This window comes from Cricetulus griseus, chromosome 2 (assembly GCF_003668045.3).
Source record: "Cricetulus griseus strain 17A/GY chromosome 2, alternate assembly CriGri-PICRH-1.0, whole genome shotgun sequence".
Taxonomy (NCBI): domain Eukaryota; kingdom Metazoa; phylum Chordata; class Mammalia; order Rodentia; family Cricetidae; genus Cricetulus; species Cricetulus griseus.
In genome coordinates this window covers 395847679-395918253 of record NC_048595.1, presented here as the reverse complement: position 1 = coordinate 395918253, position 70575 = coordinate 395847679, and the positions used below count along the sequence as shown (strand labels likewise).

At 47.6% G+C, this 70575-nt stretch overlaps 2 protein-coding genes and 1 pseudogene across 3 annotated transcripts; all 3 read left to right on the top strand.

Annotated features, from left to right (window-relative positions):
- Window positions 1-9947: 9947 nt before the first annotated feature.
- On the top strand, window positions 9948-10316 carry LOC100758411 (annotated as a pseudogene).
- A 1976-nt stretch (window positions 10317-12292) lies between these two features.
- Bcdin3d (BCDIN3 domain containing RNA methyltransferase) lies at window positions 12293-17257 on the top strand. The gene is made up of 2 exons (XM_027396545.2): window positions 12293-12560; window positions 16211-17257. The coding sequence occupies exons 1-2, from the start codon at window positions 12333-12335 to the stop codon at window positions 16802-16804; spliced, it is 822 nt and encodes a 273-aa protein (XP_027252346.1). The 5' UTR covers window positions 12293-12332; the 3' UTR covers window positions 16805-17257.
- Window positions 17258-31182: 13925 nt separating this feature from the next.
- Nckap5l (NCK associated protein 5 like) lies at window positions 31183-69077 on the top strand. 2 transcript variants are annotated; one of them, XM_027396543.2, is made up of 13 exons: window positions 31183-31314; window positions 55554-55614; window positions 56473-56607; window positions 57031-57099; window positions 57186-57224; window positions 57926-58045; window positions 61591-61704; window positions 62676-65293; window positions 66751-66913; window positions 67057-67138; window positions 67430-67738; window positions 67829-67971; window positions 68193-69077. In XM_027396543.2, exons 3-13 carry the CDS (start codon window positions 56497-56499, stop codon window positions 68400-68402), a joined length of 3978 nt encoding a protein of 1325 aa, XP_027252344.1. In that variant the 5' UTR covers window positions 31183-31314; window positions 55554-55614; window positions 56473-56496; the 3' UTR covers window positions 68403-69077. The 2 variants fall into 2 exon arrangements, with proteins under 2 accessions (XP_027252344.1, XP_027252345.1); XM_027396544.2 differs by having other exon boundaries at window positions 55554-55642.
- Window positions 69078-70575: the final 1498 nt, after the last annotated feature.

Genomic DNA, 70575 nt, shown 5'->3' with positions numbered 1-70575 from the left:
AAACTCAACTGAGGTTTCCTGCCCTAGAAGGTCCGTTCAGGACCTCTACAGAGCCACGGCAGGGAGCACTGGACTGGACCTCTGTTCAGCCACAGACGCAGTTTTAACGCCAGAGATGGGGATATCAGCATTGCCCATTGGTGTTTATGGTCCTTTGCCGAATGGGACTGTTGGATTGTTGCTAGGGAGGAGTAGCACAACGATGCAGGGAATTTTTGTTGCTCCAGGAGTGATTGATGCTGATTTTGAAGGAGAGATAAAGATTATGATTCATTCTCCTGATGGAGTTTCAGTGATAAGTTCAAGACAGAGGCTTGCTCAGTTGATTTTGCTTCCCCAGGTGAGGACAAACAATCAGGTTAAGAGAATTAAGAGAGGAGATTCTGGGTTTGGTTCTTCTGATGCCTATTGGTTGCAGGCTACTGGTCCTCAGCACCCAGAGATTACTTTATATGTAAATGGAAGGGCTTTTTCCAGCCTTTTAGACACGGGCGCAGATAGGTCAGTTATTACAGCCAGTCAATGGCCTTCCACTTGGCCGAAAATGGCGACTATTACTCAGTTACAAGGAATTGGTCAGACGAAGAATCCTAAACAGAGTAGTGATGAGCTTTATTGGAGAGATGATGAAGGTCATAAAGGGACTTTTCAGCCATTCATTGTTCCTCATTTGTCTGTGAACTTGTGGGGCCGAGATGTTATGGCCCGAGTGCAATTATTGCTAATCAGGTATCTCAGCAAGGGTTGGAGGCAATTCAGCGTCAACAAATATGTTATATTGACTATGCAAAGCCATGGGATGCTTATATACTCCCCACAAGGCATAATCCAATTTCCGTTCTGTGGCAGGAGGGACCATTACTCTGGCTACACCTACTGGTCTCGCCAGCCAAAGTATTAGACCCTTAATTTGAAGCAGTAGCCTGCATGGTACAAAAATGCCATGTGGAATCTAGGAAATATTTTGGCAAAGAGCCAAATATAATAAATGTCCCTTATACCAAGCAACAGGTTAATTGATTGTTCCAAAACAGTGATTAATGGGCGATTGCTTTTGCTCAGTTTTCAGGGAGAATTGATAATCAGTTTCCAGCTCATGGACTGTTGCAATTTACGCTAATGCATCCTTTTATATTTCCAAAAATTGTTAAAAAGCAATCCTGTAAAAAATGCTATGTTAGTTTTTACTGATGGTTCGTCCAATGGGAGAGCCACCTATATTATTGATGGAAAGAAATATGTGGAGCAGACAACTCCGGCTTCAGCTCAAATAGTCAAATTGCGAGCTGTTGCAATGGTCTTTCAGCTCCTAGTAAATAATTCATTTAATTTGTACACTGACAGTCATTATGTTTTTAAGGCTCTCCAGGTAATAGAGACAGTTCCATACATAGGGTCTAGTAATAGTCAAGTCAAAATGTTATTTGAACAAATTCAAAATGCAATTCACCTGAGAAAATTGCCATGTTTTGTGGGTCACATAAGAGCCCACTCGAACCTTCCAGGGCCACTAGCCGAAGGAAACAGATCTGCAGATAAACTAACAAAACTAGTTGCTCTGTCTCAGGTAGAGAGAGCAAGACAGTCTCATAACTTTCACCATCAAAATAGCAGGAGTTTGAGAAAACAATTCGGCCTAAATAGAGAGACTGCTCGTCAAATCATTAAACAATGTGGAATGTGTCCACAGTATCTACCTATGGCTAATTTAGGAGTGAATCCTTGAGGCCTGATCCCCAACCATTTATGGCAAATGGATGTAACTCACATCTCAGAGTTTGGCAGGTTGAAATACATGCACATGGCAATTGACACGTATTCGGGTTTCTTAATGGCCACCCCATAAGCAGGAGAGGCCACCAGACATGTCATAAGTCACTGTTTAAGATGTTTTGCTTACATGGGAATGCCAAAAGTTATAAAAACAGATAATGGGTCTGGATATACCAGCAAAGCATTCCAGCAATTTTGTGCTCAATGGAAAATTGATCACAAAACAGGCATTCCTTATAATCCCCAAGGACAAGAAATAATAGAGATGGTCCATAATGCCCTAAAAACACAATTGAAAAAGATAAAAAGGGGGGAGCTGTGACCTCAGTCTCCACATGATGCGTTAAACCACGCACTGTTTATCTTAAACTTTTTAAATATGGATGCCAGTGAGCAATCTGCTGCAGACAGATTCTGGCATGATGGAACTCGAGCAAATTTTGCTCAGGTCATATGGAGAGATGAATAGAGGGGACCAGACCCCATAATTATTTGGGGGTCAAGGGCATGTCTGTGTTTTCTTGCAGGAGGAGAACAAGGCGCACTGAATACCGGAAACATTGGTGAGACGCATGGAACTGAGAAAAAAACGGGACCTGGGCCCACAGGAGACCGTCTGAACCAGCTGGAGTGAAACACTGGACCTGAGTACCCGAACCTTGAGGACATCTGACCTACAGCGGAGGAAGAAGGGAGACACACCCAGTTCCAGGTTCGAGATGCTTTCCAGAGTTCCAGCTTCCCTACAGACCGACTACATTCACCTCTCTGAATCCATGAGTGCTCATCCAGGAGCAGACTAAGAGCTTGATAAAAAACAGCTTGCTTTCTTGTCACAAACAGACACACAAAACTGTTTTGCCAGTTTTCCCATTGGGAGAAAGGACCCATTTAGGACAGTCGGATACTGGCATAAACCAGAGTGGCAGAAGCTCCGTCACAATGCTTAAACAAGACATGGACAAAAAGACTTTTTAGTTAACTTTCAAAGACTGATACTACAAACCTGATGATAGGGCTTCGGACTTTGAGAAGGTGATAGAAAAGTTTGAAGGGGCATTGAGTCCCAGGCAGAGAATAAAGAAAAAATTTAGAATTGTGAAATTGTTCACACCCCACAGATTGTGAGAATATCTAATTGTCTTTTGATTCCTTTGTAACTCACCCTAATGTATGTTCATGATGGAATTGTTAATGTTTGTAATCTTGCTATATGTGTTATGCAAATGTTATTAGAAACTAGAAGTCAGAGTTCATTCTTACAGGAATGTAATGTGCAGTTTACAAGCCTTAGGATAGAAGTATGTTTTAGGGAGCAAACTTTAATAAGGTCCGTATCAGAGGCACTAGAGGCATTGCCACAGAGATTTTACAAAGGCCATTTTTAACCTTTAAATGTCTTCATCCACAGGAGAAGGTTTGCAGCCAAGCTGAGATGATATTCTCTTGGAGGTTTATTGCTGATTCAGAACGCTTGGAGCGGGACTATGGCCTTATTTGTTTTACAGTGACTGTTTCCAGCCAAAGACAGGTACGGTTTTCCTTGCCTTCAGGGAATTCCTAAGACAGAACACGCATGATGGAATGCATGATTCCATGACGGGCACCCCTGGTAGGTTGAAGGGAACCCCCTAAGACAGGCACAGTCATCTGTCCCAGTGCAGAGGCATGGGTTTCTTATTATTAAGAGAGAGGAATTGTGGGGAACAGAATATCCCTGTTATGGAATATTCTGGGTTCCAGGCCCTGGCCGCCATAAACAGTGGTGGTGTCAGGGAGCTCTGAATCACCATTGTATTGTTAATTAACACCAGGCTGTAACTGTTTACCGTGGCTGAAGGTGATACGCCTCCTAATTTGCAGCTTAAGCCTTGAGTAGGCCCATACCTGGGCTCAAGACTCTGCCTGCTTGACCAAGAATCGTTTAGGCAACAGAATCACTTGATGTTAGTGATATGCATTGTGATAAATGCTTCCTGATGTTGTCCCTGCCCTTGGAGGACTATTTAAATGGACTTCTCAATAAACTGTGGCTGCTCAGAGTCAGCTGGGAGCCCTCCTGAGGTGATATGGTGTTTCCTGTCTCATCATTAGCATCGTTGGGTAATTAAACTTCCCTAGTCCACACACCTCCACTCAGAAATGGACCCGGGACTGTACGGCTGGCTCCGTCCACAGTCCTGAAGACATTGCTCCAGAACATAATTTTTGTATCTTTTCGTGTGTGTGTGTGTGTGTGTGTGTGTGTGTGTGTGTGTGTGTGTGTGTGTGTGGACTATGTCTGCCACAGGGTTTCTCTATGTCTGCCATAGCACACATGTGGAGGTCAGAGGACAAGCTGGAGTGACATTGCTCACCCTTCATCTTGTTTGAGACCAGGTCTCTCATCCTCCCGGCATACCCAGAGTAGCTGGCCAGGAGCTTCTGCCTCTGCTCCCATCCATCATGGGAACACTGGGAATATAGTTGTGTGCGCCCACACCCAAACTCTGATGAGTTCTGGGGAGACTTCTGGTCCTCGTTCTTGCAGAGCAAACACTTTATCCACGGAGCCTTCTCCCCAGTGCATTCTCTGAGTCATCTGGGGGGAACACATTCTGCGGCAGCTTTTAAGAAAGAACTTATAGAAGAAGATGCCTGTGGCTCCTTAAATGTTAGAAATGTTATCAATGTGTTTTTGCATTTAATTAATCATTTGGCCGTGTGTAGGATGAAACATTGAAAATCATTTTCCTTCTGAATTATTAGAGCAGCAGTTGGAGAGATGGTAGGTAGTCAAGAGCATTGGCTACTCTTCTAGAGAACCAGAGTTCCATTCCTAGCATCCACAGAGCAGCTCAAACTGTCTCTGAACTGCAGTTCCAAGGGATCCAGCGCCCTCTTCTGGTCTCTGTGGGCATTGCATGTGCAGGGTGCACAGACACATATGCAGATAAAACACCAATGCACATAAAATAAAAGCAAATATTTTGGTTTGGTTTGGTTTTGGTTTTTTTGACACAGTATCTCTCTATGTAATCCTGGTTGTCCTGGAGCTCACTATGTAGACCAGGACGGCTTCATCTGCATGCCTCTGCCTCCAGAGATTAAAGGCATGCATCACCATGCTGGACCCAAAATAAAATAAATCTTTAAAAAAAATAAAAATAAAACATAATTGTCAGAGCACTGTCCTGCTGCTTCATGCCACCAGCATCTCTGTCTATGAAACCACTGTTACTCTGATTATGAAGTCTGTTTTGATTTTTGAGACAGGGTCTCATGTAGCCCAGGCTGACCTCAGGAATCACTATGTAGCCAGGGATGACCCTGGACTTCTGATCCTCCAGCTTCAGCTCCAAAAACTAGAATTACAGTGCCACCGTGCTTGGCTTATGTAGTCCTAGGGATCGATCCAAGGGTCTTGCACATGCTCAGCAAGTAATTTACCACTGCATTCCTAGCCAAAAAATCTACTTTTTAAAATGATTTTTCTTGGAGCTGGAAGTATGGCTCAGTGGTTAAGAACACTTTCTGTTCTTTCAAGGACTCCAGTTTGGTTCCCAGCACCCATGGGACCTCTGAAAACCCTCTGTAACTCCAGTTCTGGGGATCAACCTCTTCTGGTCTCCGTGGGCATTGCATGCACCTGGTGCACAGATACACATGCAGACAAACACTCACACATGTGCCATCATCGTTGATTTCAATATTTTTTTTATTTTCTGGGGGGGAGGGGGTTTCGAGACAGGGTTTCTCTGTCCCGCGCGCTATGTTCTCGCCGGCAAGAATCACACAGGACACTCGGATCCTTCTGCAGGAAAGCTTTAATGCATCTTGAGAGAGAGAGAGCATCAGCTTACCAGAGCGGAGACCCCGAGCCAAGAATCCCGTCCCTTAATAAAGGCTGGCAGCGGCCGAGCCAAGAATCCCGTCCCTTAATAAAGGCTGGCAGCGGCCGCCTGGGACGTGTCACCCTATGAATGGCTTCAGCTCCTCAGGCCATATGAGCCACGGGATAGGCAGAGATCAAAGGAATGGAAATTACCAAGCGCCTGCGAAATAATTTACATTCGGTGCCTGCAGGCACCATCATTGTAATGGAGAATGCAAGGACGGCTCCCTACATTTCTCTGTGGCTTTGGAGGCTGTCCTGGAACTTGCTCTTGTAGACCAGGGTGGTCTTGAATTCACAGAGATCCACCTGCCTCTGCCTCCCTAGTGTTAGGATTAAAGGCATGCGCCACCAATGCCCGGCTCAATATTTTTTTAAATGTTGGGAGTTTTAGGTTGAAGTTCTCTGTCTCCGCATTCTTCCTCTTCTTTGTCTATTGATGTCTAATTGTTCAAGCACCATTTATAGAAAGGATCTGAGAATGTCCCCCATAGTCTCATATGTCTGAATGTTTGCTCCCCAGTGAGGTACTGTTTGGGAAGGATTAGGAGGTGTGTTGTGGCCTTGATGGAAGAGGTGTGGCCTTGTTAGAGAAGGTATGTCACTGGCGGTGTCTCTCTCCCTCTGCCTAATTCCTGTGAATTAAGATGTAATCCTCTCAGCTACCTCTCCAACACCATGTCTGCCTGCTGCCATGCTTCCCCCCATGATGATAATGGGCTGAAACTCCACGTATATGAAACACGATAGCTCTGTTTCCTATTTGTTTGTTTGTGACAGGATCTTGATTTCTTGCCCAGGCTAGCCTCGAACTCACAGCAGTCATCTTGCCTCAGTCCTCTGAGTATTGGGATTATATTTATGTAGCACCTACCTGGCTAAGAATTCTATTGTTTATTTATTTGGAGACAGGACCTTACTATGTAGCCCTGGCTGGACTGGAACTCAGAAATCCTTCTGCCTCAGTCTCCCTAGTGCTGGGATTAAAGGTGTATACCACCACACCAGACTGAGAGAACTCTATTTTTAACTGTTTTTTCCTTTTTAAATTTTTTTATTTGAATTAGAAACAAGATTGTTTTACATGTTAATTCCAGCTCCCTCTCCCTCCCCCCCTCGCCATATTTTTAACTTTTTTTTAAATACATTTTTATTTTGTGTGTGTGTGTGTGTAAGTCGGAGGACAACCTGTGTGATTTCTCACTTCCCACACCACCCTGTGGGTCCAGGGATCAAACCAAGGTCATTGGGCCTCGAGGCGAGCAACTTACACCTGCTGACTCATCTCACTGGCCCTATTTGGACTTTTTGAAGAGCCTCCATACTGTTTTTCATCACGGTGGTACTAACTCATATTCCCACCAGTAGTGTCAGAATGGTACCTCTTCAACTAAACGATACCCAGTACATGCTCTGTGAAGGGCAAACACAGGCTTCCTGTGTAGCTAGTTGTTTGAGTTCAAGCTTCCAGGTCGTTGTAACCTGAGAATTCTGCAAGAGTCTAGCGATGATCCAAAGTCATTAGCTTTTGTAAGACTTCAAAAACTTAGTTATTTTATTGCAGTTGGTTAAGGCAACTTATTTCCCCTGGGTCACATTTCTCCCTGTGTTGGATGGCACAGTAGTGGCCATGAACATTCTTGGCATCCAGCCAAGGAAGGCTGAATTGGAAATGCCCTCCTTTTGAGGCTATTACCACAGTGTCTAGTCACAGATGTCGTTATTCCTCACTGCACACGTGTAGGAACATTTACGCCTGTACTCATATCCACCCATCATGTGAATCACCTGGGGCTGTGGCCTGTATGTGCACATCTGGGTCAGATCAAGGCATTAGACACGTCCAACAGCACCTGGGACTGGAAGTCTGTGGGAGTGGAGAAGAATCAAGGTTTTAGTATACACAAAGCTAGAATATGGTCTAAGAAAAAATTTCCAATCATCAGCCATGCAAAATCCTTAACAGAGAATTCCATTCCATACTGACACCAGTGAAAACAAGTTTATCCTGTTGGCAATATACTCAATAATACAGCACATATTAATTATATAAAAGCACTGTGTGTGTGTGTGTGTGTGTGTGTGTGTGTGTGTGTGTGTGTACATGCTGAGAACTGAACACCTAGGGCCTTGTGCTTGGCATGCTGGGCAAGCATTTCACCACTGAGCTATCTCCCCAGCCCTCATTTTTGTTTGTTTGTTTTGTCTCAGGCTGACCTCCAACTTCTAACCTTACCTCTTCAGTCTCTCAGTTTACCACCACATCTGGTTCATCCTTTTCCCGTTTAATGAAAATCATACAAAATATAATTTATCAAAATTTCTTTGTTTAGGACTAGCGAGGGCTCAGTGGGTAAAGGAACTTACTGCCAAGCATGGACAGAGAAAATCAATTCCCAGAAATTGTCCTCTAACCTCCATGTGTGCACCATGACACATATGTGTTTTGTTTAATGTGATAAAAAATTAGAGGCTGGGGAGATAGATAAATGGTTAAGAAAATATATTGTTTCTACTGAACCCAAGCTCAGTTCCCTATGTCAGTACCTATGTCAGGCAGCTCATAGCCAACTGTAATTCTGGCTCCATGAGATCCAATACCCTCTTTCTACCTCCTCTGACATTACCCTTGTGTACACAAACTGTACCAACCCCATATACACACACTTTAAAAACAAAATCTTTTTTAATTGTAAATGTTTAAATATTTGATGATTTGGCACAAAATACTGTTCTCAGTGCAAACAAAAAGGTTTGTATCAGGGGGCTGCATAGAGATCAGCTCCTGCAGAGGACCTGTATTCAGTTCCCAGCACCCCAGCAGACAGCTCACAACTGTCTATAACTCCATGGGTGTTATTCCAGGGCATCCAACACTCTCTCTGGTCTCCTCAGACACTACATGCTGCACAAACACACACGTAGGTATACAAAAATAAAATCACAATAAAAATATTTGTTTTTAAAAGAAGTTATGAACTAAAAGAACATTCAATTACATTTTTAGATTTATTTATTTTATATCTGTGTTTTGCCTGCACATATGTACATGGACCACAGGCTTTCCTGGTATCTGTGGAGGTTAAAAAAGGTTACTGGATTCTGGTCATCAGATTCTCTAGAACCAGATGGTTGTGAGCCACTATAAGGATGCTGGGATTGGATCCAGGTCCTCGGCAAGGGCAAGGGCAAGGGCAAGGGCAAGGGCAAGGGCAAGGGCTCTTAACTGCTGAGCCTTCTCTCCAGCCCCAATCCCTTTCTTTTTTGAGACAGGGTCTCACATAGCCAGGCTGGATTTGAGGTCACTGTGCAGCCAAGGATAACCATGAATGTCTGGTCCTCCTGGGTTCTGAGATGATAAGTGTGCACTGTCACACTTGGTTGTATGAAGTGCTGGGGACTGAGCCCAGAGCTTTGTGCTCACTAGATGAGCACACTTGACCATGTGAGCTGCATCTCCAGCCCTAAAAGAGATTTTTTTTGAGACAGAGTCTCTTGTAGCCCAGGATGGACTCAAATTCACTATGTAGCCAAGGATGACCATGAACTTCTGATCCTTCTGCCCCTACTTCTAGGGTGCTAGGATTGCAAGAATTCCTAGTTTTTATGTTGAGCTGAGAACTGAATCCAGGACCTTTTGTATGCTAGGCAAACACTCTACCAACAGAGCTACGTTCCTAGTACTAGAAAGCTTTAAAAATTCAAACATGAGGGGAAATTCTGACCCATTATGCTAAAAAGACGGATTTATTGGGCCTTGGGGAGGCTGCGTTTGGATCCCCAGAACTCACATGAAAAGCCAGCTGTGGTGATACGTACTCATAATCACACCACTGGGAGGTGGCAACAGAAGGATCCTGAGATTTCACTAGGAATGGTATAGGCAATTGTTGAGCTCCAGGTTTAGTAAGGAATTGAATGAAAATGGCCCCATAGGCTCAAAGGAACTGGAACTATTGAAAAGTGTGGTCTTGTTGGAGTAGGTGGGACTTTGTTGAAGGAAATGTGTCACTGGAGGCAGAAGTTGAGGTCTCAGAAGTTCAAGCCAGGCCCAGTGTGTCTCAGTCTCTTCTTGCTGCCTGTGGATCAAGATGTAGAAGTGTTAGCTCTTTCTCCAGCACCATGTCTGCCTGCATGCCACCATGTCCCACCATGATGATAATGGACTAAACCTCTGAAGTGTAAGCCCAATTAAATGGTTTCCTTTATAAGAGTTGCCATGATCATGGTGTCTCTTCACAGCACTAGAAACCCTAACCCATGCCTTAAAAAAAAATAAGGTAGATGGCTCCTCCCATGGCCTGTGGTGCCACAGAAAGACAAAAAGCCTAAGAAGTCAACCTTGAGGTTTCATTTGGACCTGACTCATCCATTAGAAGATGGAATTTTTGATTCTGGGAATTTTGAACAGTTTCTATCGGAGAAGGTTAAAGTCAATGGAAAAACTGAAAATCTTGGGAATGTTGTTCACAATGAAGACTTGAATAAAATCACAGTTGTTTCTGAGAAACAGTTTTCTAAAAGGTATTTGAAATATCTTACCAGGAAATACCTTAAGAAGAATAATCTCCATGCTTGACTTTGTGTGGGTGCATCTGACAAGGAGACTTACCAACTTTGTTATTTCCAGACTAGTCAGGATGAATATGGGTCAGAGTCTGAGGACTAGTTGGCCTTTGTGTACAAAAAAAAAAAAAAGAAAACCACCAAAAACTAAAATTGGACTTTGACAGAAAAAAAATAAGGTAGATGGGCTATAGAGATGAGGGCTCACTGTCTTCCAGAGGACCCAAGTTCTATTTCCAGCACCCATGTTAGGCAGTTCAGAACTACCCATAACTCCATTCCCACAGGATATGGCACCACAAAGCCTAAGCAGCAAGTTCAAGTTGGAAATGAGGGTGGTCCAGCTTATCAGACAGAGTCAAGCAGTGGAGCTGGTTTCTGACCAGCCTGTCTTAAGAAGACCTTCCACTCTATTAGGACAATGATTTGCTAAACTTTTAAGAGACTGAAGCATGACATCTGTAGAAGTGCCAAGAGAGTTCAAATAGGTCTCTAGGGACACCGCCACCCTCGTGCATACATGTGCTTTGTTTTGTTTTCAAGACAAAGCTTTTCTCCATATAAAAGCTCTGGTTGTCCTGGAATTGCTTCCATAGACCAGGCTGGCTCTGAACTCACAGAAATCTGCCTGCTTCTGCTTCCCAAGTGCTTGGATTAAAGGTATGTGTCACCACTACCTGACTTCATTTGTTTTGCTTTAAAGACTTTTTTTTTTTTTTTGACAGAATCTCATGGTGTAGTCTAGGTTGGTCTTGTAGCAGAGACTAACCCTGAACTCCTGATTCTCCTGCTTCCACCTTCCACATGCTAGGCCATTCTGTCCAACTGAGATCCTATTTTTTTTCTTTTCAGTTTTTACTTTGTACTTCATTTCTGCCTGATTTCCTATTTCACTCTTATAAGATTCAAAGACACGAGGTAATGACCAAAAGTCACAGTAGAGTTGAGTAGAACACAGTATTTTGCACAACTTCCAGAAAATCTAAGGAGAACACCAACAGTAGTTCTCTCTGCCCTAGACAGGGTCTCACTCTGTCTTCCAGTCAGGCCTGAGCTCATTACATTGCCTGTTCTAGCTTTGAGAAACCCTTCCTCAGTTTCCTGAGTGCTGGAATGATGTGTGTGAGCCACCACATTTTGCGCTGGACAGGTTTTGGTAAACTGAGTTAACCCTGTTCTGTCACTAGAGATGGGTGTCCAGTATCTTCTGCAATCATTCTAACCTTGTCTTTTGAGACAGAATCTCTCAGTGAACCTGGAGCTTACCAACTCCACTAACCTCAGGGATCCTCTAGTCTCTGCTTCCCCCGCTCTGGGGTTACAGGCATGCACCGCCACACCTGGCTCATTATGTGGGTGTTGAGTGTTTGAACGCAGGTCCACGTGCTTACACAGCATTTACTGACTGAACTATCTCTACAGCCCTCAGCCCACTTTTTGTCTAACTCCATCTCATCACATCTCTTTCAATTTAACTCCTTTCTCCGTTCCATCTATTGTGCCCAAATAGATACGGCGTGGTCACTGATGTGCAAGCATCAGGGTTAATATAAGTATAGGAGATTCAAGGCTGTAAACTATCAATGTTGCAAGTCCATCCTTTGGAGTGCCGGGTACGGATATTATATCTGCCTGTCCCTCAAGACAGACAGGGCCACCAGGTCTTCTGGCACTACAAGTGACCTACAACTTCCAGCTACCTCTTACTAAACCAGGTTCAAGTTCCTGTGTCACAGTCTCATCGTGTGATGGGACACACACGCTCCTCACCCTACCCCAGACAACTAATGTCTGTCTTTTGGGTCTTGCTCTGTGCATTTGAAACAAAAGGAAATAGGACTAACTTGACTTCCAAGCCCCCAATAAACTCCTTGTTTTGGTCGGTTGGCTCAAGTTGCAACCTCAACTTGGGCAAGTCCATTAAGAAATAGGGGATGAATGATCGCGACTTCCAGTAGGATCGCGGCCTCTAGAAAGCCCAGGGGTCTTTCTCCCCTACCTAAACTCACTATCCTTCTGACCTCCCCATAAGCGCACGCGCACTGGCACTGCGCTCGCCTTCACCCGCCGCCGCAGGTTCCGGGCTTCCGGTTCCGCCCGGACCCAGGGACCGAGGCTGATGGCGGCGACTGACAAGCTGGCAGCAGACGAGACCGTGGAGACTGAGAATCCGGGAGCTCTGAAACCCGGGGCTGCCCCGTTCGGAAATTTCCCTCATTATTCTCGCTTCCACCCTCCCGAGCAAAGGCTCTGCCTTTTACCCCCGGAGCTTCTGCTACAGCTCTTCCCTCCCGAGGGTCGCGAGAAGAGGCCGATCCTGGGGCTCGACGTGGGGTGTAACTCCGGGGTGAGTGATGCGGGAGGGATCGGAGCGCTGGGAGCCAAGCAGTTGTCGCCTCCACCTCCCGCGTGGTTCTTCTGGCCTGGTCGTGGCACCAAAGGTTGCCCAAAGTGGGCTTTTAAAGTATAGCATTGACAGACACGTGCACTTCCCAGCCCTCCCTTCGGGCCCTTCCACCGAGTCAGGGATTTTGAGTAATCCACAAATTCATTCCAAATTCCCGCCGACCGCGGGGGAGGAGGACCGTCTAATCTGGACTTCCGGCGTTTGCCTCCTCTCCTGCTTTGCTGGGAAACGAGAGGCCCACATCTGGGAACATTGGTTCCTAGAAGAGAAGAGCCAGGTTGACAGAATCATGTCTGAAATTTAAGGCTCCAGATATACAGTGCAGGCCAGACCTGGAGCCAGGTACATATTTACTTAAACTTGTGCTAACAGAGTACAGCAGTGAAGAGTAGAGAGGATCAAGAAAGAAAATAGATCATTCTGCCAGAGGAGGGTGGCGGTAACCACCCTGCCCACCGCAAAGTGTTTTCAGGTATGTAATGGTTATAGTCAAACCACATGCAAAATAAGGAAATGCCAGTCTCACCTATTTGTAGTCACTGGTGTTTTTTTTTTTTTAAATTCATTTATTTTTTATTTGTTTTTCGAGGCAGGGCTTTTCTGTAGCTTTGGAACCTGACCTGGCACTCGCACTGTAGACCAGGCTAGCCTCCAGAGATCCGACTGCCTGTTTCCCGAGTGCTGGGATTAAAGGCGTGCGCCACCACTGCGGGGCGCCACTGTGATATCTCAATGGAGCAGGCAGTTTTACCCCATGATTGCAAGTGCTTCCAAAGTTAGGACCGATGCCCACCACTCCAGAGTGGGAGATAGAGGGATATAGAGATCTTCATTCTGATGATGGCAGAAGTCGGGTTGCCCTCATGAAATGAAAGCACTCGGGAAAGACTTGGGTGAGCGTTCCTGCAAGTTCAAGGCTAGCCTGGGCTTTATAAGACCTGGTTTCCAAAAACTACAAAAAAAGAGACATTGGTAGGAAGACGGAGGGGCTCAGCTGAGTAGAGCTTTGGATAGAAGCAGATCGGCTTTGTGTCCCTGTGTCTCTTGCAAACTTTAATATAGGAAAACAGATAAGAAGATTTCCTGAAAAGAACCCGGAAACCACCAAAGATTTTAAAGTTGAAAGCAGTGTATATAAAAACACAATAGAAATGACACAGTTGCAATTGACTAATGCAGTTGTTCCCAAATAGGCATTTTTTTTTTTTAATTTTACATAGGGTCTCACTCTGCCCCCCATACGTGTAGACCATGCTGGCCTCAAACACACAGGATCAGACGGGAGGAGGGAAGGAAATTTGGCGGTGTGGTGTAGGTTCTTGTGCCTTCAAGTGTGATTTACAACAATAACATGAGAAATGCAGACTCTCAGCCTTTCCCGGAATCCACTAAGCCATGTCTGTGCTTTAAGTTGACTCCCTGGATGACTTGTATACCATTAAAGGCAGAAGGGAGGGGTGCCTGAGATTCAGCTCAGCTCTTCAGAGTGCTTGCTGCTCTTCCAGAGGCCCTGTCAGTTCCCCGTACCCTTGTTGGACAGCTCACAACCACCTGTAACCTCAGTTCCTAGGGAACAGATCTCTTCTGGCCTCTCCGGGCACCTGCACACATATGGCCTATGTAAGCACCAAGACACGTGCATACACATAATGTAATTTTTTTTTAAAGAAAAGTCTGGTGTGGAAAAAGGAATTTAATGTAGCCTAAGGTTATGGCCATGTGTCTTTAGATAAGTAAATAACCTTGGTCCAAAACTCTTGCAGTTTTTTGTTAATTATTCTATACCCTCATAAAAGTACATAAGACACAAGTCTATACTTTATGATTATAAGGCAACACTTCTATGACCATTGTCACAGTAAAAAAAAAAAAAAAAAGCATTGTCAGTACCACAAAAATTCTTTATATGCCGTTTCCTATTTAGAAAAGCTCTTCTTTACCCACAGGTGTCAACTGGCCTATTATTGCCTTGCTTTTGATAATATCTTACTCCTTTTCTATCCCTAAATAATAATAATTTAGCATTCCCACGTCGAGATATATATATATATATATATATATATTATATATATATATGTATATTTTGTCCAGTATGGCAGTACATGCCTGTGATACCAGCATTTAAGAGGCTGCAGCAGGAGAGTCACAGACAATTAGAGACCAGCCTGGTCTGTATAGTGAGACTAGTTTAAAAACAAAAAAGGAATCGTGCTATATATTTTCATTGTGACTTGATTTTCTAGTCAGTCATATTGAATTGAAAATTCAGTCAGTAGTAGAATTAAATATTCTAGTTTGGTGCATTAAGCCAAGTTCCTCAACTTTACACTGTTACTAATGTTCCATCTTTTCCCCCTTTGGTTTTTAGAGACAAGATTTCTCTCTGTGTAGCTCTGGCTGTCCTGGAATCCACTCTGTAGACCAGCCTGGCCTCGAACTCAGAGATCTGCCAGCCTCTGCATCTTGGGTGCTAGGATTAAAGGTGTGTGCCACCATTGGCTAGTATTCTGTCTTAATGGCTGGTATTCTTACTTGCCCGTGCTGCTGTTCGTGAACATCTGAGTGGTTTCCATGGTGCATGTTTTTCACCTATGTGAAAAGCTGCAGAGACAAGAATAGAAGTCACCGGCCGGGCGTTGGTGGCACACGCCTTTAATCCCAGCACTTGGGAGGCAGAGGCAGGCGGATCTCTGTGAGTTCGAGACCAGCCTGGTCTACAAGCTAGTTCCAGGAACCCTGTCTTGAAAAAACAAAAAAAAAAAAGAAAAGAAAAAGAAAAAAAGAATAGAAGTCACCATGGAAGAAGCTGTATAAAACATGTTAGAATTAGTTGCAGTGATTCCATAACTGGTTAGTTAGAAAGGAATGAGATGGTGCCTTGTTTGAGAGTCAGAAGCCTGCTAAGATGGTAAGAATCATGTTGGTACACACAGCTAGAAAGACTGACAATGACTGGAGGTAGTGAAAGCTCAGACCATGGGAGTGAAGGCTGCAGAGCTGAAGGCTGAGAGACAGATTTTTACAAGATGATGCTTGCTGTAGTCACCACCTTCCTGATAAGGGACACCACTCATACTTCTAAACTCCTTTCCCTAGGATATGAGACACCCAGAAAAAGACGATGAGTTTGCCAATATGTTGTTTAAGCTGGAAAACACTAATGTGGGCCTTTTGCTGCCTTTGGCACATCATTTAGGCTATAACTTCCAACTGCACAACTCAATCTATTGCCAGTGTCAGGATTCTAGCTGGCCAGGCATGGTGCATGCATGTAATCCAGCACTCAGGAGGCAGAGACGGGAGGAGGATCAGGAGTTCAAGGCCATCCTCAGCCATATAGTGAGTTTGAGGCCAGCATGAACCACTTAAGAGTAACTCAAAAAATAAATAAAAATAAAAATTAGATAGAGGGTATAAGGCAGGTGCATTACAGCCTGCAGCCCCTGGAGGGCGCTAAGAGGCTGCTCATAAAAAGCTGTAGCCACTTTAGATTATTATGTTACCAGCCTGCGGTACAGTCAGAGGTTAAGTGGCAGTCTCAAAAGATGAGATTTCTTTCCCAGTGACAAGGCTCTTTTGGATTCCTCTAGGACCTGAGTGTGGCTCTATACAAACATTTCCTTTGCCTGCGTGATGGGGAGCCCTGCTCAGGTGCCTCCAGAGACCTCCGCCTCCTCTGCTGTGATATAGACCCAGTCCTTGTGGAGAGAGCTGAAAAAGAATGTCCCTTTCCCGATGCTTTCACCTTTATCACCCTGGACATCATGGATCAAAGGGACAGGAAGGTTCCCTTGAGTTCTTTCCTGAACCAGTTTGGGCGTTCTGTTTTTGACATTGTCTTCTGCATGTCAGTGACCATGTGGATTCATCTGAACCATGGGGACCATGGTCTGTGGGAGTTCCTGGCCCATCTCTCCTCTGTCTGCCAGTACCTACTTGTGGAGCCACAGCCCTGGAAGTGCTACCGGGCCGCTGCAAGGCGCCTCCGGAAGCTGGGACTCCATAGTTTTGATCACTTCAGCTCTCTCACCATCCGAGGCGATATGACCAGTCAGATCGTGCGGATCCTGACGCAGGACCATGCGATGGAATTAGTGCGCTGCTTTGGCAACACCAGCTGGGACCGAAGCCTTCTGCTCTTCAGAGCAAAGCGCACCACAGAGACACACCCAATCCCTGAATGACTGACAAAAGAGACAGAAAAGAACAGACTAGAATTCTGAAGGCAGTAGGAGGACAAAGCAGGAAGACCCGCAAAGACGGATTGAGAAGCTTTCACACCGAGATTCGTGTTCCCATCCTGGAGCAACTGGACGGGCAGCCCCCAGACCTGGCAGGAGTTTTTGGCAAAGTGTCTGAAGCAAGCAACTGAAAGAATTAGTGTCTGTGTTCCTGTTGTTTGGATAGCCCCTAAGGGGAATGAATTAATAGAACAGTGAGCTAGGCAGTTTGGACGAGATTGTGGTCCTAGAAAGTAAAACTGTTTTTAGAAGTTGTTTACTGGAGAGCAAATTTAGGGTCTTGTACGTGCTAGGCAAATGGTCCACCACCCAGCTATATCTCCAGCTCTAAAGGGTATTTATAAAAAAAAATGTGTCCTCCTTTTTTTAAAGAAAATCTATTTTATGTGCATTGGTGCTTTGTCTGCATGTATGTCTGTCTGTGTGACGGTGTCAGATCTTGGGGTTACAGACAGTTGTGAGCTACCAGTTGGGAATTGAACCCAGGTCCTCTGGAAGAGCAGTCAGTGCTCTTAACTGCTGAGCCATTTTCTCGAGCTCCAGACTGTCATTTCTTTGAACTCCTTAAATCCAGTCTGGTGTCTGCAGGCATTTTCTGGGCTTACTAGGCCTGCCTTAAAGCAAAGCCTCACAGTGAAATCTGTAATGAGAGGTACCGGGCTGGCTACTGGAAGTGGCCAACAAGGAAACATCTTATGTTCCTAGAGCAGGCCGAGCCTTGAGCATAGTTATAGGTACTAGAAAGACATGCTACCTAGCATTGTTTTTTCTTTTTTCTTTTTTTTTGGGGGGAGTGAGGTTTGAGACAGGGTTTCTCTGTGTAGCTTTGGAGCCTATCCTGGCACTCGCTCTGGAGACCAGGCTGGCCTCGAACTCACAGAGATCCGCCTGCCTCTGCCTCCCGAGTGCTGGGATTAAAGGAGTGCGCCACCAACGCCCGGCACTAGCTAGCATTTTTTAAAGATACTTAGAGGTACTTAGAAGCTGGGTATAGTGGTGGATGCCAGCACTTGACAGGCAGGGGCAGGAAGATCAGGAGTTCAAGGCCAGCTTTAGCTACATAGTTTGAGGCCAGCCTGGGCTATAGGAGCCGCTGTTTTAAAACAAACAAACAAAAACAAAGTGATGACAACAGATGTTTAGGGCTTGGAGTAAAGCTTAATTGTAGAATATTTACCAGGTACCTGTAAGGTTTGGTCCCTAGCCTTCTCATCTCCCACAAAAATATTTTTAATTGTGACCCTGGGGTAGGTGGTGATTTGTGATTTGGTTCTGTGATACAGCTTCACAGTCTTGTTTTCCTTCCTCTCCCTTCTGACTCTTATTTTCAGGACTAGGGATCAAACACAGGACCTTGCACACACTGGCAAGACTCTGCCACTGACTCCACCAAAGCCTGGTTTTGTTTTGATATTTGCTTTGTTGTGTTTTTTGACACAACGCATCTCTCTGTAGTCTTGGCTGTCTTGGAGCTTGTTGTATTGATCAGGCTGGCCTTGAACTCACTGAGATCCTCCTTCCTCTGTCCCCTAAGAGCTGGGATTAAAGGCTTTTGTTGTCATGCCCAGCCTTGTATTTTTTTTAATTGTAGCAAAATGTATGTGACAACATTTGTTATGCTAGCCATATTTATTTATTTGTTTGTTTTATGTGTATTTTGTTTGGTCTAAATGTGTATCTGTGCACCATGAGCATGCAGTGCCCAAAGACACCAGAAGAGGGCGTGAGATCCCCTGGAACTGGAGTTAACAGAGGGTGTGTGGGTGCACAGACTGCTGAGTCCTCTGTAAGAGCAGCCAGTGCTGTTAACCACTGCTGAGCCACCTCTCAGTCCCAACCACCCCATCCACACCCCCACAACCCCCACCCCCACCCCCGTGCTGGCCTTTTTTACGTGGATAGTTCTGTGGCATTAAGTACATTCACAGTGAAGGTTCTGACACAAGTGAAAGAGATAACACTGATGGCTTACCATTCCAGCTAGTCTTCTGTCATATTTTTCCTGAAGAAAGGCCTTCCATTCCTGTTCCTTTGACTTACCACACCCCTAATGGCTCCTAAATGTCCTGGCAGCTCTACCCCCGGGACTCCAGGCTAATACTCTCCTGTTCTGTAATCATTATCCCCTGAAGGAGTTATTAGACATCTCAGATTCAAAAGCTCCCCAAAGCAAACTAATCTGATTCCACACTAATCCCCATTGTGGCGTTCATTTATTGCACATGCTAGAGACTTCAGTAAACACCACCTGTATACTCCCCATGCTGAAATAGGTTCAAAGTCCCTCAGACTCTGCCAACAGCATGTAAAGTCCATTCACTGCATCCATCTGGCAATGCCTGCCTTCCGATGCGTGTCCTGTCTTCAGCCATAGTTTTACCTGCACATCTGAAATAGCGCTCTCCTTTTCCTGAGCCCTGATGAGCTGAAGGATGAGAAGAAATTTCCCAGAATAAAGTATTAGACAAAAATAAGGTGCCACTTCTTTGTGACGATACTGTCAACATGCTGCAGGCTACAATTACGCTTCTTAGACCAAAGACTTTGAAGGGAAAATGACAGAAAATAGGACTCTTGCTTGTCTTTCCAGAAGAAGGGAGTGTTACAGTGAAGAGCTCTAGTTGACGGCTACCGAACATTTTAAATGTCGGAGACAGTAGGGATGGAAGAACAGAAACTGTGAATGGTCACAGTTGGAGACTGTATATCGCCCCCCCCCCCTTTTTCTTTCTTTTGGTTTTTCAAGACAGGGTTTCTCGACTGGCAGTGGTGGTGCACGCCTTTAATCCCAGCAGTCAGGAGGCAGAGGCAGGCAGATCTCTGTGAGTTCGAGGCCAGCCTGGTCTACAGAGTAATTTCCAGGACTTTTTTTTTTTTAAGTTTTTTTTGAAGCAGAGTTTCTCTGTGTAGCTCTGGCTGTTCTGGAACTCACTCTGTAGACCAGGCTGGCCTCAAACTCACTGACAGCCGCCTGCCTCTGCCTCCTGAGTGCTGGGTTTAAAGGTATGCACCACCCTGCCCAGCTGTCCCAAACAACTTAATGGCAGAGAATGACCTCAGTGACCAAGGATATCGGCTTCGTCTCCATAAACAGTGAGAGTGCTTCAACCATGAAAGCCTGCAGGTGTGAGGCTGACCTACTCACTAGTGATGGAAGGAATAGTTGCTTGATCAGTTAGTGTCAAGTACAGAACCGCTGTACTTCATGACAAACTTCGTGGCAGCTAGTAGAAAATGTGTAATTAGTGCTCATAAAGATGAGGCCCTGGAACCAAGCAAATAGTGACTGCTTAATCGTCTATGAGGGCTGTGAAGACCATGAAAATACCTTTTCTCTGAGAAGACATCATCTTCATATCAAAGCAGTGTGACGAAGGCACCGACACCAAGTAGGTTGAGCCTTCTTAGGCCTCAGGACAGACATAAATAGAGAACGAGGCTGGGGATAAATTAAAATTTTTTTAAAACATGAGCTTCATGTAGGGGCACTCCACCCATAATCTCTGCACTTAGGGGGCTGAGTTTGAGGACAGTGTGAACTATACAGCAGAGCTGCAGGCCAACCTACACTATGTGACAAGATCTTGTATCCAAAACAGTTTTTTTAGGTATGTAATCAATTATCTTGAAAATGTTTTCATTCAGTCAGCAGGAGAGTGGGACCCATTATCCACCCCTTACACTGACACTTCCAGTTCTGGCATTTAAATACATGTGGAGTTCATCATTTCAGATGCTCATGAGCAGCATGTGGCTAGTTCATGTATTTTTGTGGCAAGTTAGGTTTCATGTCCAGGGCCTTCTGTCTGCCTGTCATGCTCTTACCTGCTGTGGAATAGCCCAGGGAGCAGATTAAAGAGCCCTGGGCTTCTAAAAGTTAAATTCAGTCTGGTTTTGTTTTGTCTTTTGGAGACAGGGTTTCTCTGTGTAGCTTTTGGAGCCTGTCTTGGAACTCACAGAGATGCACCTGCCTCTGCCTCCCGAGTACTGGGACTAAAGGTGAGCACCACCACTGCCCAGCAGCAGCTAGGGTGACTGGAGCTTCAGGGAAGGAGTCTGTCAGCTGCAGTGGGAGCAGGAGACTCAGAGAGGGTGATGGGTAAGGAGCTGTCTCTGTGAGCCTGAAGAAAGGGACCTTGTGGCCAGAGCAAGAACACAGGATGGGCTGGTGACAGGCTGTTGTCAGAATAGAGCAATTGTAAATTTTGGAATACTTTCCACAAATAACAAAATACTCAGAAGCCATAGGCATTTGACTAAAAGGGGGAAAAAATAAAGTTTCATGAGAACCAACTAAGAAAATTACTTTTATTATATCTGACAAAGGACTAATCTCAGAAATTTATGAATCTCAGAAAATGACATTCACAGAAAATAATGACAGGCCAGACATGGTGGCACACACCTTTAATCCCAGCACTGGGGAGGCAAAGGCAGGCAGATCTCTGAGTTCCAAGCTAGCCTATTTTATGTATAAAGCTTAGGACAGCTGGGACTACATAGAATTGTCGGAGGTAGGAGGGGCAGATAAGCACCTATTTTAAATACCTGGGGTATTTTTTGTTTTGAGACAAGGTCTTATGGCTGGCCTTGAACTCATGTCAATTTTCCTGCTTCAGTTTCCCACATACTGAGATTACAGTGTGAACTACCAAGCCTGATTGAAAACTTGCTTAATCTTGTTAATTACATCCCAATAAAAACAATAAAGAGTTCATTTCTTAGATTAGTGCAATACTGATAGGCTTCCAGGTTTTGTTGTTGACTTACAAACACTGGCTGCTCTTCCCGAGGACCTGGGTTCAATTGGCATCACCCACATGGCAGTTCACAACCTTCTCTAACTCTAGCCCTGGGATCTGAGGCCCTCTTCTGACCTCTATGGGCACCATGTATATGTGTGGTGCACTTAAAAGCAAAACACTCACGTGCATAAAACTAAGAAAATAGATTGTTTTGTGTACTGTTGGTTAGAATGTAAGTTAGCATGGCTTTTATGGAAGACAATTGTCAATATTTATCAAAATGTATACTATACTTATAAATTACATTGTAAAGAATATCCTGCGGGCCGGGCAGTGGTGGCACATGCCTTTAGTCCCAGCACTCAGGAGGCAGAGGCAGCCAGATCTCTGTGAGTTCAAGACCAGCCTGGTCTACAAGAGCTAGTTCCAGGACAACCTCCAAAGCTACACAGAGAAACCCTGTCTCGAAACCCCCCTAAAAAAAAGAATATCCTGCAGATATAATCACATAAGTATACAAGGGTACATATGTAATGTTAAAACATTACAATTACCTAACACAAGTGAATAATTAGAAGCAAACTATGGAGTAGCCAAAACTGCAATTGCAAAAAAGAAAAAAGAAAAAAAAAAACTTCTGGGAGATATCTCAGTAAACTGCTTGTCATGGAAGCACAGGTTTGATCCTTAAAATCCACTCAAAAAAGCCAGTGGTGACACACATTTGTCATCCTAGTTTTGGGGAAAAGAGACAAGCAGATCTCTAGGGCTCCTTGGCCGGCCAGCCTAGTCCACCTGGCCAACTCTGCTTAGATAGTAGGACCCTGTCTTACAAAACACGGTGAGGGAGATGGCTCAGCTGTGCCATGCAAGCCCAACTACCAAGTTCAGTCACTAGGATCATGTAAGGAAAGTCATACGTGTTCCCACAACTTCGGCAGCAAGATGGAATGGGAGTCAGAGACAGGAATTAGCCAAAGACTCATGGGTCATCAAGCTGGGAACACACAGCAAACAGAATCAAGAGTCGTCCTGTCTCAGGGTTAGTGGACATCCGGAGCCAGCCCCTTAAAGTTGTCATCTGACTTCCATGTGCACTCCCATGGCACAGTGTCTGCACAAACACACACGTCTAAAAATAAAAACAAGGTTGCAGTGTAGGGCTGGAGAAATAGCTCAGTGATTAAAAGCACTGACTACTCTTCCAGAAGACCTGAATTCAAGTCCCTGCACAAGCATGGCGGCTCACAACCGTCTAACCCGTAGTCCCATGGCTTCTGATGTGCGATATGTACATGCAGACAAAAACATCCATATACACAAAAGACATAAATATTAAAAAACAAAACAAGGCTGCAGCAACTAGTGGCCCATGTACTGGGGAGGCAAAGGCTGGTAGATTTCAGTGAGTTTGACTCTAGCCCAGTCTACACAGAGTTCCAAGCCAGCCAAGGCTACACAGTAAGATCCTATTCAAAACCACCAAGGTCAGTGGCTACACTCAAGATTCCCTCCAGTCTGGCAGGCAGTGGTGGTGCATGCCTTTTCCCACACTTGGGAGGCAGAGGCAGAGGAGGTGGATCTCTGTGAATCTGAGGCCAGCCTGGTCTCCAGAGCCAGTTCCAGGACAGGTTCCAAAGCAATACAAAGAAAGCCTGTCTTGAAAAAACAAAAAAGAAAATAAAAAAAGATTTCCTCTAGCCTCCATATTCACACATGTGAACATAAGTACATGTGTACATACACACACGCACATGTTTAGAAGGAAAGGTCTCCAAGATAAGAATGGTGTGAATGGTAAGATTCTGCTTTTGGCTGGGTGTGGTTCATGAATGTAATCTGAACACTCAGAAGACAAAGGAGGCTTTCAAGTTTGAGGACTACGGGACAGCCTGGGCTACATAGCCAGGCCTATGGCAAAAAAGGAATGGAAGAGAAAAGATCCTGTCTTTGTTTCTTTTTTAAAAAGTAGACAATATAGGATTGCCATTGTGTCACACTGGTAATCCAACACTCAAGAGGCAGGGCAGTGAGCCCAAGGCAGCCCGCTGGGCTACACAGCAAGATTCTATGAAAAAACAAAAACAAAACTAGGGCAGACAAGATGGCTCAGCAGGTAAAGGTGCTTGCCACCAAGTCTGACAACCTGAGTCAGCCGCAGAAACAACGGAGAGAACTAACTCCTGGAAGTTGTCCCAATAGCCACATGAACACAATGGCATGTGTCCACCATGACAACAAATAAATGTAAGAAAACAATTGAATTCAAGGTAATAAAAACATCAAAACACCCATATAAGCAGGTTTAGTCATAGCAAAGAATCAAGGAAAGGATAAAATGGCTCATTGCTGAAGATGAAAAATGTAACCAAAATATTGCAAGCATTTTTGTTTTAAAGTATATGTGCTCATTTTTATTGTGCATGTGTATGTGTGTGTTGGCATGTATGCACACAATGCCAGAGGCTGATATTGGATGTCTTCTTCAATCCACTTCTCCTTATTTTTATTATTATTGCATATAATGTGTGTGAATGCAGTGTATATGTGTGAAAATAGTGTGTGTAAATGCAGTATGTGTGAATGCAGTGTGTATGTATGTGTGAATGTGGTATGTGAAATGCAGTGCGCATGTGTGAATGTAGTGTCTGTGTGTGAATGCAGTGTGTGAGATACAGTGTGTGTATGTGTGAATGCAGTGTGTGTGTGTGTGAATGCAGTGTGTGTGTGAATGCAGTGTGAAATTCAGTGTGTATGTATGTGTGAATGCAGTGTGTATGTGAATGCAGTGTGTGTGTGAATGCAGTGTGTATGTGTGAATGCAGCGTGTATGTGAATGCAGTGTGTGTGTGAATGCAGTGTGTGTGTGAATGCAGTGTGAAATTCAGTGTGTATGTATGTGTGAATGCAGTGTGTGTGTGAATGCAGTGTGTATGTGTGAATGCAGTGTGTATGTGTGAATGCAGCGTGTATGTGAATGCAGTGTGTGTGTGAATGCAGTGTGTGTGTGAATGCAGTGTGAAATTCAGTGTGTATGTATGTGTGAATGCAGTGTGTGTGTGAATGCAGTGTGTATGTGTGAATGCAGTGTGTATGTGTGAATGCAGCGTGTATGTGAATGCAGTGTGTGTGTGAATGCAGTGTCTGAAATGCAGTGTGTGTATGTGTGAATGCAGTGTGTTGAAATGCAGTGTGTGTGTGAATACAGTGTGAAATTCAGTGTGTATGTATGTGTGAATGCAGTGTGTATGTGAATGCAGTGTGTGTGTGTGAATGCAGTGTGTATGTGTGAATGCAGTGTGTATGTGTGAATGCAGCATGTATGTGAATGCAGTGTGTGTGTGAATGCAGTGTCTGAAATGCAGTGTGTATATGTGTGAATGCAGTGTGTGTGAAATGCAGTGTGTGTGAATGCAGTGTGTGTGTGAATGCAGTGTGTATGTGTGAATGCAGTGTGTATGTGTGAATGCAGCGTGTATGTGAATGCAGTGTGTGTGTGAATGCAGTGTCTGAAATGCAGTGTGTGTATGTGTGAATGCAGTGTGTTGAAATGCAGTGTGTGTGTGAATACAGTGTGAAATTCAGTGTGTATGTATGTGTGAATGCAGTGTGTATGTGAATGCAGTGTGTGTGTGTGAATGCAGTGTGTATGTGTGAATGCAGTGTGTATGTGTGAATGCAGTGTGTGTGAAATGCAGTGTGTGTGAATGCAGTGTGTGAAATGCAGTGTGTGTGAATGCAGTGTGTGTGCAGTGTGTGTGAATGCAGTATTGTGTATGCAGTGTGTGTGAATGCAGTGTGTGTGTGTGTGTGAATGCAGTGTGTGAATTCTGTGTGGTGTGTGTGTGTGTGTGTGTGTGTGTGTGTGTGTGTTAATGCAGATGCATATGTGCCATGTAGATATCAAAGGACAATTCAGGAGTCGATCTCTCCTTCCACTGTGGTTCCTGGAATCAAACTCAGGTCATCAGGCCTGCATGACAGTGGCATTTACCTGCTAAACCTTCTTGCTGGGCTTTATATTTCAAGATAGGGTTTCTCACTGAGCCCAGAGTCTACTGATTAGCTAGACTAGCTGACCAGCAAGACCCAGGGCTCCTCCTGTGCCTGTCCCTGCCTCTGCCTCCCCAGAACCAGGATTACAGACACAAGCTGCCTCACACACCCAACTGTTTATGTGGGTGCTGGGGATCCAAACTCAGATCCTCGCGCTTGTACTGACAGAGATCTCCCCCAGCCCCTGTATGCACTGTGTGGATGTGGTGTAAATATGAGTCATGTGGGATGTACACACATACATACTGTGTGTGTGTGTGTGTGTGTGTGTGTGTGTGTGTGTGTGTGTGTGTGTATGTGATGCTTATGGTGGCCAGAGATTGACATCAAATGTCTTCCTTGGTCACGCCATCTTATTTTCTGAAACAAAGTTTGTCATTGAACCTGGAACATATTAGTTGACTAGGCTGGCTGGTCTATGAGCTCCAGGGACCTCACTTAACATTGCTGCACCACCACACCATGCTTTTGTATGTGGGTGCTAATGAACTCTTAACTGAGGTCCTCATGTGTGCATGGCAGGTACTTTACTGACTGCACCATCTCCCTGGCTCTGCATGCACACACTTTTAAAAGATTAAATTTAAATAATTTTCTAAATTAAGCAATGCCTTCCTAAAGCTGACGAAAACAACTCTTACAGATACCCTATTGCCTCATTCATGTTCATCTATATCTGCCTAGTTTTTTTTCTCTAACAACACAGTCAAGATGCTTGAAAGATTTAAACACTTCCTGTCTCCATTACTATGTATGTCTTTCTCAACCGTTCAAAATCTGGTTTTGCCGGTCTCCAGTGATGTGTGGCTAAAGTCAACATGGATGTCTGTCCTGACCTAACCTTTGAAGTACTGGAAAAGAGTTGGTCCCTGGTCATCTGGCTTGGACTCTGGTGACATCCCTCTGATTTTCTTTCTCCTCTGGAGACCCCTGCCTAATGCTGGCATTCCTTGGGGTTCTGTTACAGCAACCCCTTCTCCAGCATGATTTCCTCCACCTTGTAGCTTCAGGTGTCCCCAGTTTTAATCACTCATAGATTTCTTTAGTCCAAATCCTCTCTTGAGCTTCAAAATTACTTATCCAAAAGCCAACGTTTATTTGTTTGTTTGTTTTATGTGTATGAAGGTGTTTTGCATTCATATCTCTGTGCACTACATGCCTGCCTAGTGTCAGATTCCCTGGAACTACAGTTACAGATAGTTGTGAGCCTCCATGGGGGTGCTACTGGGAATCAAACCCAGGTTCTCTAGAAGAGCAGCCAGTGTTCTTAACCTCTGAACCATCTGTCCAGCTCTACCCCCAACCTTTCCCCCCACCACACTGGCATATATTCATTATACATAATGCTGGGTATCATAAAACACATGTATTTTAACTGTACTCAACCTTCCATACCATCCTTCCCCCATTCCTGCTAGTCTCCTTCCCCAGTCTCTTGTCTGCTTTCATGCCATATATAGAAATGAGTTTTAGCATCCTAATCTTCTCAGATCATGGCACACATAGAAAATGATGGGATTCTCTATGTTGGATGATGTAATAAGCACAGATAAGATTGTGGGAACTTGTGTTGTCCTAAGGATTGGGGTTCATGTGCAGCATGTTTGTAGCCTCTCCTGAGGAACAGCAGCAGTTGTGAAGGAGGTACTCATCCCTGGAGAAGCATCTCCAGTCAGATATCTTCTGGGCATTCAGTGTCAACCTGATTGGAAGTAAGCATGTCATCTCCTAAACCTTCTTTCTCCAACATCTTTTGTTGTGGGAATTCATTCTGCCAACATACTTGGGGTACCAGCCTTAGGGTGGAGCTTCTTGTCTGCCTTATGCAGCCCTGGCTGTCCTGAACCTCCATATGTGGACCAACCTGGCCTTGTACTCCCAGAGATTCATGTGCCTCTGCTTCCTGAAAGCTGGGATAAAGGCGTGCAGCACCAGGCCTAGCCTGCTCCGCTTTTTTCTAAGGCATCTCATACCCATCACTTCTCTTACTTTCCACCCCAGACCAAATAACTTCTCAGTTTTCTCCTCAGTTCTTATAAATATTTTCTGTCTGGTGGCCCTGACTTCAGCCTTACCTCTGTCCACATTGTGACCTTTGTACTCTTTCCAAAATACAAATCTGAAGCCAGATTTGGTGGTGCACTTGGGAGGCAGAAATAGGCAGATCTCTGAGTTCAAGGTCAGCCTGTTCTACATAGGGGGTTCCAGGCCAGCCAGGGCTACACAGTCAGACCCTTTCTCAAAAAAAGGAAAGGAAGGAAGGAAGGAAGGAAGGAAGGAAGGAAGGAAGGAAGGAAGGAAAAAAAGAAAGAAAGAACACAAAATACAAATCTGATTACACATCCCTCCAACTCTACCCCAACCCTCACTTAAAACCATGCAAAGGCTCTACTTTGCTCTTAGGACTAAGTATAGTTTTTACATTGCTTACTTTTCCAGACTCATCCCTACTACTTGGGAAGTCATCCCTAATACTATGTGTACAATGCCTAGCATAGAATAAAGGCTCAGCAAAAATTTGGAGGACTGAACCCAGGACTTCACACATACTAGGCAGGTACTCTACCACTGAGCTATATCCCCAGACCTTTATTTACTTTTTGAGATGGAGGTCTCATTTAGTTGCCTAAACTAGCTTTTGAAATCACTCTGTAGCCCAGAGAGGCCTTGAACTTGAGGTCTTCCCAAGTAGCTAGGACTACAGGCCTGGACCACTGGGTCCAACTCAAAACAGAAGTTCAAGGATGTGAGCAGACCCATCATATCTTGCAGGTAAGAGATCACAAAGTATATTGGCAATGACTTAACTCCTATTGAGAAAATGAACTGAACACTAGCAAGCTCCTTTCTTCTTCTTACTAGGCAGTTGTAGTAACATCTAGATTGTGTCTTGGGGTTGATCCAGCTTGAAGAATAGGCAGGTAAGGGTGTTCTGAGAAGCCAATTAACAACCTGACCACAATTAATGCCCAGAGTTCTAAATCTGGGTCATTTTATCAACTGGTAGAACAACAGTAAAGTGGCTATGGTGTCAACCTCTAAAGAGTGAAGATGCCCAACTCTGAATGGCTAACCATACAGTACTACAGCAGAGAATATGGGAAAACGGGCTCAGTGCTTATGAGTACTTGTTCTTGCAGAGGACCTGGGTTAAATCTCGGCTAAGTCTGGGGGATTTGATGTCCTCCCCTGACTTCTGTGGGCACTAAGCACTCAACTGGTGCACAGATACATATGCAGGCAAAGTACCCATGCACAAAAAAATAAATAGCTCTTTAAAAGAGTGAGAGTATTGGATCCAAATGCCGGTGTGAGTACTGAGGGTGTGGCTCCCGAGGTCATCCTTACTATACACATAGTTAGGCCACACCATCACACGGGTTTGTAAACAACAGCCTGTCTGCAGCGCCAGACACCCCAGAAGTCTAGCTTGTCTTATTACAAACAAGGAAAGGATGTGATTAGTGATGTACAATAAGAATGGAAGAATCAACTTTGGCACTTCAAACTTTTAATCAAGTGATTAATAAAACTGAATCAAAAGGAAATAATCATACAACATTGCTACAGTTTCACATCTTGTCTCTAAGAATGAAGGACTGTGAAGCATAAAGTCTGCCAAAAGCCAAATTATCAAGTGTGTAAGAGCCTGTTAGGAGGGCAAGGGCATGCAAATGTTCTGCCTGTGTGTATTAAATAAGGGTAAACATGTTAATAAAAAAATATAGATGTTGTTTGCTTCCAAAAATTCAGTTACTTGCAAACATTCAAAAATAGTTAGAAATGACTGGCAGGCTTAAGATTTCCATTCCAAGGCACAGGAATACAACAGATACACCATTCCTATTGGACTTAAGAGCCCTTTGAGGGAAAAACTGTGTCTAATTTTTATTATACTCCCAGGATTCGCCCATTAATCCCTATTCAATTAATACTAGATGATTGGGCAAAGATTATTCAGTCCTGTAACTTTCCAAAGATGCCATAGTGGAGCTTCAAGAAATACGGTGAAGAGGGAATGGAAGGCCATGGATTCGGCTCCATGACACAGTGCTTGCTTGATGTGTGTAAAGATCTGGGCATGGTGGCACACCTACAATCCTAACACCCAAAGACTGAGACAGGAGGATGCAGAGTTTGAAGTCAGCCTGAATTACAAGTGAGACCCTTGTTTGTTTTCTGTTGTTTTTAAATCCAAAATGACTCCTTTATCCACATATTCATTCTGCTTTCCATACAAAACTTCTTGCGTTAACTATCCTCACTTCCTACCCAGTTGCTTGCTATCCCATGCAGGTTAATTAGCGTTTTCTTGTGCTGCCTAGATCTTACACAAATTTTCTGTCTTCCAAATACCACTTTAAGCGAGATTTTGCCTTTTTCAGAGAGGAACTCTTAAATTAATCCCAGCCAACCTGACCACTCTATGTTCCCTTAGACTAATTTCACTTTAAGGCTCATCTTGCACACTTACAACAAACAATTTTAATAAAATATACATTGTGTCCAAGGTGTGATAGTTGAGAACCTGCACAGCCAGGCCAGTTAGTTCAGTTCAGGTTGTGAAGGTTATAAATGATCCACAGAAAGGCAAATAAGTGTTCAAGGACCAAAATGGAGGCAGAAGCTATAGGATCACAGCAAGTTCGAGGTCAGCCTGGTCTATATTGTGAGTTCTTGGTTATCCAGGATTATATAGAGTCCCTGTTTTAACAAAATCGTAACAACAAATAGACCAATGAGAATGGTACTGAGTTCTTAGGATGCAAGGGTCTGAGTGAGTTAATTAGCTTGTTTCCTGTATGCCAGTGGTTTGAACTGCACTTTCCTCTTCCCCGATAGGAAGTGGCTAAAAACCAAGGAAGGCAGTGTCCTTTTTCTGCACTAGATATCTGCCTGCCTCTGCTTCCTGAGTGCGAGGATTAAAAGCGTGAGCAATCACGCCCGCCCAAGTCTGCCTTGCCTCTTAAACCCGCACTGCTTTCTACAAACGGTGCCGGTTCTTCGACCAGTTTCCAGATATCTGGGGAGACCCCGTCTTAGAGAAGGAAGAGAGAGACGGGAGCATCTAAGGCCAAGGAGACACTCAGGCATCTTCCGATAGATTTACACCCCACACGTAAGCAGGAAGGCAAATTACAAACACGCTCTCAACCACACACACGTGCACGCCCAAACCCACAGACGCAGAAGCGCATGCCCGTGGGCCCGCAGGAACCTACTTAGTTCTCTCTGTTCTAAACGCCCCGATGCCCCGGGCCCGGCCCGGCATCCCCAACCCCGGGCACTGGGGAGAAGGTTTTGCCGGTCAGCTCAGGCCTGGAGAAGAGAGTTTTCTTCGTTGAGGGGGAGGGGAAAGGCCCTTCCCACCCGGGCGGGCGGGCGGAAGCGGCGCGCGCGGGCCGGGCAGACTTAGCTCGCGTCCTGGGAACATCTGGCCAGAGCTGGGCGGGGCGCGCGCCCTGGGCGAGCGCAGATTGGCTGCGCGGGAGGAGGGAGGCAGGGTCTGGGCGAGGGGCGGGGCTCGTTGGCCCCTTTAAAGCCTTGACATCAAGAGGCGGCTCCGGTACCCCTCTTTTTCTGTCCCCCCCCACACAAGATGCGGCCATGGACCCGGCGGACCAGGCCTGCCGAGCTCTGCACCTGATCTCGGTGAGTTAAATGCCTGATTGGCATTTAACGGGCTTTGAGGTGGGGGGCCGTACGTCCTGGGCGGGGGCCGCGGAGTGTGGAGTGAAAGGCTCTGGTGGCAGCCTTAGGGCTTGAAGGGGCAGCGAGGCTTCCGGCCGGCACCTCGCCGCCTGCCTGTCCCTCCCGGCGCACTCTCCCAGGAGGGGTCCTGTTGTGACTTTGTCCACCCCCCACCCCACCCCCTCTCGCCCCTAGCGCCATCCCCGCGCACACTCGGTGGCCCCGGAAGGGAAACTTTCGGGAGTGGGGGATGTTCCGGTGGCGGGTCTCCCTCCCTCTTTGAAAGCACTGACCTTGCCCCCACTGCGCATCCCACCCTACCCGTATCCCACGGTCCCGGTACTGTGTTAGCGGTGCTGGGTTGCCGGGGGTGGAGGTGGGGGCTCTCCCCAAAGCGCAGGCGCAGGCTGGAGCCTGGGGCACCCCTTCGTACTCCTTCCAGTCCCTGTGGCCCGGGGCTGTAGGGCGTGGGGGAGGCGGGGAAAGGCGGAGTGACCAGGTCTTGGGAACAACCCCGCTGAGGCTCTGAGGGGCAATGGGAAGGAGGGAACCCGACAAACTGCGTGCTGAATAGAGGAGGCTAAGGGGGAGAAGGGCTGGGCTGGAGTAGGGACAGGGTAGCCCCGACAGAAAAGGCTTTCTGGGTTCGGGCCGGGGTGCTAAAAGAAATGCAGAGAATGGATCTGTGCCCGATATTGCCTTGGTTTAGCAGGCCCGGGAAAGCGGCTGTTGGGACCCCAACTCTCTCTCTTCACATCCTGGGCGGAAGGCCCCTCTTCTTTCTCTAGCCTTGGCGCTGTCCCAAGGGCACAGAAGGCCTTCACCTCCCCATAGGTTTGGCTTTCCAGAGGGCTCAGCCAAACCCACCCAGCCTGCCCAGCAGCTGCTTTTTAACGGCCGCTTCCCCGGAGCCAGAGGTCTTAGGCTTGAGGGCTTCCTTAGCTTTAAAGGTAATCTGTTATTCTCCTCTCCACGAACTCTCTCTTCCTTTCTCCAGCGGGTCCTCCTGCTTAAACACAATTGTCAGCCAGAGGAAGTGGTTGGAGACAGAAGCCGGGGACCAGAACTGGCTTGAGGAACCGTGGAGAAAGAATCTAACTATTGTGTGCCCGATCCTTTGAGGGGAAGTGAACATTGCACAATTGCTTTGTTGTAGACCCTCTTTTATCTTACAGAAACCCCTTCCAATCTGGCCTGAAAGCCTGGCTCTCAGATTTTGAACCCCAGCCCCAGTGTGAGATGAGTAGGGTTTCTTGCTCCAGAGAAACCACGAGTATTTTTGTTTAGAGAGGCATTCCCACAGAGATCGTTGGGTTTTGCTTCCAGCGCCTGTGCTCCATGCTTAAGGTGTCTTTGGCTTTATAGTATCCTCCTCCAGCTCCAGCCTTTGAGAGAGTAAAAGCCTAGACAGGGATGCTTTCATTCCGGGCTGCAGGGAAGGAGGCAGGGAAGGTTTGCGTGTGGGCCCAGGGTCAGGCGCTTTGGGCCCTGCACTCCAGCCTGCTCTGACCTTGTGCAAGATAGTTTGCTTCTACAGGGCTGAATCTTCATCTTCAAAGCTCAGCAGTAAAACCAGAAAGATTGAAAAAAAAAAAATCCCTCCCAATGGTGGGTGCCTGGAGAGGGGAGAGAGGTCCTCCAGCAGGGTGGCTCCATTAAGAGAGCTAAAATGCTGGGCCACAGTTTGTCTGTGTTAGACTTTTGGATTGAGAGAACAACTCTCTTCTGCCTGTGAATAGTCCTCTTCTGCTCACCCTGGTGCCTTGGGATATGAACTCCTGCTGGCTCAGGTCTGGCCCACCCATCAAGGTGAGACATCATGACTGGGCCAGTCTTTTGAGTTGGATCGTTGGGGAGGGGTTGAGAGAAGAGGAGGAGGCAGCCAAGGGCCAGTGGGGTAGGCAGATTCCCAGGAGACAGTTTGCATCTCAGCTGTTGAGACTTGTTTTAGGATCTGAGCCAGAGAACCTGCACATTCATCCACCCTCTTGTGGGAAGAGGGCAAGGAGGGCCCCACTGCTGTTGCCCATCCTACCTGCTGGCTCTACACACTGCACCTCTGTGTTCACCCCAGCTCGCAAGCAGCAAAGAGATGCAGCCACAGCCCTGTCTTTCCCAGCCCCCTTGTCTCTTTGAGGTAGGGCCCTTTCAGGACTCTGTACTCCAGGTTAGGACTTGCTTTCCAGCCCAAGAGCCAGAAGGCTTCATGTTTATTTTCATCCTAAGTCTCCCAAGTGAAAGGGAATATTGTCAGAGATTGTGGTGGTTAAAGAGGCCCTGGGATTTGAGGCACATTCTCCTGCACTGTCTTTTCCTGTCAGCTGCCCTAGACCTGGGGAGCCCTCTAGGCTCAGCCCCACTACCCTGTGAGTAAGCCTCTGCAGAAGGCTTGTAGGTTAAACCCCAAGAAACCCTCTTAACTCTTGTGAAGCCCTTATAATGGCTAATGGAAACTCCCAGGGAGGTCAGTTTCCCAGAAAGCAGTGGAGTTCCTATCAGAGTGAAGGATGCAGCTGTTGCTAGGCAGAATCGGCAATCCCATCTTGAGGAATGGCTCTGAGGCTGGCCAGCCCCAGGCCCTGTGAAGGAGAAAGGACAGCCTAGGTGAGGGATGAGGATGCCTGGTTTGCAGACCTGAGTCACCAGAGCTCTGTCTCTCAAAACAGGTGCCCCTTTTCCCTCCTGCTTCCCTCAGCCCCTCCCACAAGTCCCGTTGCTACCACTGTCTGCCTTGACAACATTCGCCTGAACCTGGCAGCCCCTCCAGCCTGTCTGGCTGCACTAATAGAGTGATTGGATTTTCTATACTTGGAATTTGGGGGTTTTGATTGAACATGCAAATTTATGTAAATCAATCTGAGATCTGCCACACATCAAAACAATGTAGAGCCTCCACAAGCTGGAAGGAATAAGAGAGAAAAATCTAGTCCAAGGCCCACCTTCAAGTTAAAAATGGGGAAACTGAGCTGGGTATGGTGGCCCTTGCCCTTTAATCTCAGCCCTCAGGAGGCAGAGGCAAGCAAACCTCTGTGAGTTCAAGGCCAGCCTGGTCTACAGAGTGAGTTTCAGGATAGCCAGGGCTGCATAGTGAGACCTGCTCTCAACACTCCTACCCCAAACAGGGAAACTGACAGAAAGGAATTGATTCATGTGGTGGGATTCAAGCCTCCGGTCTCCGGTTTTACATCGTTTTCTGTCTTAATATCTCATTGGTTGTGCTTAAATCAAAGAAAGCCAGTTCTTGAACTTAGATAGCTATTTAGAGTGTTAGTCTAGGGTTCCCTGAGAGCTTTGGTTAGCTTTCTGACTGGCTGAAGAAAAGCTAGAGCACCAGAAGACGGGATCATTGATGGCTTCCTGCCCTGGCCTTTCCAGTTCCCTGGGAGCTGAGGTTTCTGTTTCCAGCATTGGCACAGTGCTAGGCACACAGTAGGCTGTAAGTATATCTGCAGAATCTTGTTATCTACTATCCTAATTTGAGTTTCACTGCTTCCCTCCTTGGATACAAGTGGGAAAGGTCCACTGTGGGTTTCCACCTGCCCTCTTGAGTGACAGGCCACCAGGGTATCCTCTGCTGTGTCCCACAGTAGTGACAAGACAGACCTTGCTGCAGGAAGGACCTCATTATTTGAAGACAATTGCCAAAGGTAGATAGGTGCTACAATGATACGCTTGAAAACTGGTCAAGAAACAGTTTTTTAGTGATTTTTTTTTTTTTTCCTGTGCTGAAGATTGAACCCAGAGCCTTACAAATGCCAGGTCCTGAACTGTAGTTCCTAGTCTTGACTTGCTCTTGCTTAGGTCTTCACACCCTAAGCAAGTGTGCCAGTTGCCCCACTCACTGACCAGCCATTGCCTCATCTTGTGATGTGCAAACTGTGGAGTGGGGATCCCTCTCTTACCCTGTGGTCCCCTCAACTAGGGATGGCTCAGGCAGCCATTGACTTGCTTCCCTGTACTCCAGTACAGTACAACAGGGACTCAAAGACAAAGGCCCTAATTCTGCCAGGGCTGCCCACCGGGTCCTGCTGCAGCTTTGTGAGAACGCTTGGGACACATATCTGTGGTCTGTCGGCACCTTCTTCCCCACCCACATCTGGAGTAAATGCACAAGCCCCTTGAACATCTTCCCAAAACTGCGACACTTCCAGTTCCCAATTGCCCTGCCACTCAAGTACCAGGGGTCTTAGCTGCACTGGAACAAGATCCTTCTCCCTGAGCCTCAGTTTCCCAGCCAGGGCTCGTGAATTAATAACACATCATCACTGGGGTGTGGCACCTGCTCCATAATTACCGTTTTTCCCAGCTCTGGAAGTTATGAAGATGAAAGAGGTGTGAGGGGGGCAGGCTGTTATTAAGGTGAATTATCATTGCTGTTATTACTGATTTCTAAAAACCCAGTAGGTGCTTAGAAGAACCCAGTTAGGCACAGCATCCTGAATCTTGTGCTGATCCTTGAGCTCTGGGAGCTCAGCACTCAACTAAGCTTTTTATTTAAAAAAGAAAAATTACCAGGCCAGGGCTGTAACCCAATAGTAAAGAGCTTGAAAAGCCCCAGTTCCATCTGGAGCACTGTTTTTGTTTGTTTGTTTGTTTTAAACAGGTCTTTTAAAAGGAGGGTTGATCCATGCTGGTGTTGATATTGTCACCAGCAGGGCCTGAGCAGTAGGTATTACTTGGTCTGCATTTCTCTTCCATCTCAGCCTAAATTTGATTCTGATCCTTAGGGAGAAGCTGTGAAGGACCCTGGATCTCCTGGGGTGTGGTCCTAGGGGTTAAGTTTCCAAAGGCTGATTCACTTTACACAACTGGGTTGATATAGGGGTTATGATTGATCCTTTTGTAACACCCCCCCAGAAATTGCCCACAGCAGCTCTAGGCATTTCCAGAAGTCATTTGCCTATCCCCACGACCACCCCACCACCCCCGGTTTTTCAAGACAGGGATTCTCTGTGTAGCTTTGGAGCCTGTCCTGGAACTCCTTCTGTAGACCAGGCTGGTGTCAAACTCAGATCTGACTCTGCCCCCTGAGTGCTAGGATTAAATTTGTAGTCATTCTTCAGCTTTCCAAGCAGTAGATTACAAGTGTGAGCCACTCTCCACTTCTATGTGTTTTATTTTTGGAGTGCTGGTGATGGACCCAGGGCTGTAAGGACATATCCCAGACAAGGGTTGTACTACCCTTGTACATCCTCTGACTCCTGGAGACCAAGTCTCTCTATGCAGCCCTAGCTGTCCTGTAACTCTCTGTAGGTGATGCTGACCTTGAATTCAAGAGATCTGTCTGCCTCTGCCTCCCAAATGCTGAGATTAAAAGGGTGTGTCCAACCCCAAACTCATTATAACATCTCAAAAGTTATTTTAGCCAGGCATGGAGGCACATGCCTCTAATCCCAGCACCCCATGAGTTTGAGACCAGCTTGGCCTACATAATGGGGCTATAAAGTGAGACCCTGTCTCAAAAAAAAAAAAAAGTATTTTAGAGCTGGTGTTAGGTAGACTTGTACTGGGGTCATACATAGCATGAGAGGTGTGTGCTACAATGGAAGCTTGTTTGGTTCATTGGTTGGTTTTCTTTTTTTTTTTTTTTTTGTAGGGGGGGGTTGGTTTGTTTTGTGTTTTTTTGAGACAGAGTTTCTCTGTGTAGTCCTGGCTGTCCCAGAACTGGCTCTGTACACCAGGCTGGTCTCACACTCACAGAGATCCACCTGCCTCTGCCTCCCAAATGCTGGGATTATAAAGGTGTCACCACCACTGCATGTATGGCCTAGAGTTTTATTTTTCACAAAGTTGAAAAATCAAAATACTTTTTAAAAAAGGCATGCAGTGAGAACTCATACTCTCTTCTTCAGTCCCCCTTCTCATAGATAACATCTTACTAGTTTCTCACTTAAGCATCCAGTTGTTTTGCTTTTGCTCAGGATCAAACCGGGTACTCGGTGTGTGCTCAGCAAACCCCTACCACTGAGCTGCCACTCTTACTTTTTTTTTTTTTTTTCTTTTTTGAGGAAGGATCTCACTGTGTAGCCAGCCTAGCCTGATCTGGCAATACAATTGTCCTGCCTTCGCTTATAGGCGTGTGTCACCATGCTTGCCTCTGCAGAGTTTCTTTATACAAAAGCAAACACACACATGTGTATTCTCTTTCCCCCTCTGTTACCTACACTGTCCATCTGCCCTTCTACTGGCAAGCAACCCCTGAGTGCTGGAGGAATTCTCCATGCCTCTGGCTGCAGGCTGCCATAGCAAAGTTACATGAGCTTCCGATGTTACGAGCAACAGACGTTTCTTTCTGACAGCTTTAGAGGCCGAGGAGTACAAGATCAAGCTTGTGACAAATATTCAGTGTCTAGCAAAGAACAGGTTTCAGGTTCAAAGATAAAGCCTTCTCATTGTTATTGTGTTCTCGTGTACTAGAAAGCGTCTAGAGGTTTCTCTAGGAGTTAGACAGATGAAAGAGGCCTGAGGAGCCTGGCTGTAATTAAGGCCTCTGTGTTGTTTCTGTTCTTGTTCAGAACAGATCTCACTGTATTCCAGGCTGACCTTGCACCTGAACTTTGGTAACCTTTCTTTCAGTCCCCTTAGTATTGAGATTACAGCCATGAGCTACCACTACCAGTTCACGGCCTCTTTTGTAAGGGCACTAATTTCATCCTAAAGGACGCCACCCCTAACCTCATCACCTCTCAGTGACCCCGACTCTTTGTACTCTCACCCTAAAACTGAGGGTTTCATGGGGAGTGGTTTGCAGATACTCTAGCCATAGCACCCACCTCAGGTTCCCCCATTTGATTGCAAATCACTGTCAGAATTCATTGGCCAAATCAAGCTTGTGGCAGATCAAGCTGATCTTCATTCAGATGCCGGGATCCATGTCCAAGCAGCTGCTGAGGAATTTTTAAGCAGTGCAAGGCCACTCATGAAGCCAGCAGATATTTTAGAGCTCACTATCAAGAAAGTCCACATTTATCAAGCATTGGACAGTTGTAAAATGCAGCTGTGATAAGGGCTGCAAAGAAAGGCCACGTGCAATCCTGATGTGATTGTCACAGACTGTATACATGTATTGAATTAGGATACTGTACCCCATAAATCATTACAAATCTATGTCAACTTTAAAGAAAAGGTGTGGACTGGAAGCGTAAGCACTCGTCAAAGCTTCTGCCCCAGCTTGGTGTGCATTCATGTGAGCGGAGACGCGTGCCGAGCTGTGTGGCTGGGCACTGCTGAAAGCAGGCGCCTAGCCAAGGCTGCAGATATGCACCACGTGAGCTAGAGTGCTGGCTTTCACAGCCTAGCTCAGTGGTTCTGTTCTCTCCACTTCCCAAGTGTGGGGACATCCTAGGCTCCTGACTTCCTTTGTGTCCAAGGCCTCCTTCCTTTCTCCCCCACCTTGGACTGTTACCTTCTGTTTCCCCATCCCTGGGCCCACAGCTCTGCTAAAGCTGAAACCTAGATTCCCTCCCTGTGGCAGAAGGGAAGTTCGGGGGTGTTTGCTTCTCACTTCCTCTGTAGACAGCACCTCACTTCCTGAGCCCCCTCCCCAGAAGGCAGCAAACACTCTTGGCTCTGCAGTCCCTTCCTCTCCTCCCCCACTGCTTTCCTGGAAGGCCTTCAGGCCTTGAGAAAAGCAACATCAAAGCAGGCAGCTAGTTCCCAAAGGCACCGTGAGTGGCACAACCACACCACCATCCTTCATGTCTGGGAGGTTCTGCCCAACCACAGCCCTTCCATGATACCATCCTTCTGTACCCAGTTGGCAGAGGTGTCGAAGGGGACTCATTTTACAGAGAATAAAATCGAGGGCCAGAGGTGTTCCTGGCCTTTCCCAGTCTCTTCTCCGTTCTGGCTAGGGCCTGACCTAGCCAGAAATCACACTTCCATTTGTAAACAGATGGGAAAGAGCAAAGGTGAGAGCCTGTCGGTGAAGTGGACCTACAGTCCCCTCCAGGTCTGAGCTGCCAGCTTAGGAGGGGACAGCTGGGCTTGACCCACTGGAGCTACCTAGGTTCAAAAGGCTGGCCAGAGCCTGTTCCTGTTACAAAGAAACCTACGTACAGAGCTTAAAGGAGTGGGTACTGAGGTCAAGTGTGGAGAGCTGGAAGGCTATCTGACCAGCTTTCCTGGGACTATGGGTGAGCCTGACCCAGCCACCCAGGCACTGTCATCTTTGAGCAGTAGCCATTGTTTGTTCCAACAGTCAGCTCTGTTGTCACCTTCAGGGACCTCTGCCTCTGCCCTTTCTAAAGCCCCAACATGTGACTCTCATTACACCTAGTGTCTCCCCACCCCTTTGTAATGTGTATTTGATACGTACGTGCTTGTGTGTGGGGTGTGTGTTCCTAGGGCAGAAGACGACGCTGGTGTTCTGTCTGTCACTTTGTGCCTTCTTCCCTTGAGACATGCTCTCTCACTAAACCTGAAGCACACTGTTTTTGGCTAGTCTGGCTGGGCAGAGAACTCCTGGGACCCACCTGTCTGTCTCCCCAGTTATGGTTATAAGCAGAGGGCCGTGAGGTGGCCCTGCCAGTTTGTGTGTACTGAGGATACGAACACAGATCCTCTTGAATGAGCTGCAGCATACACTCTTGTGGTCTCTCCATCCCATGTCCAGGATACTGACCCCTACCCAGGGGTGGGAGAAGAGTCAATGTCTACCCTAGATCAGAACATGAAAAATACTCACCTTTGGGTGCCCTCTGGCTGCAGTGAATCAACCGGTTCTCACATGCAGCCCAAGTTTCCTGTCTCCTCGATTCGTGTGTGCACTTCTGCTTCATAGGGTACCAAAGTCAACCAATAAAAAATACGTACATTTGGATGTAACACACAATTTTTGTTTTGTTTTTCTAAGCAGGGTTTCTCTGTGTAGCCCTGGCCAGTCCTGGAGCCCCTTGAACTCACAGAGAGCCACCTGCCCCTGCCTCCCGAGCGCTGGGATTAAAGGAGTGTGCCACCACCGCCTGGTTTACAGTGTGTTTTTTTGTTCTTTGGGTTTTGTTGTTGTAGTTGTTGTAGTACAGGGGTTTGAACCTAGGACCCCATGCTAGATAAGTGTTCAGGGCCTCACCAAGTTACCCAGGCTAGCCGTAACCTCAGTCTACAAGCTCAGGATGGCCTTGAACTTCAGATCCTCCTGCCTCAGCCTACCAAATAGCTGAGATTACAGGTCTGTGCTATCAGCCCAGCCCAGCTTGGTAAGTTTTCAGTCACGGAATCAAGCTAATTAACATATGTACTGCCTGCTGTGTAACTGACCAGTGCTGCCCCATCCTCAAACCCTAGCCCTGGTAACTGCCATTTTCTTCAGAATCTACGTGGTCCACTTTTTCCAATTTCACATAGAAAGGGGGAGCACATGGTAGTTATCTCTGTGTACCTCACTTGTTCCCTCTGTATTTTTCATGTTGTGGCAAATGACAAGATTTCCTTAATTTTGAAGACAGAATAGTATTGCAGTGTGTTTGTGTGTCTCAGTTGGTTTGTCATTCATCTGTAGGAAGCTGATTCTGTGTCCTGGTTATTGTGTATAACATTGGCTGTATACTCAGTAATGGGATTGCTGGGTTATGGGGTATTTCTATTTTGATATTTTGAGGGGCTTCTGTACTGCTTTCAGTAAGCGCTGTGCTAGTTTACATTCCTACCAGCCATTCTCCTTCTTCTCTGTATCTTGGCCAACACTTGTTATATTTTTCACTTTTTTTTTTGTTTGTTTTTTGTTTTGTTTTGTTTTGTTTTTTGGGACAGGGTTTCTCTGTATTGCTCTGGAGCCTGTCCTGGAACTAGCTCTATTGACCAGGCTGGCCTTGAACTCACAGAGATCTGCTTGCCTTTGCCTCCCAAATGCTGGGACTAAAGGTGGATGCCACCAACGCCTGGTATTTTGATTTCTATTCCCTGAGGGTTAGTGGTGGTAAGCATTATTTATACATTTATTGGTCATTTGAACATCTCTTGAGAAAGAACATTTCAAGTCCTTTGTCCATTTTAATTTTTTGATATTTATGTATTTATGGGTGTTTTGCCTACATGTCTTGTCTGTGTGCCATTGTATACCTGGTGACCAAAGAGACCAGAAGAAGGTGTCAGATCCCCTGGAACTGGAGTTACAGACAGTTGTGAGCATCCATGTGGATTTGCACCCAGGTCCTCTGGAGAAGCAGCCAGCAATTGCAAGCACTGAGCTGTCTCTCCAGCGCTTATACTTCTGATATTAACCCTGTCAAATGTGTGTTACAGGGCTGGAGAAATGGCTCAGAGGTTAAGAGCACTCGCTGCTCTTCCAGAGGTCTTGAGTTCGATTCCCAGCAGCCACATGGTGGCTCATAACCATCCGTTATGAGATCTGGTGCCCTCTTCTGACCTGCAGGAATATATGCAGGCAGAACACTGTATACATAATTAATAAATAAATAAATAAATAAATAAATCTTTAAAAGATGTGGGTTACAGGCATTTCTACTGTGTGAGTTATTTTCTCACAGTGCTAACCAGCTAAGCAGTTTGTTGTACAGCTTTTTAGTTTAATATGACCCAATTTGCCTAATTTTACTTTTGTTTGAGATATCATAATCCCCAAACTCCTTGCCCATAGGTTCTGTGGCCTTTTTCCTTTTAAATGCCAATACCATCCTGTTTTGATTGCTGTAGCTTTGGAATAGAATTTTTAGTGAGGCCTCCCATTTTGTTCTTGTTCAAGATTGCTTCGTCTATTCAGGTTTTTATGGTTTCACACAAACATTAACTTTTTCTTTCTGTTTCTGTGAAAATTACCATTGGGGTTTTGATAGAGGTTGCATTGAATCTGTAGATCACTGAATAGCATGGAAATTTCAACAGTACAGTCCATGAGCATGTGCTGTCTTTGCATCTAATTGTGTTTTATTCAGTTTCTTTCATCATTTTACAGGTTTCTATGTAGAGGTCGTTTACTTTCTTGGTTAAATTTATTCCAAAGTATTGTACTATTTTGTAGTTACCATTTGATTTTAATTATATGGGTGTTTTGCCTGCCTGTATGTCTATATAATACTTGCCTGCCTGGTGCCTTAACTTTTTTTTTTTTTAAGGGTTAAACTTTTTTTTCAATGAGTTTATGAGGTTTGAACTTTTGGGGACAGAGGGGTTGAGACAGGGTCTTGCTGGGGGCCCTGGCTGGCCTGGAGTGCACAGGGATCCACCTCTTCTTGTGTAGTTTCCTAGGATTGACTTCGGCATTGGGGTTACTCAGCCAGTGATGTCTATTTGGCGAGTGTCTCACCAGCCCTTGATTTATTTCTGTGTCACGTTATACAAATGCTGCTGGTTTTCAGTGTATATTACATCCCTTACTGGACTGTAGAGTCCAAGAAATCCCAGAAGAGTTGATCGAGCGCTGAGTTAATTTCCCGAGAGCCCAGCATTGTGTCCACACAGAAAGGCTGTTGTCAGTGTTGGAGGGAGTCACCGACTCTGAGCAGGAGCTGAGAGCTTTTGGTTTTATTTTTTTCTTTTTCACAATGCTGGAAATTGAATCCAAGGCCTATATTAAGTGAGCCCTTCTACCACACAGCTATATTCCCAGCCAGAAAGTAAGGGTGTGCTAGGGGGGTAGGGGGGCTTCCGAAAGGACACAAAAGAACCCGAAACTCAATAACAAGCTGGAGTTTGAGCAGTGAAAGTGATGGACTGTTGGATTATTACACAAAGAATAAAACTTAATTAATCCACAATACTAGAAGTATGTAATTGAATAAATGGAGATAGAGGGACAGTTTTTCCTTACAGAAGAACTCCCAGTTAATGAATGGACAAGGGATGAGAGAAATTGAACCACAGTACTTCTCATAAGCAAGATTGATTGATGAATCCTAAAATCAGTAGGTAGAAATATGAGAAACAGAATGGTTGTATAATCTTAATGTAGTACCTTCCAAAATGTTAATTGCAAAGAGAAAATATAGGCTTTTATGTTTGTTTTGTTTTGGTGTGGATTTTTGGTTTTGGGAGAGTCTCACTACATAGCCTTGGCTAGCCTGTACTCACTTTGTAGATCAGGCTGGCTGCAGACTCACAGAGATCTGCCTGCCTCTGCCTCCGGAGTGCTGGGACTAAAGGCGTGCGCACTACCACCCGGCTTTGTATGGTTTTCTTTAGTATAACAATGTTTAGAAGATAAATCACAGAATTTACTCACATTCTACCAGCTTTCCTACTGTTGTCCCAGAATCCCACATGTCAGTCAGTCACCAGGTCATGGTAGCTCTTAAATCTTGCCCCACCTTTCATGACCTGGATACTTTGAAGGGAACTGGGGCATTTTGGAGACTGTCTTCCTAACTTGGGTTTGTAGGATACTAACTTCTTGCTGATCAAGCTGGTAGGGATGCCTAGCAAACAGTGTCTCTCAGTGTGAGATCATTTCAGGAAGGAGGCTGCTTTGACCTGGATCTCTCAGCGAGGTGGGAGTCACCTGCAGTGTCTTTACTGCACACACAGTGATTGGTTTTCCATTTGTGCTTGGATATAATCCTCAACAAGACAAAATAATAATAATAATAAATGTAAAACCTGGTTTAGCCTGGCATTGAACACATTTGATCCTGAAAACCATACAAATAGTAACATATCTTTTAAGTATACACACACTCACACACACACACACTCACACACACACACACACACACACACACACACACAGAACGAGAAGTTAGAAAGCTGAAAAAGTCCAGAACCAAAAAAAAAAAAAAAAAATTCCCTCAAGGAAATAACTATTCTCCCACAGAATGGGGTGAAATATTTGCAAATCATATGTTCTAAGAGGTTTGTTTCTAGGACATGTAAATTCTAATGTCTAGAAAACCCAGTTTGAAAATGGATAGAGGATCAAATAAATACTTTTTTAGGTAAAACTTTAAAAACTGGAGGGGTTGGAGAGATGGCTCAGCAGTTAAGTGCACTGGCTGCTCTTCCAGAGGACCCGGGTTCAATCCCCAGCACCCACATAGTGGCTCACAACCAATCCAGTTCCAGAGGATTTGACTCTTCTGACCTCCCCCCCAGGGAACTGTACACATATGATATTCAGACTTAACATTCAAGAAAACACCCATATTCATAAAATAAATATAAATCTTAGGGGGCGGGGAGAAGGCCCTAAGAATTGGCCAACATTGCAAACCACCTGGGAATTATAAACCAGAACCACAATGAAGAACTGGTATGGTAGTATTCGTATTTTAATCCTAGCACTCAGAAGGCAGAGGCAGGAGGATCTCTTGTGAATTCAAAGCCAGGATCTAGATAGCAAGTTCCAGACCAGCCAGAGCTATAAAGCAAGCCGGTGGTGGTAGCGCACACCTTTAGTCCCAGCCACCTGGGAGGTAGAGGCAGGCTGATCTCTCTGAGTTTGAGGCCAGCCTGGTCTCCAGAGTGAGTTCCAGGACAGCCAGAGCTACACAGAGAAACCCTGTCTTTAAAAACAAAAACAAAAGCAAAAAACAAACCACACAATGAAATACCAGTTCACACTGTTAAGAGTGACTGGGGTCAGAAAACCAGGTAACAAGCAACAAGGGTGTGAAGAAACTGCAACCCTCATTCTTTGATGAAATGTTAACACTGCTTTGGAAGACAGTCTGGTGTTTCCTCAAACAACTAGACCTAGGTCCCATGCCCCAGCAATTCCATAGATTCCTAAGAGAACTGAAAACATGCAGCCATACACAAAATGTGCCCATAGATTATAAGATTCATACTAGTCAAGAGGTGGAGACAGCCCAAGTGCTCACCTTCAGGTGAGCAGTTAAACAAAACATGGGTTGTGCACACAGACTGAGCTGTAAAGCAATAAAGCTCACAACACTGGTGAACTCTGAACATACTGTAAACAGGGTGAAAGGAGCCAATCACAACAGGCTGCTTACTGTGTGGCTCCATTCAAGCAAAATGTCTAGAATAAAGAAACCATGGAGACAGAAGACAGACAGTGGTTCCCTAGGGCTAGACTGGCGGAAGCTGCTCAGGAGAAAGACAAGAGTAAAGAATGTCCTAAAATGGATGTGATTGGCGCACTTACCATAGTATAGTGAAACCCACTGAGTTGTCTGTACGTTTTGTAATCTGTAGGTGTTCTTTAAGGCAGGTCTCATCTCAGACTGACCTTCCATGAGAGCCCTCTGAGCACCCCAACATAGCATACCACCATGCCCAGCAGGCACACTGTGAATGTGTGGACTGTATGGTTGGTAGAGTAAGTGCAGGAAGAAGTGGTACCCAGAAACGTGAGAAGCTGTGAGGACTGGGAAATGCTGGTTGGATTTGCTGTTGTGGTAGTGATGTTGCTCCTCAGGACAAGAGAAGTGGCCCTTCTTCTATTAGTTTTGGTTCTGTTCTTTGAGGTGTTTCATTTGGTTTTGTTTTCTTGTTTGTTTGAGAAACTTGGTGTTATGTGACAAAACTTTTTCCAGAGAAACACAACACATACATCTACTCACTCCAGATAGGGAACCCACAACAGACCAAAGTATGGATACCATAAAAGCCCAACTTGGTGAACTGTTCAGCTTTATTGGGGTTACTACAGGAACAGAAATACTCAAAGACAGCTGCATCACTGAAGCCAACTCCAGCATGATAACCTGCAAAGCTGGGAACCTGGAGCACACTTTGAAGCCTGCAGGCAGCTTAGCAGAGTATCCGTTCCAGGTGCCTCAGGGTTTTAACCCTCTCCAAGCATCCTGGCTGCTCTCTGCTTCTTTCTGGCAGCCGCTCTGGTCTCTGAGTGTTCTTTGCAGCTTTCTCTGGGAGTCTTCATTGCAGCTTAGCTTTTGGTCTGAGACGGACTCAGCTTTTATGCTTACTCTAGGTAATGAGTAAGTAGGGAGGGTTCCTAGTGCTGTTTGGTTGTTTTGAGATAGGGTCTCAACATGTAGCTTTCATGAGCTGGGACTCAGTGTGTAGACCTGGCTAGCCTTGAGTTCATAGAGACTGACCCTCCTGCCTCTGCCTCTCTGCCTCTCTGCCTCTCTGCCTCTCTGCCTCTCTGCCTCTCTGCCTCTCTGCCTCTCTGCCTCTCTGCCTCTCTGCCTCTCTGCCTCTCTGCCTCTCTGCCTCTGCCTCTGCCTTGCTGGGATTAAAAATGTGTGCCACCTTGCCTGGTCAGAAGATTCTTACAGAACTAGGGAAAAAAATGTCACAGGAGATTAGAGGGAACTTCTGCTGCTGGCTTTGTTCTCTCTGGGGACACAGGATGGGTAGCTGACAGAAGTTTGAAGAGAGTAGAGAAGGAATGGTGATGAGGGCCACTCCGGCTAGAGGCCTTGATGGGTAACACAGCTAAAGTGATTCCTTGGAGCAAAGAAGGTGAGAAAAGTAGATAAACAAAAGCTCGGACAGGAGTGAGTGTCCATCCTTTCCTTTCCTTTTCCCATGGATATGCCATCAGAGGACCTATGGTCCTCAGCCACTACCAATAGTGGATCTTCAAAACTGATTCAATCTGGGCTTGGCTTGTGCATCACTGGAATACCATGACTAGGGAAGTGGAAGAGTAGGACCAGGAGTCCAGGCCAGCCTCAGCTACTGTAAAATGATGGGTGGGTGGGTGGGTGGGTGGATGATAGATGTGATAGATTCGATAGGATGGATGGATAGATAGATAGATAGATAGATAGATAGATAGATAGATAGATAGATAGATAGGATGGATAGATGATAGAAGATAGATTATAGATAGATGATAGGTAGATATGGATAGATAGACGATAGACAGATTATAGATAGATGATAGGTAGATATGATGGATGGATGGACAGATAGATAGATAGATAGATAGATAGCTTAGCTTAATTTCTCAGATTAGCCATGGTTCCCATGTGTGGGTAGTAGTAACAGTGATAAATTGACCTTTTCCTGTTAGCTCTGGATGGCTCTGTTCTGGACAGGTAATGCTCAGGGACCATGCAGCAGCCTGGTTGGTAGAGTGCTCATCCCTTGGTTTGATCGCCAGCACTGCAAAAACAGAATGAAACAAAAACAACCAAATGTGATTCTCGGGCCTTTTGGTGCATGAATGCTATGTTTTGTTTGTTTATTTGTTTAAGGCAAGATTTACTTAGTCTGTAGTTTCACAGGCTTCAAACCATTGCTTTTAGACTTGTGGCAAGATAGAAAAGTGGTAGCCAGGAAGTAGCAGGGAAGAGCCCACTCTACCCTCTTGCTAACATTCCTGTGTTGTGTTAGAACTAAGAGTTTTAAATATATATTTCATTCACTGAAAAATAAGGCCAGTGGGGGTTGGAGAGATGGATCAGTGGCCCTTCTAGAGATCCTGAGTTCAATTCCCAGCACCCACAGAGTGGCCTGTACCCATCTATAATGGGATCCAATGCCCTCTTCTGTTATTCAGGCACACATGCAAATACAGCACTCATATGCATAAGTAAATAAAATAATTTTTAAAAAAGCAGTAAAACTGCTTGTCTTGGTAACGACGTTTGACACTAAGCTTGAGTTTGATCTCCCGAAACCTGGTGGTGAAGGAGAGAACTGACTCCAAGAAGTTTTCTTCTGGGGTGGAGAGATGGCTCAGAGGTTAAGAGCACTGACTGCTCTTCCAGAGGTCCTGAGTTCAATTCCCAGCACCCACATGGTGGCTCACAACCATCTGTTATGAGATCTGGTGCCCTCTTCTGGTGTGCAGATACACATGGAAGCAGAATGTTGTATACATAATAAATACTTTCGCATGCACTCAGCTCTCTAAGTAAGTGTAAAAACAGGTTTAGTAAGATGGTTTAGTGTGTAAAGACACTAAGCCTCATGACTTGAGTTTGATATCCAGGACCACATGGTTGAAGGAAACAGCTACTTCTGGTAGTCAGTGCTGATGGGGGGGGGCGGGGAGTAATAACAATAATAATAGTAATAATAATAAACCTAGCTGGGCTCTTAATCCCAGTACTCAAGAGGCAGAGGCAGAAGGATTTCTGAGTTCAAGGTCAGCCTGGTCTACACAGCGAGTTTCACCCTGTACCAGGCTTTTTCTTTTGGGCCACCAACCAGTCCCAAATCATGACACGGAGACTTAATAGTTTTGGATGCTCCACCTAGCTTAGGCTTGTTTCTGTCCAGCTATTTTTAACTTAAATTAACCTGTTTCTGTCTATCTACCTTTTACCTCCGGGCTCGTTATCTTTGTTACTTCTGTGTCTCACTTTCACTGCTGCTCTGGCTGCCTGGTGTCTGCTTGGCTTCTGGCCCTGGACATCTCCCACCTTCTCTCCTCCTCCTTGACTCATTCCTTCTTCTCCTAGAGCCTAGAGTCCTCCTCCTATGTATGTTCTGTCCCCGCCAGCCCCACTTATCCTTTCTCTGCCAAGCTATTGACTGTTCAGCTCTCTATCCCAGCAATCGGGTGCCTTAGGCAGGCAAGGTGAAACAGATGCAACACATCTTTTCATAATTAAACAAATGCAGCATAAACTAGAACAACACACATTTACACAATTAAAGTCATCTGCAGTGAAAACAAGTGTAACACATCTTTGCCCAGTGAAAATAATATTCCACAGCACCACCCAGCCAGGGCTACATAGAGAGAGCTGTCTCCAAAAATTTAAGAAATAATAAAAGTGGTAACATTTTATGAAAAATAATTATATATTCTGAAACAAAAGGGGGAACATCAATTTTCTTGATTTTTGCAAATCTGGCATCTGATTTGGTAGGAAGCCGAGAAATTCTCATATCTGCTTCCGAGTCAGTCTGTTGTGGGCTACATAGTCTTTGGGAAATGCCACTAGAGACATTTAAAAGAGAAGGCGAAGAGTTAAGTTAGACAGTGTCTTCTTAGTATGAAAATAGTTTTAACCTTGTGGACTGCTTGACAGGGTTTCAGGGTCCCCAGACCACTCTTTGAGAGTTACTATTCTAGAACAATCTCCACCTAATGGGAAAGAGCTTGTTCCTGAGAGATTGGATCACCCTAAGTCACATAGCAACTAAACAGTGGAGCTGGTCTGGTCTGTGCCCCTGCCTTCTGGTCTGAGGTTTTTCCCGTCTCCTTAGTTGGGCTGGGCTGGCTCTTGGCTGGCCTTTTGGGAGTGGGGCCTCGGCTGCTTGGCTGCTGAGCCCCTGGAGTGTGGTCCTATAAATAAACCTATTGTGTCGAAACCCCTTCCCTCTCCCCACCTCCAGCAGCTGCTATTTCTGTTGTTGGGTTATGCCTTGGACAGGGAACAGTGGGGCTCTGAGAGCTGAGGTGAGGAATGCTGAAGTCTAGAAGACTTCAGGGGCTAGTAACATGCCACCCTGCCTAGTAGGGTAGGCCTGGTCCTGCTAGTAATTGGGTTTGGAAGAACTCACACCTCTGTGGTAGGTTCTGCCCCCGAGAGGATTTGGAGGGATGATGTGGTAAGCATTGCTGCAGAAGGGCCCCTGTGTCTCTGCACCAGCTGTCACAGGGACATGACACTCCTCCTGTCTGCCTTCTTTCCCAGTTCCGGTTGAAACTCTTAGGTAGTTTGGGCCAGAGATGACTTTCTCAGGCCTTGCCCTATCCCTGCTCATACCCTCTACAGCCCATGGCTACTCTTAGCTTGCCGTGTGTGTGCCTGGTATGGGTGTGAAGGTTGCTGTTTACCAGTGGACTCCTGGGTGTGACAAGCCGAGATTCCAAAAAGCAGCTGGCAGGGGAGCTGAGCTGGTTGGTGTCCAGGGGATTCTTTTATTTAAGTTCCCATCTCTGCCTCCTGCAGCTGCCCATCCCGCCCCCGCTGCCTGCCCCTGGCTTTTCTCCCAGGAGGACTGTTGGGGGAACAGCTGGAAAGTGAGGGACTCCTCAGGGCCAGAAGGCCTTGGCTGATGGCCCAAGTGAGGAGACACTTACACACATGTGCTCGCGCGCATGCGCACGCGCGCACACACACACACACACACACACACACACACACACACACAGAGAGAGAGAGAGAGAGAGAGAGAGAGAGAGAGAGAGAGAGAGAGAGAGAGGTTTGTATGCATGCACGCCCCAGGCCCTGACTAGAGATAAAGAGGCTGGGGGCACAGACCTCTGCTTTCCTTGGCTGGCTGACTAAAGGCCAGTATGGCAAGATCTCTTGAGGTACAGGAACTTCTGCCCATCCTGACCTTTTAGAATTACAGTGGAGGCTGGGCTGAGGGCCCAGAGCTTTACATGCAGCAGACCTGGCGATAGCATTGGGAGATAAGGGTGGTTTCATGACTGCTTAGAGGTAACCATAGCAGTTTGTTGGGAAAAGTCCCCAGGTTACCCAGGCATTTCTTTGTTACCCGGGTCTCCTGTAGCTCAGGCTGCCTGATTCTCTTCCCTCTTCCTTCCAGAATTTTGGGCATGAGCCACCATACCTTTGGCTTTCAAGTTTTTACCTCATTTATTTTTGGTTTTCATTTGTTTTGGTTTTGTCTGTTTGTTTGATTGGTTGGTTGGGGTTTTGTTGTTGTTGTTTTAGAGACAGGGTTTCTCTGTGTAGCTTTGGAGCCTATCCTGGCACTCGCTCTGGAGATCAGGCTGGCCTCCGAACTCACAGGGATCTGCCTGCCTCTGCCTCCCGAGTGCTGGGATTAAAGGCGTGAGACACCAACTCCCGGCTTTATTTTGCTTTTTAAGACAAGGTCTCATTCTAATACAAGCTGGTGTGGTATATCTTACTTCATATCCCAGGCTCTCCTTCAACTTCCAGCTGTCCTACCTCAGGATCAAGATTACAGGTGTGAACCACACACCTGGCTGACCAGACACTTCAAGCCCACAGTTTTCCCTTCTGTGTCTTGCAGCCTGAGAGCTTTCTGCTTGCTCTCCCTTCCTCCCCTCCCCACTGAGCTCACTTCCCTAAAACGTGTGAAGTTGTGAGAGGAGGGGCCTTTAGTTTGCAATTCTGGCAGAAGCTTCCTGTTCAACTTAAGAGTTTCCAAACCCAGCTGCTTTGTCCCTACCCAGCCTGGTTTGCATGGAGCACTCCAATCCAGCCTTTCTGAGTGCTGTGGAACCATGTGGAGGAATGTCTGAAATCCTAGGTTCCAAGCCTGGGTTTTCCCCAGCAACTGGTGTGACTAAGCACAGAACCTTGGGGCCCCAAGAGAGGAGGAGAGTGTTTGGCCCCAGAGGCACAGCACATCCCCCGTGTACAGCCTCTGGAGAAACAACTTATCCTGGCTTTTATTCAGCCCACTGTCAGGAGAGTTCAGGTTTGAATTTGGCTTGAAGCTGAAGGTAATCATGTCACTTATCTATTCCTCTATTCCACAGAGGACCGCGATCCTTCTATATGCTTCGAATATGTGTTGCTTTTATTGGTTGATGAATAAAGCTGATTTGGCCAATGGCCAGGCCGAATAGAGCCAGGCAGAAAGTCCAGAGATACAGAGTGAAAGAAGGTGGGATCAGGGAGACACCATGTAGCCTCCTGAGAAGCAAGGTGTGAGGTAACAAGCTACGAGCCTCATGGTAAAATATAAACTAATAGAAATGGGTTAATTTAATTGTGAGAGCTAGTCAGTAATATGCCTGAGCCATTGGCAGACAATTATAGTTAACATTAAGCCTTAAAGTGGTTTTGGGAACTGGTGGGCATGGTGAAAAACCTCCATTTACATATGGTGCCCAACATTGGGTGCAACTTGTAGTGAGAAATCCATGTGCATCTGTTTAAGGGGTAACTCAGATTTATTAAGATATGAAAAGGGGAAAATACACTCATGAATACAGGATATGCTAAATCCAGTTACAGAGTCCTTAGAAAGCTGGGGACTGATCACACGCTTACCACCCAAGAGAAAGTGGGCTCCTCCTTTTTAAGAGGTCACATCGGCAGCTGAGAGGCACCGCCTCTGTCAAGCCAGATAGCCCAAGGTCATGGGCAGAGTAAATACCCATTCAGACCACAGGAAGTTTCTTTGAAAAATCTTTGAAATTTTTCAAGAATAAATTACTCTTGTTATGTAGCTCAGGCTATCTTTGAACTCATGATCCATCTACCTAACTCTTAAGTGTTCCAGGTTTGTGCTGTCACGATAGATAGCTTCTCTTATAAATCTTCAGCTCTGGCACATTCAAGGCAGTTCAGGATGTAAAGTCATTTCCCACCAAGCCTGCCAACCTAGGCCCACATGTTAGGGGGAGGGAACCAACTCCCACAAGCTCTCCACTGCCCAGCCTTCCATGTGTGAGATGTGGCACATGTTCAGGCATACTCTCACACATACACACACATGTAATAAATATTAAAAAAAAAATTATTCTGCTGCACTCTGGGCCCACACATAGGTAGAGACACAGGTACAGAAGGGCTTCTCCTCACCACCAAGTCTAAGGACAGGGCTTGTCCTGTGACCCATCCCCAATAAAGGCTGACAGCTTCCTGCCCTCTGCTACTGGAAGCCTGCAGACTCCATCCTGACTTGGGCAAGGCCTCTGGTGAAGGGAACAATAGCATTTCTCCCACAGTTAGAATTGGCAACACTTGCAGAGAGCTGCAGGAGAGACTGCCACTTTGGGTGACTTAGAAATATCAGGTTAGGGCTGGAGAGATGGCTCAGAGGTTACGAACACTGGCTGCTCTTCCAGAGATCCTGAGTTCAATTCCCAGCTACCACATGGTGGTTCACTACCATCTGTAATGAGATCTGGTGCCCTCTTCTGGTGTGCAGGGATACATGCAGGTAGAACACTGTATACATAATTAATAAATAATCTTAAAGAAAAAAAAAAAGGAAAGGAATGTCAGGTCATCCAGTACATTCCTGTGGAACTTGACCCCCGCCTCTACCTCTGTAGGTTCAGATTTGGAGGAGGGTAGCATTCCCTTTGGGATGTCAGCACATAAAACTCCAGTGACCTCAAGTTCTGGCCCTCACCCCCAACTGGGATGCTTTCTTACAGTTTATGAAGAGACATCCCAGTAAATTATCTTCGTCCTCTTTCCGGGTTTTGTTTTTGTGTGAAGAACAAAAGCTATTGGGCTTCTCCTAGCTTTAGCTTTATAATTTCTGAACACAGGACGCAGCCCTATTTATTCCATTCGCTTCGTTCACCTTCTCAGTGCAAATGTGTGTGCAGCATGACAGCTGCTCTTCCCTGGGGTTGCTATGGAGGAAACAAAGAGTGCAAGATAGTGGGGAAAGTTGGTGACCACTGGGTGTTAGGAGCCACAGAGTGGAGCTGGGGGTGGGGGGGAGGTAACATGCAGATACTGGAGTTGTTGAAGGGTGAATGTAACCTGGGGCCTTCTGAGACTTAACCCTTACATGTGTGTGGGACGGGAAATACTTCTTAAAATTGTTCTCATTTTTTCCCAGGCCCCCATTTCTAAATATATATCAAATGAGATAATGTCGGGAGCAAATCGAGCTGTACTCAGCTCATTTTACAATGTTAAAATAACAAAGGGCTTTATTTCTTTAAAGACTTGTGTTTATTTTATGTGTGTGAGTGTTTCGCCTACATTGTGTAAGGTGCACCACATGTGTGCAGTGCCCTTGGGGGTCAGGAGAAGGTGATGAGTCCCCTGGAACTAGAGTTATAGGTGCTTGTGAGCGGCCATGTGAATGCTGGGAACCAAACTCTACTCTTCTACAAGAGCAGCAAGTGCTCCTAACTACCGAGCTATCTCTCGAACTGCCAAGACTATATGTTTTTGTGGCATGCTAAAATAAGAATTACAGCCGGGCATGGTGGCACACCCCTTTAATCCCAGCACTCAAAAGGCAGAGGCAGGCGGATCTCTGTGAGTTCGAGACCAGCCTGGTCTACAAGAGCTAGTTCCAGGTCAGCCTCCAAAGCCACAGAGAAACCCTGTCTCGAAAAAAAAAAAAAAGTCAGAGGCTGGCGGATCTCTGTGAGTTCGAGGCCAGGCTGGTGTAAAGACCAAGTTCCAGGACAGCCAGAGCTGTTACAGAGAAACCCTATCTCTAAACACACACACACGCGCACACACACACACACACACACACACACACACACACACACACACAAGAAAAAAAAAAGTATTACATGGGTCTTCCTTTTCTGTTCCAAATTCCACTATGGAATTTGTGCACACAACTAAAAAGGAAGTTCTTGGGCCTGGGGTTGTAGCTCAGTGGCAAAATGTTTGCCTAGCATGCCCCAAGACCTCTGGCATTGCCCTCCTCCTCCCCTCTTCCCAAAAACAATCAGAAAGGCTTCTCTCCTTTGCCTGTTATTCCCTCAAAACCGCTAAGTGATTCTTTCTCGTATAAGGCAGAGCCCTGTGTATGCTGGGCCTGCCCTGTGCTGACAAGCTAGGGGACTCAAAGGGGATGTCCTCAGAGGACAGAACCGGCCAGGCTAGGCAGTGTGGAGGCCTGGAACTTGGGCTTACTGTGTATGAGCCCAAGGTCACAGCATGCTTTGTACTGCCTGACCAGCAGTGGTATTATCAGAAGTGTCCAGTGAGTTCACGCTCAACCCTGTATCCGTTGTCCCACTGTGTCCTCCATCTGCTCTTTGTACTAAGTAGCCTTATCCCCATTTCTTAAGCCTGGAAAATAATTCTCTGGGGTCAGTATCTTAGCTCAAGCCCGCCTAGCTGGGCAGAGCTGGCATGTAAGTTGTTCCATGTAGCTGACAGTAGAGCTCAGACCACACAGGAGGGGGCATCTATGATTGTGATTGTGGCAGATCTTTACCCTGAGAAAGCTGATAACCCCGGCCAAGGTTATAAGAGAAACTGAGTAAGGATACAGAAGAGAGTTCGGGCACTATGCGCACTCAGGGTAGATTCCGTGTATGCTAGGGCAACTCTTCCTCGGTTTGCTTTAAAATATGAGCATTGATAATAGCATTTATCTCCTCCTATGATCTTTGAAGATTAAAGAAGACAGTGTGGGTTTGGGAGGGTACTGAAACACCACATGGGACAGTTGGCTGAACCTGTGAGGCGAATGACTTCTGGATGAGAGCTGGGGACCTTGGCACTGACCCTTTCCTCTGCCCTGAATGCTTTTCCTATCCTGGGATTTCATGTAGACCTCGTGCAGGCCTCTGCCTGTTATCAGACCCTAGTGTTGCCTCACGCCTTATGTTGTCCATTAAGTAGAAGCTCTGAAAGCAGAACAGCAGGGCTCTCAACTTGCACCTGTGCCCTGCACCTGGCACAAAGCCACCTCCCACAAGTACTGAGAGAGTCCGTCACCGACATCATCTCCCTCTTGCTTTACAGGTGAGGTGACCAGAGTGGCTTCCAGAGTGAACGTGCCAGCCTGGGTGAGGGACAGAGACTGGTGAGCAGCCTGGGGCCTGTGCATGCTGGTGAGAGGGACTGGAGAAAGGGCTGGGGGAGAAAGAGGTAGCACTATGCCTCAGTGTGGAGGAGAGTGAGGTTTGGGGGCTGAGAGCCTCCCTCTTCTGTGATCCAGAATGTCAAATTCCCTTTTATGGGGTCTTTAATCAGGCAAGGAGGAAGCAACAAGCCCCTTCACATCAAGGTTCCCTATTTGCAGTGTATTTGTGGCTTTTGTGTCACTGGGCCCAGAATGCCTGATAGAAACACCTTAATGGGAGAGGCACTGGGCTTTTGGCAAGAAAGACAGTGCAAAGTGGCTTAATTTGGTGGCAAACTGTGAGCTAATAACCATTCACAACCTACTGATCAGGAAGCTGGGAGGGTGAGAGTAGGTACTGAGCTATGTCCTAAAGACTGCATAGCCTCAGCCAAGCTGTGGTAGTTCATGCCTTTAATCCCAGCACTCGGGAGGCAGAGGCAGGCGGATCTCTGTGAGTTCAAGGCCAGCGTGGTCTACTGAGCAAATTCCAGGATAGTCTCCAAAGTACACAGAGAAACCCTGTCTCTAAAAACAAATAAACAAGCAAGCAAGCAAAGATTACTTGAAGTCATTTTGTAAACAGGGACATTGAGTGACAGGGCAGCTGATTGACTTGCCAATTTGTGGTTGATCCTAGTGGAGAATTTGGGGTCTAGGCCCCTATGCAGGGTATGAGGAAGAGCTGGGGTTTCTATAGGCTCTGCCCCAAGAGGAAACCCAGCCTGACCTTGAGTTATTGCATTGTCACAAGTGTAACAGAGGTCACCAGAGAGTTTTGTCATCCTGCTCCTTATTTCTCTTATTGCCTGTGAGTAGCCTGCCAGGGCCTGACACCAGGCCATGGAGCAGCCAGCTGGAGGCACCGGAAGCCTGAGGCCAGTGACTGGTGACGATAGCAGCTCGGAGCTGGGCACCTGCCATGAGCTTCTGCACCGACTTCAGGAGCTGGAGGTATGTGGTGGCAGACAAGGTGGACAGGGTGGGGCAGCGGTGGCCAGGACCCTGAGGAATCAGGACTGCCCACCTAGGGCTCAATGTGGAGAAGGCTTGCCTAGCTGGAGGAGGCTGGGCATTTTAGTGAAGTTCCCCTGAGAAGCCCTTCCTCATCACACTCCAGCTCAGGTGGCAGCTCAGAAACAAGACACATGCAAAGGGGTGAGCTATCCTATACCCCAAGTGTCTCCCCGCACACACTTTTATGGCCCTGCTGGCTCCAGGGGAAGTGGTGGTCACAGAGACTACTGAATAAAACAGTCAGATGACGTAGGGCCCAAGAGTTGACAGGCAAGGCAAGGCAAGGCTGTTCACCCTGCATCCCTTTTCCTGAGGGAAGAATGAGCTGCAAAATTTCCCTTTTCCATCTCCCCACTATAGGCCGAGAACTCGGCGCTTGCCCAGGCCAATGAGAACCAGCGGGAGACTTACGAACGCTGTCTGGATGAGGTCTGTGGGGTGTACCAAAGGACAGTGCTGGGGATGGGGATGGGCAGACACAGCGCCAGCTCAGCTCCTGGGTTTTCTGTCCCCAGGTTGCCAACCACGTGGTGCAGGCGCTACTGAACCAGAAGGTGAGTGGGTTCAGAAAGCAACTTATACTCCCACCTAACTGCCCCGAGACAGAACCAGGGTGTAGTCAGGAGAGCTATCCTGGGACTCCAGAGGCCTGCACAGGTAACCCTTCACTGGGAGAGGGCTAGGAGGAACCTGGGAGGAGCTTGCCATCCACACTCCCTCCACTTGGCCCACCTCTACTGCCCCTGGCAGGGCCATTTTTCTCTACCAGGAGGCAAGGGGGTAGGTAAAGCCAGATCTGGTCTCTGAACTATGGGAACTTTGATTTTGACTCAACGTCTTCCCTTACACTGAGCCCCGCTGATTTCTCTAGGTTGTGATGGTCTTCAAAATGGTACTGATGCTATGAGCCCAGGTGGCCTTGAAATGTTTTCTGAGGATCACTGTGACATGGGCCACTTGACTTCAGGCTCTTCCATGTCTTATGGCCTTTGTGTTTTTTTGTTTTGTTTTTTTTTTTTTGTTTGTTTGTTTTTTTTTTTTTTTGACATGATTTATAGGAGGGAGGAAGCTAGCTCCAAAAATGGTGAAAATGACAGAGACACTGGCCTTTACCGTCTGTTAGGATAGTATACCTAGAGAACTTAACCCCAGAGGCTGCAGCTGTGGATACAGCTGGCCAAGGTGGGGAAGTCTGCTCATTTCACTGTTCCTCTCCTGCCCCCATCTGTGCTTCCTGTGCCTCCTGGGTGGACAGGACCTGCGGGAAGAGTGTGTCAAGCTGAAGAAGAGGGTGTTTGATCTGGAGCGACAGAACCAGATGCTGAGCGCACTGTTGCAGCAGAAGCTGCAGCTCACAGCCAACTCCCTCCCTCAGGTGGGCAAAATACTTCTCCCTTCTCCCCAGCGCCAGCATCTGCGGCTCCGCTGGTGTCAGCACTACATTCTCCTCACCTCACAGGAGCAGGGTGTGAGCCTGTGCCCAAGCAGGGAAGGCCTTCCCAGACTGACAGATGTGTACTTTAGCTGAGGGAAAACTCACTGAGTCCTCCTACAAACTTAGCTGTCACCCTGTCCCTAGGCTCTCCCTACTCAACCAGACAGCATCCTTTGTTGTTGGACAGGGTCTCATTCTGTAGCCCTGGCTGACCTTAAACTTGAATCAATTCTTCTGCCTCAGCTGCCCAAGTACTGAGATTAGAAGTATGGCCCTCACTCCCGGCATACCCCTTCTTATTGACAAAGAAAACTCGCATTTGCTCCAGTCCTGTGTGGGGAGTTGGGTGGAGGCTACAAACACAGTTATTTCCAGCTCCCTGGAGGCCCCTGTGGCCACTGACGTGGCTTCTTCCTGGCCAGGGACAGGGCAGGGCTAAGCATAAGCAACCCAAAGCTTTGTGTTACAGAGAGGACAAGAAAGGCTCATCACCCTGGTAACCAGATGTACACGGCTGCACATATTGGCCTCTGGCTCACACCTTCACAGGCACTGGTTTCTGCTGGTAGCCAGGACTCTGCCTGCCCTGGGAACAGTGGAAGGCTCTGGGAATGGGTCCTAGATTCAGTTGTCACTGGTGCCACTCTGTCAGGAACCCCAAGGATGGGGTGAGACACAGAGAGAAGATCAAGAGAGGTCTAGAAGTCAAGGAGAATGGCAGGTTGCTTCTGAGGTACAGCCAGCCCCTTCCCCCATCTTGACAAGAAAGGAAGTACTTTATTAGGGAGGAGCTGAGCCATGTCTGTCTGAACTTATATATCTGAATAATCCAGCCTGGTGTCTGATCCATGAACTGGACCCCTATCATCAGGGGAGAGTCTGCAGTTGTTTCTGCCCTGCTGTGGTGGCACTGTAGGAGTCACCCCCCTGCCCACCCCCCCACCCCCAGGTCTTAGCCATTACCAAACTCCCTCAATTTCAGTGACTGATAACAGAACAGAGAGCAACCTTAAGTCACTTTTTAAAAAAAAAACCTCAATGAACTCTGAGACCACTGAGGGTTTGGTCCAGTAGATCTATTTTGAGTTGCTGTGATGCAATGGAAAATTACAAATCTTGGCCTCAAATAAACTGGGGTTGGGTTTCTAACTGAACTGCTTCTTAGCTAAGTGTAACCTCAGGCTAAGTATCAAACTGTATAAATCATAGGTTTTCCCCTTATATATAAATGGGCATAAAAATACTTGCTTTACATGCTGTTGCAAGGATTAAATGAGATAATATATAGTTCTTGGTTCACAGACAGTCAGTAAACGGCAGCTATTTAATGTTCTTAATGCAATTCCCAGGGTGTGCTTCTCTGGGTTGAAAGCTAATTACACTTTTCTTGTGAGCCATGCCTTTGCCAATGCCCGAGAAACTGAACTGAATTTCTAGGCCCTATGGGTGTTGTATCCTGTGTGAGGTGGGTGTGACCCTGGAAGGCTGAGACTACTAAGGGGCATGTGTCTATTGACAGCCCTGCTACAGTCAAGTGTGGCAGTACTACTTATCCCAGGATGGGGGCAACTTGCCCTCAGAGAAAGATTCGGAGGCCCAGGGAAATGGCTTAGTCAGTGGTTATTATCGCACTTGTCATGCAAATGTTAGGGCTTGTGTTTAATGATGCTGTGCACTTATAATTCAGACTCTTGGGGAGCTGGAAGATCCCTAGGGCTCACTTGTCAGCTCACTAGCCTACTCATTGAGCTCCAGGTCCCAGTGATGGGCCCTGTCTCAAAAACCAAGGCAGATGACTCCTGAGGAACAGCACTGACATGCACTCAGGCACACACACAGCATACACACACACACACACACACACACACACACACACACACACACACACACACTGACATTGGACCTGTGTGTAGGTGGAAGGAATCTATAGAAGCTGTGGAGAAGGAATTCCCCTTGGAAAGAGCACGTAGAGGGTGGCACGCTGTCAGTTTGGCTAGAGCGAAGGATGTGTGAAAGGATGGCAGGTAACAGGAGCTGGATGGAGCACTGTCTTGAAGAACCCGCAGGCTAGAGGGGAGCAGCTCTGCAGCGGGCAGCGGCCAGGAAAGGAGACTCAAAAGTACTTTAGGAAAGGATGTGTTAACTTCCTTGTGAAAGACTAAAAAGCCTGAAGGGGGTCTGAACGGGGTCAAGGAGGCTCATTGGAGTGCCAAGTGCTGTCCAGGCTAGAAGCAGGAAGATCTGGGCTGCAAATGGCCAGAGGTGAGACCCGGACGCTGCAGGAGTGTGAAGGCTGTGAGGGCTGAGGGTAAGTAGAGGGTTAAAGCTGACTCATTCCCATTCTGCTTGTGAGAAGAACTCAAATTCGAAAAGACCATGTGAGAGTGAGATAGATGGGAAGCCCAGGATTGCACCCTCCCTGTTAGAACATGAAAGATGTTCTATGAGACCATTGGGGAACACAGAATGATGGCTCTCTGCCTTTTCTCGTGTGTGTGTGTGTGTGTGTGTGTGTGTGTGTGTGTGTGTGTGTGTGTGTGTGCGCGCGCAGAGGTCAATGTGTGTGACACATCCTTCACGTACTCTCTACTTTGTCCTGGAGGGATGTAGGAAAGGAAGAGGATGTCTCACTGGCCTTTTGCTAACTGCAAGTTAGAAGGAACAAGGGCAAGCCATTGTGCCTGGCTTTTTTTTTTTTTTTTTTTTTTTTTTAACACATAGGTCCTGGGGATCAAAAAATTTAGGCTTCATGTTTCCATAGCAAGTACTTTACCTACTGATCTGTCTCCCTAGCTCAGCCTGCCTTCTCTAGTTTGTTTCTTTTGGTGTGTATATATATGTGTGGTATGCGTGCACGTGTGTGCACTTGTAGGTGGAGGCCAGGGGTTAGTGTGTCTTCCTCAGTTGCTCTCCCCGCCTTATATTGAGGCGTCTGACTTGAACCCAGAGCTGGATTTTGGCTAGTCTAGGTAGCCAGCTGGCATCAGGGAGCCCCTCTCATTGTCTCTCATGGGCCGGATCCGCAGGCTCTCATGCCCTCCTGGCAATTATGTGAATGCTGCGTCCTGGTCCTCACATTTGCATAGCACCCTGACCACTGAGCCACCTTACCAGTCCTGCCTTGATTTTCTTAAGCCTTCCATCTCTGCATGCTCAGATCCTAGGTGGTCAGAACAGGAAGGGTGGGCCTTCATGGTTGTTTCCTTTATAAGTGGGGAAGCAAAGTAGTATTGGAGCCCGGATAGGCACACTGGGTTAGGCCCGCTGCTGTCCTCTGGGCCTAGGACATGTCTCCCAACCCAAACCTACTGTGCTTGCTAGTCTGCTTTTCCATGCCACCTGGACCTGTTCGATCTTCAGATCTGCTTTAGGCTTACCTTACTAGAAGAAAAGCCGTATCATGGTCGCTGGAGGGGTACAGTGGGTAGGAATGCCTGGCTCTGTGAGAGGTCAATGACAACTGTGCATCTCCATTCTTTCTGCAGATCCCACTCACCCCACTCCAGACACCATCAGAACCACCAGCCTCCCCATCCCTGAACGCTGCTGAGGGGCCGGCCACCTCACTGCCTTTAGGACACTGTGCTGGGCAAAGAGAGGTAGGAGGAGAGAGTGTTGGGGTTTGTGCCTGACTGGCTAGAGGCTCCCCTGCTGGCTCTTAACAAGTCTAAGGGGAAGGGTTGTTTCCTGTGCACAGACTCCAGTCCAGGCTGTAAGTGTGAGCCCTCAGCTGTCAGCCTCAGACCAAGAAAAACAGGCCCACCCCTCCCCCCAGCCACGCCTGCAAGCAAATGTCTGAAGTCATGCGGCAGGAGTCACAGCACTCACACTTGCAGACTCACTCCGTGCTGGTACTAACTATGCAGGACACCGTGGCGCTCTTTTCTTTTATGGGGCTAATTGTAATCACAATCTCATTTCACAGCTGACACCCTGAAACTGAGGGGTCAGATGACTTGCTGAAGGTCATGTAAATGAGGTGGACCTGGACTGATCCACTCTGACTCCTTCTGGAGTCAGTTAGCTACATATAGTTAACCACTGAACCAGAACAAGAAGGACTGGGTCACAGAGAAGGGTTTGCATGGAGTCATCAGCAGGTCCCTTCTGCTGGCACTCCTGCCTGTTGCTTGGCTGACTGGGGAAGGCCCAGGCTTGCCTGCAGTGAGTGACTTAGGTCTTGGCTATGAAACACGCTCCTCTTGAATGTCTGTTCTTTCTGGAGCCTGTTTTTTGGAGCCAGAAAAACAGGCAGGCCTCCCTCCATCCTGGAACAAACATAGAGGTCAGAACTGTAGCTTGTTAGGCCTAGCAATGTCAGAGCCATGGGGATGGGAGACAGGATATGGGGTAATCAGTATACTCCGAGTGTGAAGTACAACAGGCTAAGCAGGGCTCAGCCATCGTTGAGGAAGCTGAGCCATCAGGTCCCAAAAGCTGTGTATTCATTTGTGGGACAGACACAGCCAGACTAGGTTGTTCCTAGGATAGTCTCTTACATTTATCTTCAGGCCTGGGCCTTACATGTCAGCTACATGCAGTCTCTTCCTTGTGCCTTCTCTCCCCCCAGGTGTGTTGGGAACAGCAGTTGAGGCCAGGAGGCCCAGGCCCCCCAGCCACTCCACCCCCAGTGCTGGATGCCCTATCCCCATTTCTTCGGAAGAAAGCTCAGATATTAGAGGTGTTGCGCGCCTTGGAGGAGACTGACCCTTTGCTCTTGTGCTCATCTGCCACCCCCTGGCGGCCCCCAGGCCAGGGCCCCAGCTCCCCAGAACCCATCAATGGAGAGCTCTGTGGCCCACCCCAGCCTGAGCCCTCACCATGGGCACCCTATCTGCTGCTCGGCCCTGGGAGCCTAGGAGCACTGCTGCATTGGGAGCGTCTCTTGGGGGGCTCTGGGGAAGAAGGAGGCATCCGGCAACCCTGGGTCCCTACCAGGGCTCCCCCACCAGCCCAGGGCCCCAGCTCGGGCCCACACTGTGCCCCAGGCAGTAGCTCCTCCTCTTCTTCTGATGAAGCAGGTGACCCTAATGAGGCACCCAGCCCTGACACCCTGCTAGGTGCCCTGGCCCACAAGCAGGTGAACCTGGGCCAACTCCTTGAAGATACAGAGACTTATCTCCAGGCTTTTCTGGCTGGGGCTGCAGGCCCTCTCAATGGTGACCACCCAGGTGCTGGGAAGCCATCCTCACCAGATCCAGGAGCCCCACAGCTGTCTAAGTCCAAAGGCCTCCCGAAGTCAGCGTGGAGTGGGGGTACCCCAGAGGCCAACAGGCTGGGATTTGGTGCTACCTCAGAGGGCCAGGGGCCCCTTCCCTTCCTCAGCATGTTCATGGGTGCCGGGGATGCCCCACTGGCCTCACGGCCTGGCCACCCCCACTCTTCATCTCAGGTGAAAAGCAAGCTCCAAATTGGGCTCCCTTCTCCTGGGGAAGCCCAGGAACCCCTTCTGCCCTCTCCAGCCAGAGGTCTCAAGTTTCTTAAGCTGCCTCCAGCCTCAGAGAAGGTCCCTAGCCCAGGAGGCCCCCAACTCAGTCCCCAGCTCCCCCGGAATTCTCGAATCCCCTGTCGCAACAGTGGCTCAGATGGTAGCCCCTCTCCACTGCTGGCCCGCAGGGGTCTGGGTGGAGGAGAGCTGTCCCCAGACGGGGCACAGGGCCTGCCCAGCAGCCCTTCACCCTGCTCTACAATCCCAGACTCTGTGCAGCTCAGACCCTCCCAGTCATCTGTGTCCACTACACTGTCTACAGGACCTGCAGCGTCTCCCTGCTTTGAAAACATCCTGGACCTTTCCCGGGGCGCCTTTAGGAGGTCTTCCCCGGAGCCACCTCCATCCCCACTGCAGGTGCCCACCTACTCACAACTGACTCTGGAGGTACCTCAGGCCCCTGAGGTCCTCAGGAGCCCTGGAGCCTCCAGCCCTGGCCTCTCAGAATCCTGCCCCTATGGGAGCCCCCAGGACAAGAGTCTGGAAAAGGCAGGTTCTGAGTCTCCCCATCCCAGCCGCAGGACTCCAGGTGGCTCATCCAAGAAGCCTGGCCAGGGATCAGGGAGGCGACCTGGTGATCCTAGCCACACACCTCTTCGGGACAGATTGGCAGCCCTTGGCAAACTGAAGACAGGCCCCGAGGGGCCTCTGGGTCTAGAAAAGAACGGAGGGCCTGCTCGGCCTGGCACTGAGAAGGCCAGAGGACTAGGGCGGTCAGGTGAAAGTACTGGAGACATGCCTCCCACCACGAGGCCCCTTGAACAGACAGAAGCTAAGGGCATTCTGAGGGGAGCAGTGGCCTTAGGCACAAGTAGCCTGAAGCAGCAGGAACTGGGGCTGACGGATCCTGGGACCAGAGTCTACTCCTCCCACTCCATGGGCGCTCGAGTGGACCTGGAACCCATCTCACCAAGGAGCTGCCTCACCAAAGTGGAGTTGGCCAAGAGCCGGCTGGCAGGGGCTCTGTGTCCCCAGATGCCCCGCACACCTGCAAAAGTGCCAACACCAGTCCCTAGCCTGAGCAAGCCCAAGAGCCCTCACAACAGCCCAACAAAGCTACCCTCCAAATCACCCACCAAAGTGGTGCCCCGACTCGTGGCACCCTTAGGTACCAAGGAGCCCTCCAGGTCTGACAAAGGGAAGGGCACTGCTTGGGCAGATTGTAGTAGCACAGTTGGCCAGCCTACATCCCCAGTACCTGGCCCCACTGATGCAAGCCAGGGCTCAGAAGGCCCAGCCCCACACTCCGCCATTGAGGAGAAGGTGATGAAGGGCATTGAGGAGAATGTCTTGCGACTTCAAGGTCAGGAACGGACACCGGGCTCTGAAGCCAAGCACCGCAACACCAGCAGCATTGCCAGCTGGTTTGGCCTTAAAAAGAGCAAACTGCCGGCTCTGAACCGCCGCACCGAAGCTACCAAGAGCAAGGAAGGGGCCAGTGGAGGCTCCCCGCTCCGGAAAGAAGTCAAGACTGACACCCGGAAGCTGGAAGCTGAGAGCCTCAACATCTCCAAGCTGATGGCTAAGGCAGAGGACCTGCGCCGGGCACTCGAGGAAGAGAAGGCCTACCTGAGCAGCAGAGCCCGCCCACGGCCCTCGGGCCCAGCCACAGTGCCTGGCTCAGGTCTGGGGCAAGTGCAAGGCCAGCTAGCCGGCATGTATCAGGGTGCAGACACCTTCATGCAACAGCTCCTGAATAGGTGAGAGCCTGGGACCAGCTGTAAATACTCAGTGGGCTGGGGCTACCCTGGGAGTTTGGGCTTCCCAGAGGTCAAGGGGATACAGTGCCACCAAAGCCTCTGCTGGTGACCTGAACAAGAAGGAGGGTAGGGTTCAGAAGTGTGGGGTTTACACCCCTGTCCTCCTTGCTGCTGGTGTCAGACTCAGAAAGGCTAGCTCTCTTTTGACATGCTACCACTACCTCTCCCTGATTCCTGCCGGACATCCCCTCGGGTGCCTGCATATGCTAATCGAGTGTAATTAAGTGAATGACCCCTGATGGAAGTCCAGCTCAGGGAGGGGCCAAGAAAGATCACTGACTCCTGCCCTTAAGATCACTTTGACTCCTGCCGTTAAGGGAGTTGTAGTTTAGGGAAAGGCACCCACTTTCAATGTTGACCCTGTTTAGGCCAGTTGGGTAAAAGGACTGAAGGACTCAGACTCTGCGAAGGGCATTAATTTGAGGCTACCATGTTCTCAGAAATCTCCAGAGCAGTAGGCTGAGACAGTTGTATGTTGTCCCGTGTGCGAACTGGCCTAACAGTGAGCTAGAGGACCATGCTCCTGGAAGGATTTGAAGGTGGGCTCTCATCTCCCACATTCTTTCCTGCCCCTCCTATTTCTTTACTTCCCCCACTCTGCCCTCATAAGCTTCAGGAGGAGGGGGCATCCATATGTCCCTGTCCCCAGGATGGGCAGGAGGGAGCAACTGTTGGAAGGTTCATGACTGGTATGTTAGTCTGTTGTGTGTCATTAATTAAATGCATATCCAAGACAAACTACTTTTATAAAGAGTTTCCTTTTGGACCATGGTTCTAGAGATCCACAGGTCATATTTGACGATTGCGTCTGCTTCCAGAGCCCTGTGGTATCCCAAAGTGTCATGGAATGAAATGGGGAGTGTGCTTGGGTGGCTCTGTTGGTATCTCCCTCAGAAAGCCACCAGTCACCGGGGTCTGTATCCTAACCACCATGCCTCATCCTAGTCACTTCCTTTAAGATCCTACCGCTGGAAGCATTTTCATCTTTTGTTTGTTTGAAACAGGGTCTCATTATGTAGCCTGTCCTGAAACTCCCTGTGTAGACTGGGCTGGCCTCAGATTCAGAGTTCCACCTGCCTCTGCCTAGTGCTAGAATTAAAGGCGGGTAGCACCACACCTGACAGCGTTTCCATCTTTGTGTTTTTGTTTGGGGGATTGGTTTTTGAAATAGGGTTTCTCTGTGTAGCCCCAGCTGTCCTGGAGCTCACAGAGATTCACCTCCCTATTAAATGTGTGTGCCACCACTACCACCTGGCCAGCATTTCCATCTTAATAGCTCATACCTAAGAAGGGTATATTCCAACACCCAAAACCTTGAGAGACACTCTGGCTAACTCTGGACCTTAGCAGATGCTAGGCACGGACTTCCCTCACGTGTCTTGTGCTGTTGTCCCTAGGGTGGATGGCAAGGAGCTGCCTCCCAAGAGCTGGCGGGAGCCCAAGCCTGAGTATGGGGATTTCCAGCCAGTGTCCACTGATCCCAAGAGTCCCTGGCCTGCCTGTGGGCCCCGGAATGGCCTGGTAGGCCCACTTCAGGGCTGCGGAAAACCTTCCGGAAAGGTGAGTTCTTAAGCGGGGCTGCGTTGAGGGCACCTGCTAGTCTGCATAGTACCTACCACTTGGCCTCCCATACCCCCAGAGGCACTGTGGGGGACTTGGGGGAGTCCCTGGAATGGACACTCAGATATCCTGTACCCACACAGCCCAGCAGCGAGCCAGGTAGGCGGGAAGAGATCCCCTCAGATGTCAGCCTGGCCGAGCCAGTTTCCACCGCACACTTCACAGGTGAGCAGGGTCCCCTTCCCACACCACTCCCTATTATTATAGCAATGCCAGGTCCTGAGTGACATCCTGGTGCCCAGCTCTGGCTGGAGATGGAGAGCTCAGTGGCTGCATAGGAATAATTCTCCCTGCCCTGAGGGGCACTTGGATCAAGCTGAGAGAGTTGCAGATGGGGGGGTGAGTTCTTTGTCATGAGCCTTTTGGTCAAGGAAGACTGAGTGGGATGGCCTGAAGCTGGGGGAGAGAAAAAAGAACTGAGCCCGAACCTCAGACTTGTGTGTGCCCTCTCCACAGCCTGTGGCTCCTTGACTCGAACCTTGGACAGTGGCATTGGGACCTTCCCACCCCCAGATCATGGCAACAGCGGAACCCCCAGCAAGAATCTCCCCAAGACCAAGTCACTGCGCCTGGAGCCCCCGCCAGGGGCACCCCTAGCTCGGCCTCCTGCCCTCACCAAAGTCCCTCGCCGTGCCCACACACTGGAGCGGGAGGTGCCAGGCATTGAAGAGCTGCTGGTGAGTGGGCGGCACCCCAGCATGCCAGCCTTTCCTGGACTGCTCACTGCTCCTTCAGGCCACCGAAGCCATCAGACCTGTCCTGATGGTGAGTGTCCCAGCAGGTGGTAGGACATCTCCAAAGGAATCCTTAGAGCTGGGCAGGTGCATCCACTCTCCCCTCCCTTCTCTTGGACAGATCCCTGTGAAGACCCAGGCCCTCCCCCACCTGTCCAGCTGGCCAAGAACTGGACCTTCCCCAACACCCGAGCAGCTAGCAGCTCCAGTGACCCCTTCCTGTGCCCATCCCGACAACTGGAGGGACTGCCTAGGACCCCCATGGTAAGCTGACAGAGGAAGAAGAAAGAGGTCTGGGGAAAACGGATGTCCCTGGTAAGGCATGCTTTCCGCCTGAACATTCAGGAGGTGAGGTAGGCCTGCCCACCCAGCCCATTTTGGGAGAGGGCTTCCATTATTCCCCAGAAGCGTGGAAGGACTGTGCATAATTAGTTAGCTAACACCAGTCTGCCTCCGTGGACCGCTCAGCATTCCTTCTTTTCTAGGCCCTGCCTGTGGACCGGAAGCAGAGCCTAGAGCCCAGCCGCACATCTACGCCTCAGGGCCCAGCATTTGGGGGCAGTCGTACCCCCAGCACGTCGGACATGGGCGAGGAAGGCAGAGTGGCCAGTGGGGGAGCTGCCGGGCTGGAGACCTCAGAGTCCCTAAGTGACTCACTCTATGACTCACTGTCCTCCTGTGGGAGTCAGGGCTGAGGGACCACACCCACTACAGTTCCCCTGGAGCTGGGACCCCAGGCTGGGCCCTATTTTCACACTCCATGCCTTGGAGCCAGTGAGGCTCCATCTGAAGGGACCAAGAAGAAGGTGGATAAGAAGGTGACAGGGGTCCCTGGCACACCCCACTGCTGCTGTGGATGAGACAACCATGCTCGGCTCAGGGAGAGACCTCACCCCTGGTCCCTTGACTCCCCCAGAGTCAGGCTCTTCTCTAAGGGACTGGGGGCCCCAGGCTGCTTTGTCCCAGCTCCCACTTCAGGCGGAGCCATCTTGTGGTGCTGGGCTTCCTGCCCGCCATCTCTGCCCAACCTGGCTGCAACCCTGCCCCAGAGCCCCCATGGGGCCAATTTTGGAAGCCCCAGGCTTGTGGATTTTGGGGGTGAGGGGGACAAGTTGCCTTCTCTTTCTGCCCTGGTCCTCCCTGCTGTCTGAATGGTGCTGCCTCCCTTCCCCACGTCTTTGGGGTCTGTTTGTCTGTCTTCATCTTTGTTTTTATATATATGCACATACATATATAAAAGCGCCTGGTTCAGTCCCCACACCCAACCCGCACTGCGGTTAATTTATCTGTTGTTAAAAGCGGCTGCTCTGCTTCCAGCCTCTGCTTCTGCAGTATCCCTAATAAAACCTGGAGGCCTCTCCCCACTGTGACTGTTATGTGGCAAACTCCCTTTATGCTAGCTTCTACATAAATAACCCCCTGAGGTGGACAGGTGGGTAGGTCGAGGGAACCCCAGATGCTCTTATGAGGCTGTGTGCCTGCCCTTCCCCCAGAGGATCTGGCTAGTCCTCTAGGAGGTGGCTTAGGGGTCTGTGAAAGAGGCCTTGCTTAGATCTGAGGTTGGAGGCTGCCCCTGACAGGGCCAGGTGGGCACAAGGCTGTGCAGCCTTGGAGAGAGAGATGGTGAAGAGGACTGTGGTGATGCACTCAGGCCCCTCCGTGTGCCAGCTGGAGGACAGGCCAGTTCAAGAGCAGCCTCACTGGCTTTGCATGAGGATGGAGCAGTCAGTGACTGCCCCGGGAAAGAGGGGAGGAGCCTGGTAGGAATGCTGTCACACTCAGCACACACCATGCTGTCTTCTGGCTTACAAACCATCCCCCTGTGGCTGCGGAGTGGAGGAGCTTTATCACCAAAGCCGCTGCTTTAAAAACTGAATCACTGCAAACCTCAGTTCTCCTCATGTGTGTATTAGATTGTGCTAGGCCAGGAGGTCCCCGCAGCTACTTTCCCCCTAGTGTTCTGCAGCCCATCCACATCTGGCTTCTCCTGTTCCCTTAGTTGATGTCATCATTGAAGAAATTAACAAGAGCCAGAACAGGGCCTGATGATAACAGTTTTGTGCAAGTTTGCCAGCCTTCATGTCCCTGCCTCTTCCTAGGTGGGCTGAAGGAAGTCTGCAGCCTCCTGGCTTGTCTCTTGTCCTACTATTGGCTTAAGCCTGACGAATTACATCATTTCCTGTTAAAATTGCCTTGGCCTTCAAGAGGCCATTCCTTTCTGGGAAGAAGTTTGTCGTGGTGGGCTTGAGCCTCATCTCTTTCCCTTCAAAGCTAAGACCAAAGGATCCGTCCACACCCTCATCAGGGTCTGCTCAGTTTGCTCCTGAGCTCTGTTCTTAAGAATTTGAGAATACCAGGTATCACCTTGGTCCTTGGGACTGTGTGAGTCGACTGGAGGAATGTCCTAGGCCATGTATAGGCCATGACGGTGCCCAGAGGCAGCCCTGCCCACCATGGTTTTGCCTGATCCTCTGCAGGCTCCTGTCCTAAACAGCTGCTGCCCATAGCCACACTGTGCCCATGCCGCATGAGGATCTGGTTCCAACTCAAACAGTTCGGTGGAAGAGCATGTGGGTGAGTTTATTGATACTCCAGGGAACCCAGTTTCTTAAACTTCAAGGAAGGCCTTGGCTAAAAACCTCCTTGATCCTGGCTGGGGCAGAACACTTGGTATCTCAGTGTGCAACAGCTGCTTGTACAGTTACCGTGACCTCACTCCTAACTCAAGAACAATGGACAAATGTTTGCCTTCCCAGAGTGTAAGACCTCGGCTGGCTTTCCCCGAACACAGGAAGCTCAGACGCCAGACACCTGCCCTTCCCCCAAACAGCAGGCCATTAGCAAAGGCCTGAAGAACAGACTCCACTC

Bases quoted from the DNA above. Each gene is read 5' to 3' on its own strand.
- Bcdin3d (XM_027396545.2), top strand. From the start codon at position 12,333: ATGGCGGCGACTGACAAGCTGGCAGCAGACGAGACCGTGGAGACTGAG. The intron at 12,561-16,210 runs GTGAGTGATGCG...GGATTCCTCTAG, and splicing joins ACGTGGGGTGTAACTCCGGG to GACCTGAGTGTGGCTCTATA.
- Nckap5l (XM_027396543.2), top strand. From the start codon at position 56,497: ATGGAGCAGCCAGCTGGAGGCACCGGAAGCCTGAGGCCAGTGACTGGT. The intron at 57,225-57,925 runs GTGAGTGGGTTC...CTGGGTGGACAG, and splicing joins AGGCGCTACTGAACCAGAAG to GACCTGCGGGAAGAGTGTGT. The intron at 67,139-67,429 runs GTGAGCAGGGTC...CCCTCTCCACAG, and splicing joins TTCCACCGCACACTTCACAG to CCTGTGGCTCCTTGACTCGA.